We start from the raw sequence: 69763 nt of genomic DNA on the forward strand, positions 1-69763 counted from the left end.
ATATTGGGAGAAAATAATATCAGGTAATTAATGAATTGTTATTTTGTTAATAGAATAATATTAATATCAGAGTATAGTCGAGATGAAATTTCAAAACTTGAGCCTCAAGTTAATCCTCAAGTCGAGCCGTGGCGCTGTTGGACACTCAAAGTGACAAGATAAACTCATCAACTTCGGGCTACCATATGAATAAATCAGCTATTGTCGTACTTCGGCACGATTCAGGTAATTTGCTTTTCAAAATGTTGTGAGCTAGATTTGTCCTACTTGTTGCATGAAGGCCTGGACCCACGTTGGGAAATTAGTCAGTATCATTAGTGGAATAAAGACTGTTTATTTTATTCTTCCATCACATTACTAATATTTGCCGAAGCGATTTATTCCCAACAGTTTTGTGATTAAAATTCCTTTGGAACTTTTTTTTTTCTAGGTGTGCTTAGTATTTGATCGGTGAAGGTTCTTGGTTTTAAAATTGGATACATGAATACCTTTTTTAAAATCATATTAATTACAATATGTCAATTTGTAATTTTAAAATAATTAAAGAATTGTTATTTCTCATATTAAATTAATAGTTGAGGATCTGGTTTTTTTTTTTTTTTTTTTTTTTTTTTTTTTTTTTTTTTTTTATAGGGGAAGATCTGGGTTGTATGCCTTAATTTGTCTGCATTTCGAGAGATCCCTCACCCTTGAAATGATCTAACTGTGATTGCTCTTGAAAACCCTCATTATGTGTCTTGTTATTTCTCCCTTACTCTCCTTTACCGCTCATCTCCCTTCCCAATTTTGTATTTGATAGAAAGTAAGTCTACAACATAGATATAGCCATGTGATCGAAATCATTCATGGATGGTGAAAAATCCAAGATCAATAAACTTCAATACTAAACATGAAGATCTAAATTGTCCTTTGCATTAAGTCGATCAATTGAGGTAGCCATGGGTTAACGGTTTAGATATGCTCTAATGGCAGTAGATGATTCAAAATATAAATCAGTATATATATCTGCATGCCATGTCAAACAAGAAGACCACAACCATTATTCCCATATGTATCAGCAACATAAAATTCGAGAAAAGCCGTATTATATAAGGTAACATTTAAAATCATAGAGAATATAGAATACAAATATCTTATTAATTAGGTCATAATTTCAGTCATTCATTTGAGCTGGGCAATATAATCTTTGAACAATAATATATTATCCTGATGTGACAAATAAAATGCGATGTGTGATATATATATATATATATTCGTTACCAACTACCAAGTTATTATCAAGTACAAGAAGTCTATCTAGCTATATTATTATTTATGCAGCTGGAGCAAAATCATAGTCGCCATCATCATCATCGTCATCCCCATCTGAGCATATCACTGCGGCAACAAGATCATAGTACTTCTCATGATCATCTTTACCATCTCTATCTACATGCTTCTTCTTGCACCATGAGGCATTAATAATATTGGTCTTGGAAATTGGACACATTGTGTGGTACGAAAGAAAAGTGATAAAGAGAGAGAGAGAGATATATATATATATATATATCGAAAGAGTTGGATTTGGTCGATCGAGTTTCTTAGCAAGTTAATTTGTCAAAGCTAGGTTCTGAGATATGCATGGTACAAAGCTAGCTAGCTTTATATATATAGAGGGAGAAGAACTGATCGAAGAAGATGTTGGCCTGACTCGTTCGAGCACAAGGCATCCACGTGGGGAGTGTGAGTAATGCATGAAGAGTGTGCATGAAACATTGGCCGTGACAGGTGGTGGTATGTGGTCCAGCCACCTCAGAATCCAAGTGACAATTCATCAACCACGTTGGCTACATACCTTAGTCTCTGTACCTGACAACTACAGTTCATGATCGAAAAGCGACCCAAAGAGAGAACTTTGGCCCTTTGGGTGCATCCTTGGGTCATATGAATATATGATGATCAATATTTAATGTCAGATTTATTATTTGGCAATGTGCTGTGGTGGTATATATTGGAAGCTGAAAGTGATGGATGCTCATGCTTTATTCACCTCAAAAATTAAACAAAGGTGATTGATCATTTTAGGGGTGGAGCTAGACAATTTCTAACAACTAGGAGCTAATTATATGGAGTAATCAACAGTCGATTAATTAATTTAATTCTCCTAGTAATTAATTACACATTGTGCCACATATTGTAAGACGAATCTTTCTACATTTCTTCTGGTAATTATATATGGAGTGATCAACAGTCCCCAAATAATTAGATTATTTATCTGTTGATTTTAATATTAATTTGATCCATACATGTAAAACCTGTAATTAATATATAAATTAAGGTCAACAAATCAAATCTCTTTCATTAGGAAACGTCACTTAATTAGTTGGTCGTGGTATAAACGTCATCTAGCTGAAGGACAAGAAAGACAATTATATATATAGTTTGGAATTTGGATATATATATATATGTGCTGGCCAATTAACTGAAGGAGATTTTATTCTTCCAACGAATTAAGTACTGAACAGTATGTAAAATAAATTAGATCATTAATTAATTTGTCATGATCGTCAACTACGTACCGAACCATGCATCATGTCACACACTTGTCGCCTATCGAATAATATATATTAATTGTAAATGACATATACAATACATATATTTTTCTTCCTCGGATTAACAATATATATATATACTCTAAAAAGAATCTTCTAAAGATAAAGAGACCCTTTTGATCAGAAATTTTTTGATGTAATTGATAGTATCTTTATGTAATGTAATCAGTATATGTGTCATAATATGAATATATGTTATTAATATTATATTATATTAATATAAATATAAATATATTATCAAATAATACTCTTATACGTTAAATTGATTATACAACGTGACCCTTTCCACCAGCTCTAAAGAGGAATCCTCAATTTTTTTTTTTCTAAAAAAAGAATTCTCATATTAACAATATATCATGCATATATTTTTTATAAAAAAACAATATCATATATGCAGTCCTTGTCATCAGATTGAAAAGCCTTGACACACCTAATTAAGTAAGCATATATGTCCACATAAGTGAGTCAAGTATGTCCACATAAGTGGGTCCATACAGATAAATCTCATCTTCAATAATTTATAGATAGTCAGATCTCAATCAGTTGAGATTGTATAATTAAATACTTTTTTTTTTTTCATTAATCTACAATAGCTTAGTATTTTATACAAGAAAATGTACCATAACTTATTAAACTTTCAATTGTATTATATATATATATAGACTATAAAAATCCCGATTGACATGTATAAGCAATTGCACAAGCGCATATATGATAGTTCAAGTTTGCATATGGAGAGCACCTAATAATAATTGCACAAGCAATTACACAGACTAACTAACTACTAGTTTAATAATATTTCTCTCCACTTTATTTAAAAAAAAAAAAACTAGCAGCTGCAGGGATATATGTACATATACCTCAATTCGTGGGTCTTTATGAATCATGATCACTAATGATCACTAATTGTTGCCATTAATCTTTAATCAAATAGCTTGTATACATGCTGCTGGGCCATCATAATAACCATATCCATCAATATCATCATGATCTCCAATTGGATGCTTGCACCATGAGGACTTGGATGAAATAATGAGAAACATTTTCGAATTAAGAGCTAGTTACAACTTTGAGAATGAGAATATATGGAGAATGATGATAATGATCAGATCGATCAGTTTATATATATAAAGGGGCAGAGTCAGAGAGCTAGATATATGTATCTGGGAGGATTGGTACTTATCATGCATGCACATTATATATATCACAAGCCAGCTATACAATTAATTACGCGTTACAAGTCATCATCTGCTTAATTGAATATATTAATTGTGCGCACGACACAAAATATATTTGATCATGTCAAACACAACGCTGCTTTATCATGACACATCCGATCAAAACATGCTGCAGGCGCTATATATTCGATGTTGAACAAACTTCTAGAAGTTTGGTAGCCACTGCACTATATATCATCTGTTGGAGCGTAATATATATATATATATATATAACTATATAATATGCAGTTTTGAGGGATTATTTTCGTCGGCGAATTGGAAAAACAGAAAGAAAGAAGAAAACATGATCTTTATTCTTTAGGTGCTTAATTAAGTGCAACGATCTTAGCTTGGAAGTAAGATTTTTCATTAGTAAAGTACTAATTAAACGCGTTTTTGCAAAAGTCAAACGGACAAACACAAATTTAACAGCGTTTTGACTTTTTGCACACTTCTACTATTCGTGTGTATATATATATATATATGCTTTGGAAGTTTGGAAATGGCAAATGGCACATTGACATTTGAAAGAACAAAAGACCAGAAACGGAAAGAGCGATATGCATCCACGTACACCCGATCGATGATGTGTATAGGCGTGTGGACTTGGAATTTCTTTTTGCTTTTAATTAATTAATTAATTTGTTAATTTTAATTAAATATAGTTGACATTGTAATTTATATATATGACTCTCTCTCTCTCCATATATTAATTTGTATAGACGTGTGGACTTTTTATAATTTGGAGTGATGGTACGTGGGGAAACAGTTCTATGTACTACTCCCACTGAATAACTGATCTCGTTAATGAAGTGGATCGAATTAAAGGAACAAAAATTGGCCATGCACCTCTCCGATCGAGGGAGCTAGGAAGCATGTTTTAACATTTTTATACATATATATACATATAATATAAGAAAAATGCTCTTTGTCGACACTTTTTTTCAAATTTTATTTTTCAATTAACTCACGTACCATCAATTCATTCGATAAGATTTAGAATTTTTTTAAAGTCTATTATAAAAATAGGTTTTTTTTTTAAGGACCACTACCAAAAAATAAGTTCCAATGCAGTTCATTTTAATGAAATCACTTAGAAAAATGCGCTGGGCATAGAGCCCAGTGCGCCCAGCTTTTTTTTTTTTTTTTTTTTTTTTTTCACGTAAATGCCATTAGTGCCCAGCCTTGTTTTTTTATTTTTTTTTTCACATCAAGAGAATTGCCACTGTTAGACAATGACAATTATAGTCATTGTTGCACAGTAGGAATCCTCACTGTGCAAACAATGCCCAAAAACAGATAATTGCCACTGTCTTCTGCTTTTTTCTTTTTTTTTTTCTCCATAAACATGTAAAAAAAATATAAAACCAACACAAAACACAAAAAATAAGATTTTGGAATAAAAAATCTTAATTTTAACAATAACAAATAATTATCACTGTCCAACAATAACTATCGTTCCAGATAATTACTGTTCGACAGTAACAATTAACACAACAACTCCATATTAGTGATTCAAGAAAATTCCAAATCTGGAGGCCATCACCTACTTCCACATCGACTGTAGACAAATTAACTCTGATATGGACCCTTAAGGCTCTAGCAATGGCTTTATCATTCACGAACTGATGTGTCACAATGTTTTATTTATTTGAATATGAACTTACTTTAAAGTTTAAACCTCCTTTATATATATCTTAAAAATTAGATATTAGTATCATACTATGCATGCATACAAATACATTATTTGGTCACTTTAATGTTATTGTTACGTGAGATGTAAGGAGATCAACTTACAAGTAGACTTTCTTCATGTTAGTTTATGCGTCGACTTTTAAAATTATTTTTCGTGATCTTTTAAGATCCTTATTAGAAAATAATTAACTAATATAGACATACATGATGTAAATAGTAGCAACTAGCTAGATAGAACATCATCTCTTAATTACAAACGTTTTACTAATGAGCGAGTAAGAGTGCGCAGAAGTGTTTAATTAATAAAATTAACAATTAATACTGATCTTTGATTATGTATTGATAATGATGAAAAAACAATAGCCATCAACGTACCATGAACATTAATTCACTGGTTGCAGCAGTGCTTAAATTAAAGACGTACGTGTATTAAACAGAAAGAACAAAATAATAAACAGAAACGGAATTTGAAAGTAGCCGGAGCCCGTAGGCCTGGCCACTAACACAAGCCTTTATTAAATCTATGGCTGCCAGCCGGTATACTAGCTACCACGTACACACAGGTTTCAGAAGCCATCAGTTGCATAATCGTAGCCATCGCCATCAGCATCAACATCATGAAGTTGTCATGATGGTCATGCTGCTGGAGCAAAATCATAGTCTGCATCGTCGTCGTCGTCATCATCACCATCCCAATCACTGCATGCTGCTGGAGGATAGTCATAGTCTGGATCGTCGTTGTCGTAATCGCCATCCCAATCAATGCATGCTGCTGGAGGATAGTCATAGTCTGGATCGTCGTCGTTGTCGTAATCGCCATCCCAATCAATGCATGTTGCTGGAGCATGGTCATAGTCTGGAAGATCATCACCATGATCACCATGATTATGATCATGCTTGGTATACCACTGATGAGCAATGAGCTTGAATATGGGAGCCATATGCACATGCACTGACTTGGAGCTAGCAAAGAAAATAGTTATGAGAGTAAAAATACTATGGACTTGAAGAAGAATTGGAAATTAGCTAGCTATATATAGCTAGGGTGAGTTCTAATTGAATGAGAGGGTTTGATGGCTAGCAAGTAGCAATATTTGTAGCTATATATAGAGGATTGCGAAGTTGGCATTGTGTTGATCAGACTTGTCGACGCGTTTTGAAGAAGGCATGCTTCGAAACACATTGCCCTCCATCAATGGTCACCGTTCTAAGGAAGGTCCAATTCACATTAATTTCATTGGGTTTCAATTTATAGCTTTTTTATTTTTTTTATTTTTTTTTTCTGATCTCAAATATAATTGGTTATATATCTGTTTTTGTTTGATACATGAAATTAGATTAATTAATGTACCAATGTTAAACGATTTTACTATATATATATATCAAAAGTCAAAACGGATGATGTATATATGGACCCCCAGGCTTCCATTTTGGTACGAATTATTCCATAGTGCGACCTTTAAAAAGTCAAAATTAATATATAATATTAATACTGAAAACAGATAATTAAGGACTATATATCAATGTTATAATTAGAAGTTTAGGACATGCTTTGAATTTAAGGATATGTTGTTTGATGACCTTTTCGTGGGGTCTTTTTATTTTTATTTTTATTTTTATTTATTTTTAATGTAAGAGATCGATACACTGAAGTTGTTACCTTTTGTAGTCCATCTATAAATCTCGCATTGTTCAAGGACAAAAAGAAGTTTGGTCATATTCTGTATAAATTTAAGGAATACTTTCATTTAGGTCCTTTAATTTTAAAATTTATTAATTAAAACCTTAATTATGACTTTTAAAATTCTAACTAATGTCCAATAATATTGTAATCATTTTATGTTACATAATATTAGTACATTAGTTTCTATTTTTTTCACACATATCAGACATAAAACCCAGATGGATAAACATAACTAAAAACCACAATGTCCAACGAATCTATCTATAGATTTGTATCAAAAACATATGAGATTTTGGTTCAAACTTGATATTTGAGAGAGATGATTTGAGATCTGAAAGCGATACCGTAGTTGTACGACTTGGATTTGAAGGGATTGGCAAGAACTAAATTTAATATAGAAGGGAAGAAATTGTGAGATCAAAAGAGATCATGAGGTGGGAAGAGAGGGATTGGCATTGCATGCAGGAAAACGTCAAAGTCTGAAGTAGTATGTGGAGGTGGCTGCTAGCTTCTAAGTAGGGGTAGACATAACCCGATGCAACCCGACCAACCCGACCAACCTAACCAACCCAACCAAAATGGGTTGGATTGGTCTGGTTTTTAACACCCAATTTAGAGAGGTCGATTCATAACCTAACCAACCCTACCTCAAATGGGTTAGTTAGCGGGTTGAGGTTCCAAATAACCTATCAAACCTAACCCAATCCGACCTAAAAATAAAAAAATTAAATTAAATATTGACATGTCTAGTTTCTCATCTTACCTTCCCTAGTTTCATGGTCTAGGTTCTTCAATATAATAATAATTTAATATTAATCTTTCACATGACTTTGTTCTTTTATATATATATTAATATTAATGTTTCACATATATGGCTTTATTGTTTTACTTGTGATTGTAAATGTTCCACTGTAAAAGTAGGCATGCATTGAATTGAATTCATGTGTAGAAAATAGAGACATATTAATTTTATAACTTAAAGAAAGTTTTATTCATTTTTTATTTGGGCCTAAATTTTAATTGTATATTGGGCCAAGCCCAAACCGATTAAACCAATCAACCCAATCTGACTTTAATTGGTTTGGTTTGGTTCAGTTTTTTCACTTTCATTGGGTTGGTTTGGTTTGAAAAATCATCAATCTGAAGGCATTGGTTTGGTCTACGGTTTGGGGGCCAAACCGAACCAAACCAACTCGTGTCCACCCCTACTTCTAGGTGAAGAACACCAAAAGAGAGAGAGAGATGTGGCAGAGTATGTAGAGTAGGGCTGGGAATGGGTCGAGTCGGGCCCATATCGGCCAAACAACCGACCCACCCAAACAACCGAGTTTGGCCATTTTCAACAACCACCAACCGACCCGACTATTGTGAGTCGGTTGCGAGTCGGGCAACCGATAAAGCCGATATAAGGCGGGTCGATAATGGTTTCACCCGACTTTTGTCCCTCTAACAAAATGCACTGTGATCAAGCTATCCATCCAGCCCAAATTCAGCAAATTGAAATTCTAATCAAACCCAGTAAAAAATGCAATTTCGATCCCTACAAATCCAACAAAACCCAATCAAAATTCCAATCAAATCCAGCAAATCGAAATTCTAATCAAACCCAATAAAAAACGCAATGTCGATCCCTGCAAATCCAATGAAACCCAATCAAAATTCCAATCAAATCCAGCAAATCGAAATTCCAATCAAAACCCAGTAAAAAATGCAGTGTCGATCCCTGCAAATCCATCAAAACCCAATTGAAATTCCAATCAAATCCAAAAATCGAAATTCCAATCAAAACCCATTAAAAAAAGCAGTACAGTCAATCCCTGCCACACACAACGAAGACTAAAGGAAGAGGGAGGAGGAGAAGACGAAATGGTGGAGCTCGGAGGTGGTCTCGGCGCCGGCTGGGAAGCTCTGGCAGATGGCGACGTAGAGGTGAGCTCGGGCTGGCAGAAACATTGCAGAGAGTGTGCGAAGGTGCGCGATGGTACGGGGAAGAAGAGAAGACGAAGATGGCTATGATGATCAGAGACCAGGAATCGCAACGACACACGAGCCGGAGAAGGAGACCAGAACGAGGGAAAGGATAGAGAACAGAAAGACGAAGGGGAGAGGAGATAAGATGAGAGTGAGAGTGAGAGTCTGATAGTGATAGGGTTGCCGTCGTCAGTGCTATGGTCGTCGTCGCCGGTGATGAGTGAAGATGAGTGAAGATGAGAAAGTGAAACTGAGAGAGGAGAGAGTCGAGAGAATAGGGATGAGAGGATAGTCTGATACAGAGTGATACTGATAGGGCAGGGATTGGGCCTAGGTGATTGGTTTTTTTTCACACATACATGACATACCCCAAACAATAGAACAAAAGTCCATAATTTTACATAAAGTCGGTTGCTCGGGTCGGTTGTCGGGCAACCAACTTTCTCATATTTGACAACCACCACCTGACCTGCCTTTTGTGGTTCGGTTGGTACCAACCGACCCGACTACTGTGGGTCGGTTGTTGGTTGATTGTCGGCCGAGAAAATGGGTCGGTTGTCGGTTGGTTGTCGGGTAAAAACCGACCAATTCCCACCCCTAATGTAGAGAGACTGGCGCATGCAGAATGTAGTCGACGACGCGGAGGGAGTGGTTGGCAGCCGGTGGCTGGAGAGGGGGAGCTGGGGTGGAGGTGCGGAGGGTCACTGGGGGGTGGAGAGGGTTCTGCATCCTCCTTCCCTTTTTTTTTTTTTTTCTTTTATCATTTTATTTCGTTTTTAGAATTATTTTTTAATAGTGATAGAGAGGATAAATTTGTCACTAAAAATTGATCACTTGCGAGTCATATAATCGATTATTAATGGATGTTTTGACGGATTTGACAAAATACTCTTAATTGAGACAAACAATAATTTGAAGTCTTTAATTGGAACAAAATGAAAGTGGCATCCTCAACTGCGAATAGGGTATAAGTGAAGTAATTTTGCTAAAATTTTCCACATATATATACACGTTAATGAAAGGAGTGCTTAATTAATTAAAATGTGCAATATATATATATATAATTAAGATCCGCGCCACTGCACTGTCTGTATAAATTAACAATATATATTACTTGATCTCTTATTATGTATTGATCATTAAAAACAATTAATAGCCATCAATCATGAATCATGATCAACATGAATTCACTGGTTGCTGCACTTGATATCAGCTAGCCGTACATACACAGGTTTGGCCACTAACACACGCCTTGATAGTAGAGGCCAGTAGCGATACAAAATAATCAGGATTTGAAAGATTTATTTAATATATTCTAGAAATATGATGAATTGATATAATTATTCATTTATTCTCATATATGCATATATGGGTGTGAGATCAGCTGCATAATGTGGTAACCATTGCCATCATCAACAGGAACATCATGGAGTAGCCATGATGGTCATGCTGCTGGAGCAAAATCATAGTCTGAATCGTCGTCATCGTCATCATCACCATCCCAATCAATGCATGCTGCTGGAGCATAGTCATAGTCTGAATCATCAACTTGGTCAAGAATGCATAGTACTGCTGGGGCATAAATATCATATTCATGCCCATCACCATGATTATCATGGTTGGTACAACAGCAATGAGCTATGAGCTTGAACATGGGAGCCATATATAAATATGGATCACTTGGAATTACCTAGCAAATTAAGAAAATTATGATCGGAACACTTGGAATAATGGAATGATCAGTTGAGAAACTATGATGGCTTACATATATACTGACTGATTTCAGTCTTAGACGCGTTAATTCGGACGTAAGCATATATGCAATATACCGGTATATCCGGCCGGCAGCATATATTCCGGCCAGATCGAATTCATGTAAAGGCGTGATTCATTCTCAAGTCGATCATCATGCCCTCAACTCTCAACAACAATTGCCTGCACCTTCGTTTTCTGAAGCACATACATGCAGTATATATTATAGGGGTTTATATAAATTCATTTTCATTGGCTTCTTCAGAATATATATATTCATACAATCATACCCATGTATATAGTATGTTTGACATTTCAAAAGTCAAAATATAAATAGTGCGTTTGACATTTCAAGTGTCAAAATATATATTTCTAATATATATAGTGTGTTTGACATTCCAAAAGTAAAGTCAATAGAGATATGGACAGGAATAAGTTGACTGTTTAAATTCTCAACATACACAAGCAAGCTAGATACTTGTGATCAATATTTAAGAATATTTTTTTACACAAACAAAGATACGTGTGATCAATTTGTACAACCTAAGATATGTCTTCATAATGGAAGCAACATATATCCCTTTTATTTTATAATTCATAATAGTTTAAGATAACATGTGTCGTGCCAAGAAGATAATTATTATGTGAATTAAAAATTTACTTCCTTAAAATTATGAATATGTCATTAATAATAAGATGCGTGAAAGCAACATATATCTCTTTTATTTTATAATTTATAATAGTTCAAGGTAATATGCATGTCGTGCCAAAAAATAGTTATTATGTGAATTAAAAATTTACATATCTAAAATTCTTATAACTACTTCAATTATATATATATATATATTATCTTTATCTATCTTTAATTATTATTATAAAGTCAAAAAAAAAAAGTTTGGTGTTACATGTTTTTACTAAAAATAAAATTACTTAAATTATCCTTCATTCAACAAACAGTCTTATAACAAAAACTAATAAATGAGAACATAGTTATAAAATACAACTATTAAAATAAACTTTAAAAAATAAAAAGAAAAACAACTCACTATTTTAAAATATGGAGATAGTTGTGAAAAATTATAAAACTAAGAACAAAAATAAAATAAAATAAAAATATAGTAAAAATGTTAATTGACACGTGTAAGTGCCAAGAGGCTAGTATATATAAAGCCATATGCCGGTAAGGTCAAACTTTCAATAATTCCAAAACTGCCCCCGATTTAAAAATAAAGGTACTGCTAAAATTTTGTTTTGACTAAGGATGAAAAAGTAAAAATACTAATGAAGTTAAATTAAAAAACAAAAAAAAGACTACTGTACGTTAGAAACCACAGTGGGAATAAAAAAGAGAGAAATGGGCGGACGAACGTGGGGAGGAGCTGGGCCTAGAAGACACCATTCACCTCCCAAAGTTCATTTTTAGACTTTTAATTTTTTCAGTTTCTCTCAATTGGTAATCTTAGTCAATTTCTCTCTACAAAGCCTAAGACTCTTCCCATCTCCCATCAGCACCACCATAAGTTGAATTATTCACGCCTAGAAGTTAATAATCTCTCTCGATCGCAGTCAATTTCTCTCCCAATTTTATTTGGGTATGATTATGATTTGGGTCTGCTTATGATTATTATAATTTAGATATAGTAATCTCTCTCACTCAACTCCTCTCTCAATTAGTGATCATTTTGTTGTTGTTTAATTTTGGAGTCTCAAGGGATATAATTAATTCTCCAAATGGTGTAACAAAATGAAAGCCATCTATAGAGGGTCAAAAACAAAACAAAGCCGCAGTCCATTGCACAAACGAACAGCCAAACCGATGGAATCGAAGCAAACTAATTGCTACTACTGAATTGCTAGTGTGTGTTGATTCATTGGAATACTTAATTGCTTAATTGGTGATGCGAATATCCAAAAGAAAGTTTGAAATTGATATTTTGTTCTATTGGGAGACTTTTATTTAAGTTCTTTAATTTTATAATTTATTGACTAAAGTCTTATGATTTTTAAAATTCTAACTAAAGTCCAATAATATTAATGTAATAATTCAATGTTACATAATATTAGTCTATTAGTTTTTATTTTTTTCACACATACCGGCCATATTAACAGGTGTCGAGTGTTCGGTGGCCATTTTTAAGTGTTCGGCAGTGCATTTTTATTTGTTCCTCAAACTCTAGTTTGTCGACTTTATATTAGGTTTGTCTCCACAAATCTCATTCTATATCCTAGGAAGGTATGAGGTGAACTTGTATCCTATACCATCAAAAAATAAAAAAAAATAATGACATACTTCTTTGACAAAGCAATGGTCAAAGAGCTTTATTTGAAAAAAAAAAAAAAAAAAAAAAAACCATAAGATTTTTTTTTAAAAAATAAAAAATGTTAGAAGGACTCAAATCTAATTTTTCCTTGGTTTATTAATGAATCATAAAACCCATAAAAGAAAAAAACAAAACTCGTGAAGAAGCTAGTGTGCTTGAATTGCTCTGACTTGGCCCAATTAGACCATTATGTCGGATATCCATATGAATATTATATAGTGCAAATTACAATTTACACCCTTGAGGTTTGGGGTGTTTTACAACTTGTACCTTATAATTTCGATTTTTTCAATTTTTTCAATTTAGTACCTAATGTTTTGATTTACTTACAATTGATTACTATCATATTTCTGATTGTCTAATTATACATTAATTGATGACTTGACAATTGCGGATCCCATGTTTTTGTCAACTTGTAAGGCCGAATAACCTTTCTACATGTGCATTTTCAATACAGCAAATTTGATATAGATTTTGGAAGGTCGTTTAAAAATAAAAAATTTATGTTAAACTGCTGAAACACTTCTTATGAAGCAGTCTAGAAGGTTGTTCGGCAATACAAGTTAACAAAATATAGGACCTGCAATTGTCATGTCATCAATTAACGTCTGATTAGACAATTGGACAGACGACAATAGTTCATTGTAAGTAAATCAAAACGTTAAGTACTAAATTAGAAAAAATTGAAACGATAGAGTGCAAGTTGTGAAACTCCCCAAACTTCATGGGTGTAATTAAGTCCTAATTTTCTCTCTATATATATAATAGCTAGAAAGGCAATTAACATTGAATTATTCTCATAAACCACATAGTGCTTATAATTAATTATTAGCATTCTCCATTTTCAAACACGTAAAAAATGAAAATAGCCATGATAGCCATCTTATCACTGTCATGGGAAACCACAAACGATTGATCTCGCAACAATATTGCTGTAGATATAGATGACCCCTTAAATTAAGTTACATAGATCTCAATTACAAATCCTTCATCCTTAATAAATTTTGGAAGGGACATTAATCAAGCCTAGCTACTAATACATTTTCATATTCCTCAATATGGGATTTGCAATTAAACAAAACATCCCCATGATGCAAATCTATGTTAATTTCCTTATGCAGCTGGAGCATAATCATAACCATCATCGTCGTCGTCGTCATCATCACCTTCCATACATGCTGCCTGAGCATAGTCATAGTCCGTATCATCTTCATCGCCATCACAATCCATGCATGCCGCCGGGGCATAATCATATCGATCATCACCTTCACCATTGCCATCTCCATCTCCATGCATCTTGCACCATGATGAAAGGGCAGTACCGAATTTCGAAAGGGGAAACATTTTCATCTTTTGGGTATAGGCTACAGTAGGAAGCAAAGCAAAGAAAAAGAACCAAGGCAAATTTAGAGTTTGATTGGTTTCATTCCTTGAAAGAGTACTCTGAATCTGAAGATTAAATATGGGAACAATTGGACTAATGGGCTTGTATGGTTTGGATTGATTGGCTTTCGGCTATGAACTATGAATGAGAGAGATGATGCCATATATATAGAGTGAAGATGGATGCTGGCTCGTTTTGGCACAAGGTAGTCGCGTGGTGAGAGTGTGGAATTGTGCTTCAAGGGTGTGCTAGCATGCATTTGAAATGTGGCACACTAAAGATATAATGCGGTGCACTTTAATCCCACATTTTTCAACCCAATTGACATATATAGATGACCCAAAAAAGAACCCAATCGGGTAATTGACACATCTTGGCAGAAAAGGAATGCTCATACACATTGTATCCTCTGATTTCAGATGGGGGCCCATAAGGGAATGATGGCTCACACTTATTTTGAAATCAATACCAACCAATCAATATTTTGGCTAAGATTCATACACCAAAGCAATGCACAAAGTAGAAATACAACAACCTCAGCCACCCAAACTAGCAAAATGGCCAGCAGCACACAACTTTCCGACCACATTTGCAGGCCAATCCCCGCCGTGTGTGTCAGTTTGCGGAGGCTAACCACCACCAAGCCCACCAAATTGCCCTGCCCACGTCCTAAAGCTTTGAAACATAAACAGTACTTGGCCCTTCAACCAGCCCAAAAGTACTCCTCCAAGTGGGCTGTTAGACTTAGCTTACTGGACCAGAGCCCCCCAACATCAACGGTCGATGTGGAACGGTTAGTGGGTTTTTTGTATGAGGATCTGGTCCATCTATTTGATGATCAGGGAATTGATCGGACGGCCTATGATGAGCGTGTAAAGTTCAGGGACCCAATTACCAAGCATGACAGTATAACTGGGTACTTGTTGAACATAGCATTCTTGAAGACAGTGTTCACGCCTAGGTTCCAGTTGCACTGGGTCAAACAGGTACCAGGTTTTATAATTTGCTTAGGATTTTGTAATTGTTTCGTTGGCCCAATTTATTTAAGTATCTAAATGGCAATGGCCAAAAAAAAAAAGTATCTAAATGGCCATTTGATCAGTGACTTTCAGAGAATGTAATGATGTAATTGCATATTTGGGATGATGTAACCAGATTTTATTCTTTTATTCTTAAATTTTTTTTTTTTTTTATATTTTAGTTAAGAATTCGAAATAGTGACATGCCTGCCTCGAATGCGCCCCAACACCTTCACCACCTTCAAGTGCATGCATTATATCTCAGATTATTATTGTTTGGAACCTGGGTTCTGATGATTGGATATTAGGAAAGAACAAAAGAATAAAAAATTGATGTCAAATTATGAGTTAAAGACTTAATCAAAGTAACTATTTGAGTTCAAGAAACTTCGTCTTCATTGAATGGACGACATTTAATTTTAAACCCAACTAGTGAAATTTTTAGTGCATCTTCAGAGACTTGGATGTGAGTTCTGACATTTGTATGATGACCATTTCAGGATTTGAGATCTCATTGCTATCTCAGGCTCTTAAATTTAAGTTTGCAATCATGCATTCATGTTGATGTCCACTTGAATAATGATATAATCTTCATATGGTTATGTTATGCCTGTTTCACTGATTAAGTTTCTATAGACAGGACCATATGAAATCACTACAAGGTGGACTATGGTTATGAACGTCACCCCTCTGCCTTGGAAACCAGAATTGATCTTCACAGGAACCTCGGTTATGGGCATCAACCCAGAGAATGGGAAGTTCTGCAGCCACGTGGTAAGATCCACCTGTCTTCTATACGAAGGGCAGATAACAGAATATATTTTGTATAAAATTTTAGTAATTCACCATCCTTCAATGTGTAGGACTTCTGGGATTCTATAAGGAAGAATGATTATTTTTCTTTAGAAGGTTTGTGGGATGTGTTCAAGCAGGTACTGACTCATTGTTAACTTTCCATTAGATGATCAGAATCATGTATAAAGATTCTTAATCCCCTTCTTGTATGTACAACCCTGCAGCTGCGGATTTACAAAACTCCAGACTTGGAAACTCCCAAATATCAGATATTAAAAAGAACGGCAAATTATGAGGTATTCATCAAAACTTTAAGCTTTTAACTTGATTTGTGTAAAAGTGAAATTCTATTATACAGGATATGGATATATATGTTAAGGATTATGTATGAGCTTTCTATTATTACCTTGCAGAATTTTCTGGTCAACTTGTCCACACATATCTGATTCTCTTGCCTCACTGAAAATTGTTCACCCTATTTATAATTGTATTGATTACTGGAAATCGGTTCCATCCACAACTGGTTTTCTGTTATATGTCTTAGTATGGCATGTGTTTATATGGGTTCAGGTAGAATAAACCTTTGTTTCTTCATTTCTTCCATTTTGGTGTGATTTTGGTTTTAAGTAGATTCCTGCATTGATTCTATAGGTGAGAAAGTACGCCCCTTTTATAGTGGTAGAAGGAACTGTAGACAAGCTGTCTGGGGCGGCTGGTTTCGGTGATGTTACTGGGTGAGTGATTTAGTAGCAAATCATGTTTTTCTTTTTTTTGGTGTGTGTTTCTTCTCTTGGATGAAAGGGATAATGGAATCTGTTTAGGTACATCTTTGGAAAGAACTCCAAATCGGAGAGAATACCAATGACTACTCCTGTATTCACTGAGGCATCTGATGCTGAATTTTCCCAAGTATCCATCAAAATATGTCTTCCACTGGAGAAAGATATGAGCAGGTGAGATTCATTTTCTTTTTTTGCTCTAAAATATTTAAAAGAGGGAAATTAATAGATATGATATATCAATCTTCATTAATTTATTCATATGTGATGAACTTGTACTTGCATTCCATGTTAGCAGTCAGTAATAATTAAGTTATCTCTGACCAGTTTACCAGATCCTAATCAAGAAACAATTAGCTTGAAGAAGGTGGAGGGAGGCACTGCTGCCGTTCTGAAGTTCAGTGGAAAGCCTACGGAAGATATTGTTCGTGAGAAGGAGAAAGTGCTGCGCTCTAGTCTTATTATGGATGGTCTCAAACCTAAGATGGGTTGTTTGCTTGCTCGTTACAATGATCCAGGCCGAACTTGGAGCTTTGTAATGGTATGTTGCAGTAACCACAAAGCTCATAATTCTTAGATATCCCTAGTTGTTTCTCCTTTTCATGGCCTTTTTTAATTTCTTTCTGAACTACTTTTCATCTGTTCCTGCTTTCTTCCTTGAGAACTGAGTTCAACCAGTTCGACTATGTGATAAATGACTTGTGTCAACCCTTCTTTAAGAAAGCTTCAACTAAGAATTAACAGTTGTTCTGTATCTTTGACTTTGGGACCTGATTCCTAATCGTAGTAGTAATCTTTGTATTACTTCTGCTGCCTTCTAGGCAAAGCACAACCAATGGTAGGCAAACATTTCATAAAGTGAGCATGTAAAGAGCAACATCTCATGGGCTTAAATCAAAGCCTCACACATAAGACATTGTCCTTCAAGCTTGAGGATGTACAGAGCAATATGTAATGGGCTAGACTGTTCACGTGGTTTTTTATGTTTCATGATCATGAGCTATTGGTTTACATATAGGATGATGGACAAAAAGTCTTGGTGTCTACTAGTAACCTCTCTTTTCAGGCTTCACCTTTGTGCATGTACTTTAGACTGACCAGTCATGCCTATTTGCTCCATATTATGCTTTTATTTGGATGTCTTCACTTTACTTATATTTATTTATTTATTTTATCTAACTATTGACCATTGAATTTGTTTTGGGGTTGATTGCATTGAAGAGGAATGAAGTGCTAATATGGCTCGAGGAGTTTACATTGGACTAGCATGCATGTTGGACATAGCCGTTCTTCGACTAACTCTCCCTATTGATCATTTTCCACCATAAGTTACAGTAAGAATTTATTTCCCCTTAACAAGTTACTGTAAAAATTTGCTTGACTGAACTATGCTCAAACATGCTCAAAAGATACTTCATCAGCAGTATTAAAGTAGCACTAAGTGTTCCTTTGAGTTGTGAAATTACATTTACTATCTGCAGCTTCAAATGTTCAGACAATTCTTGAAACCAATCCACAACTTGGTATCATATTCTGTCCAGAACCATATTGCAAATGTGCCTTGGCATCTGAAAAAAGCATAAAGATTGCAACGCTTAATGCCTAAGGTCGTGTGCATGTAAAAAAGTGATTGGCAACCCAAGTACCCAACCTACAAGTTGATGACATTTCCTTTCAACTCTTTTGAGGATTCGATTCACTATTTAAACTTACTGTTGCTAATGCTGACAATGGATCCCTCATATGTTCTAATCGATCATCAATTTTTTTTGAAAGCTTTCCATTATTATGGAGAAAGAAAGCAAATAAACAAAGTACGTAACAAAGAAATTTACAACTTTCTTATTGCATTCATCTTTTTTTGTATGTAATATATCCCTTTTAGTGCTTTCATTTCAATGTTCAAATGCTGTGTCTGTGATACTATTCTCATGTATATATTTATTATGAAATAAGGTGATTATTGAAGTTGAATCAATGCCCTCGGTAGCTCATGGATGCAATTGAAGAACAGCTTAGCATGTGGACCCTGACAACTTGGCCTCTTACAGCCATATGAGAGACAGAGACAGAGAGGTGTATCCATTGAACCATGTGACCAACTCATCAGCCTGATGGTCCCTCATGTCAAGTGAAAATGATAATATACCGTATACATGTACAATACCCAAATGAAATTTAATATCATGCTCAGGGCCTCGGGCTTTGCACATTACTTTAATGTATTTTACTAATTTTTTAGTAAAAAAATAACTCAGGTTGATTTGCAAAGGGCTTTTTTATCTTAGAATATTTTTAGAACATCTTTATTTTGATCATAACCATTTTTCTTATCAATATTTCTTTTAATATCATTTGAAGACAAAAATATTAGAGGTAAGCTACTAAGCTATGAGTCATCATTTTGTTGCAACCGATTAAGAATCTTATGACACTTGATATTTTTATGCTCAAGTTGGTTTCTATAATATTATATTTCAGAGTAAATTTTAAATTTTTATTAATAAATCACTGTTGTTGATGTACCTAAGATTTTTTTATAGATCTTACTTACATAAACGGTTGATAACTATCCACACATAAGTAGAGAACTAAGTAAATCAAAATTCTATTTCCTGCCTACTTTAAAGGCTAATTCAAAATCTATTTATTAGGAAAAGGTATGGTCTGACTGGTAGTATATAAATCATATGTTTCATGTGTTTGTAGACCCGTAGTTGGTCATAATGAGAGCTTGACCAATTAAAATCTGATAGGGAATCTCAAATTTATGGCACCAACATTGACAACTTGTCAATCGGTCATGCTGGTTTGTCCAGATTTATTAAATCCAGGAGTTAGTGACCATTAAAAAAAATTCAAGAAAAAACACAAAAACCCAAATAATTGAAAAATCAAAATCAAGATTGAAAAAGTAGTTTGCGAATGCACAATCAAACAAGAAAACGACAAGTCGTGGAAATTTCTTCCCAAGAGAAATCCAGTTGAGTTGGAAGTTGATGATATGGGAAGGGAAGGACAGAAAAGTCAAATAGTGAAAAAGCAGGCTAAAGGCTAATGCTTGCGCCGCTTTGTAAACACCGAACCGAAACGAAACGCGTACTCTTCGCTGCTTTCATGGCTTGGCATTACCTTCTCCACTGAAGTTGTGTTTAAATATAGAGTATACCAACCTGCCTCTCCTCACGCACTAATCCTAATTATAGACTTTAGTTTAACTTCAATTCATTCAACTTTCAAATTCTTTTCTTTATTACCGTTTGCACGTTCCTCTTAGATCTCTTCTGCCTCACTCTTTCTATACGTCTCTCTCTCTCTCTCCCTTTATCTCGCCCTTTGTCTTTGGCTTCTCCGGCCGGCGACATTCCCGAGATCTGGCGGTGGGATTTCGAAATTAAGGTGAGTTTTTCGATCTGGGTTTTGCCTCATTCTGTCTTATTTCTTAGAATTTTGATCCATGCTAGTTTTTATATGGTTTTCGCTGTGACTTTTTCTTCGAATCTTTTGAAAAGTTCAGTCCTTGATGTGAATCTCCATCTGGGTTTCGTCCGATTATCGGAAATCTTCTTTTAGTTTTGGTGAATTTTGGAAAGAACTAATTTTTATGGGAAATTATGATATGGGATCACTTAGTTGGAGCTAAACATAATCTGCAAATGATAACAATTAACAAAGGGGGAACTTGTTCGGATCGAAGTGTGAAAGAATCTTTGCTTTTGTTTTCTCTCACCATATGTGTAATCTATGTTTTTGGTCCTTGGATTTAGGTGCCATAAGTATCTTTGCTTTCACTTTTTCAATATCTCAGTGATCTGTTGCTGTAAATCAGAGGAACCATATCTTTTCAAAACTTTATATTGACTTTTAAAAGTTGTAGAACTGATATATTCAATTCAAAATCTACTCTGTTGCCCGTATATTTAGAAGTTTAGAACCTCTTTTTTATTTTATTTTTTTTTATCCTTTGGTTGTTCCTCGTTTGCTTAGAATTGACTGTTATGGTTTTTGATGCATTTGATCTCATTCATTCTATTGTATGTTTATCAGGGAAAAATGACAGAACCAAAACCAGATACGCCCTTGATCCCACCACCATCATCATCGCGAAACCTCCCGGACTTCAAAAAATCCGTTAAACTTAAATATGTAAAGCTTGGGTACCATATTCTCATCACCCATGGAATGTACCTCTTTCTTTCCCCTCTTGTAGTCGTTATCGCAGCCCAGATGTCATCATTTTCTCTCCAAGATCTTTATGATCTTTGGGAGCATCTCCAATACAACTTAATTTCAGTGATTATCTGCTCGACTCTCCTCGTGTTCCTATCCACTGTCTACTTTCTTACCCGTCCTCGCCCTGTGTACCTTGTTAACTTTTCCTGCTACAAGCCAGAAGAATCTCGAAAATGCACGAAAAAGATTTTTATGGATCAGTCTCGGCTGGCTGGTACATTTACAGAGGATAATCTCCAGTTCCAGCGAAGGATCCTTGAGAGATCCGGCCTTGGGGATTCAACTTACCTTCCAGAGGCTGTACTCAGCATTCCTCCAAATCTTTCAATGAAAGAAGCTAGAAAAGAAGCCGAGGCTGTGATGTTTGGTGCCATTGATGAGCTTTTTGCCAAGACATCTGTAAAACCTAAAGACATTGGAATCTTGATTGTAAACTGCAGCTTGTTCAATCCAACTCCATCTCTTTCTGCTATGGTTATCAACCATTACCAGCTTCGAGGGAACATATTCAGCTATAATCTTGGTGGGATGGGCTGCAGTGCAGGTCTGATCTCAATCGATCTTGCTAAAGATCTTCTTCAGGTGCATCCTAACTCTTATGCACTGGTTATCAGCATGGAGAACATCACATTAAACTGGTACTTTGGGAATGATCGCTCAAAGCTTGTTTCAAATTGCTTATTCCGGATGGGAGGGGCTGCTATACTGCTTTCAAACAAAAGCTCAGACAGAAGAAGGTCCAAATATCGATTGGTTCATACTGTGCGCACTCACAAGGGTGCTGATGAAAAGTGCTTTAGCTGTGTTACCCAAGAAGAAGACTCCGCTGGGAATGTTGGTGTTACTTTGTCAAAGGATCTGATGGCAGTAGCTGGTGATGCTTTAAAGACCAACATCACCACATTGGGGCCTCTTGTTCTGCCAATGTCCGAACAGCTGCTTTTCTTTGCTACATTGGTTGGGAAGAAACTTTTCAAGATGAAGGTCAAACCGTATATCCCAGATTTCAGACTAGCTTTTGAGCATTTCTGCATTCATGCTGGAGGAAGAGCTGTCTTGGATGAATTGGAGAAGAACCTGCATCTATCTGATTGGCATATGGAGCCATCAAGGATGACACTCCATCGATTTGGGAACACGTCAAGCAGTTCTCTTTGGTATGAATTAGCTTATACAGAAGCCAAGGGAAGGATGAAGAAAGGAGATAGAACATGGCAGATAGCTTTTGGGTCGGGATTCAAGTGTAACAGTGCTGTGTGGAAGGCTCTGAGGAACATAAATCCATCAAAGGAAAAGAACCCATGGATGGATGAAATTGATCGGTTCCCAGTAGATGTTCCAAAGGTGTCAACCTTCTAAATTTATAGTGGTTTTCCCCATTCTTGTGCCACCACATTTTGGTGGCTATTTCTAGCTTTCTTTCTCCTTGAGGTGTTAGAATTGGTTTTCTTGTTTTTTGGTTCTAGGAATTTGATTGTTCTTTTAGGGCAGTTTTTTGGTGGTTTTAGGTTGGAGAGCAGGGATAATTTCACTTATGTACTAATGGGCTTTTCTGTCTCTATCGATCAAGTGGAATGTGCAGTGGGTTGGGCTGTTAGGATTGTTGAGGACATATTTATTGGTGTTTAGGTCATTAAATTTGAGCATTTCAAATTAGGACCGGGGTTATGGAAGGATTGGTTAGCATGTTGTAAATCATATTTTTGGATGGAATTGGAAGTTGGAAATAATTGAATCTAGCCTCTTCTAATTATTGTTTTATTATCTTTGCTTGTGCTGTTATTGCTATAGATCTTTATGCATAAAATTGGTGCAAGTTTTGTTACACTATTTTGACCATGCATAGTGGCGACCATGATTCTATGCCAGAAGTTCGTTAATCAGTGAGCAGGAACATTCTGCGTGAAATTTCTAATTTGCCATGTTCAACCCAAAATTTCATTAACAGTTTTGTAGTCATTAATCAGTGCGCAAGATCAATCTTCTTACATAGCACGTAAAAAGTGCAACCCAAAATTTTAAAGGGCAAAAAGTAAGCCATTAACAGCTGAATTGGCAATGGTGGTAGTCTGGTACAATCTCTCTCTAAAGGAAAATGTAACAATGGGTACTCCAAACTTCTTTAATACAGGGGATGTCAATGCTACAATACCACATGATAACAAGGTTTCTAGAAGTAAGCCTAAGATTAATTAAGAAAAAATTGTCAGATAATGACATTATGACAACAAATATTATCAGAGACAGATCACGCCCAGAATCTAGAAGATCAAGCAGCAGAAATAACAAATTAAGCATATAAGTTGAAGTCCCTAGGAGAGTCTGTTCCTTGTAGAAATTTGGCACTTGTCTGCAGCTTTAGCCATTTGTTAATTAGTCCTTGGTCGACTTGTTGATAAGTGACTTGTGAATGTGAGGGATCACACCTCCACCAGCGATGGTTCCTTTGATCAGGGTATCAAGTTCTTCATCACCACGGATAGCGAGCTGCAAATGCCTGGGAGTGATACGTTTCACCTTGAGATCCTTGCTTGCATTGCCTGCCAACTCTAACACCTCCGCAGTCAAATACTCCAAGATAGCTGCAGAATAAACTGCAGCCGTCGCTCCCACTCTCCCATTAGCTGTGGTCCTTAACTTCAGCAGACGGTGGATCCGACCCACAGGGAACTAGAAATTATTCATAACACAATACATTAATAAATGGCATCAAATCCAACAAGCTTCCCAGGCCTCGAGTGATGAAAACCCATAAAATAACTGGAAAGATACAGTTTAGAACAACAATGACTATTGACGTCCATCATCAGCAAAAGAGAGATCCAGCGAAGATAATATACAGCATAGTCACTGGTTTAAAAAGCGACAATCTTTGTTCTAGACAGAAGGGAATGAAGGGACAAATTAAAAAGAGCAATGGCATGAATACAGAACAGGTTTACAGTCCAAATAAAGCAATGGATCACTGGACAAAAAGATTGCTGCCAGTGCCAGCACTATATGTTGTAAATGTTAAGCAAGTTATTTGCTCAGAACAAGGCAATACACTAGAGAATGGTGGCACATCCCTCCCAACAAGGAAAAAACAAAGAAATATAAACATTTATTCACCAAGGCCAATTGGTATTATCAAAGAAAGCTACAGTACAATGATAAGTTTTGTAGGTTTACCACTAATCACTACTCTTAAAAGCTAAAGCTGTTAGTGGCCAAAAAAAAAAAGAAGCTAAAGCTGTTGGAAATTGGGTTAACTAATGTTTTAATATGCTAACACATTAGTTTACTGTAGAACTAAACCAAGAGAACAAAATATATTCAATGGGATGTAAAAACCATCAAGGTGGGCTAATGTAAGTGCAGTTATAAGAGTGGGGAGCCCTAATGTTGAGACTCCTTGCGGCGCAACACATTTATTTCAGAAGCATTCTCTAACCCAATCAGATGAAAACCATGAATTTGACCAAATTGTCTACTCCAGACTTTGACACTCATCTTCTTCAAACATATTGTCTCCCAAACATTCATAATATAAACAACAATGTTAAAACCCATCAAAGCAACTAATCTCATTGTCTCTATGTTAATCAATGGTATGCTCTTATTTATATCACTGGTCAAGGCTCAATTCCATCACTCTGTTGGTTCTACTGTAGACCAAAGTCAAACAATATAAGGTTCCAACTAATATGGTTCTCCCAACCAATCCGGCCTTATTGTAAAAATCAAAATCCTTCCTCGGAATCATTCCATCCATATGGATCCTAAAGGAAATTGAGTCTGAAAATGGTGAAATGAGTGCAACAACCCTGATTAATTCCACAAAGCGTTTAACAGACCATTAAACAAACCAAAACTGAAACTGGGAACACTTACGAAATTAAGAAAGAACAAAAAAAGGACCAATTAAGTGCTTCAAAATTAATAAAGCTTGGTCAAGTTGGGACTTCATTTTGCTTTTAATACCAAAAGAAGCAAATCCCATTGTTAAAGGCTAATATCGTCCCAGCTCCCAAAAGACAGCTTTAAATTTTCATCGTGTTTCATAGATTTAGTCGAAGCTCAGCCTCAACATAGTTTCAGAACCCAAAAGAAGTAAAGAAGAAACTGAAACAGAGCAATTAAGAAGTAAAAACCTGAAGACCAGCACGAGAGGAGCGAGAGATGGGTTTCTTCTTGTCCTTGTCTTTGTTGTTGTTGTTGTTGTTGGCAGTCTTGCCGGTAATCAGACCCTTCGCGCCCTTCCCCGACATCTTTTCCTGCGAAAAAGTAAACGGGTTTTTGCTAAGAAAGGTTAAATTTATGGCGGGATTTGATTAATGGGCAAGCAGGCACTCTGAGACTGAGACTCAGGCACTCTCTATACTCTCTCTCCCGCACCACCAACACAAAAGAGAGGGTCGCAGTTCGCAATTTGCAAATCGTAAATGGTCGGCCAGAGATTTCGAGGCCTACTTATTCAAGCCCACTTTGACTACATTAACCCTCCTATTTCTTACAATTTACGATGCTGGTATTATTGTCTTTTATTCCCATTTTCTTTTGTTTACTTATTCTGTAATGCTAGAGGTTGGTTGGCCAGAATTTGGTTGAGTCACAAAATATTAGGTATCATCATAGTAGAAGGCCTAATGCTAGAGGTTGGATGACCACTGACCAGTTGACCACCTTCAACTTCGTAAAACTTTATTTTGGATAAATTTTTTTTTTTCTTTTCGGTTTCATATTAGGGTATGTTGGTAACGTTTTACAAAATCATTTTTTAAAAATTGTTTTGCAAAATGAATATGAGAAATTAAATTTTGCATTTTTAAGATTTGAGATTAGCCTAAAAACGATTTTCTGAAAATAAAAACAGTAGAATGCATATGGTAGCATAAACCTAAAAACGTATTCTTAATGAAATGCTACATATAATTTTCAATCTAGCATGTTACATATAATCAAATAATAAATTTATTAATAAATTGGCATTTTATTTTTATCAAATGAGTGACTCGAATTAAAGAAATTGAGTTATATTTTCATCATCTTATATATGTAAAAATGAAATTTCAATGACTTTTTTTAACAAAAACTTTTATTTTATTAGTAGATATAAGAAACTAGTCCTTCTAATCAAATTAAAAAATAACAAAAAACAAACCAAAAAAACTCAATTAGTCTACAATAAACCAGAAGGCCCTATAAACTTTGTCTAGTGCCCATCAATGCTGTAGACGCTTGAAAAGAGACCCAAACTAGAAGAGCATCAATTAGACTCATCATCAAGGTCAAACTCATCATCTTCCAGCCAATACCACCGACACCAAACAAATTCCATGAATAGAGCCCATCAAAACTAACACAGAGAGAGAGAGAGAGAGAGAGAGGATATATGGGTTTGGGGATGTGAGTTAGCTATCAGAGAGAATATTAATAGAAGGTGAGAGAGTTGTGTTTCTTCGTGGGTTGGTGTTTATGGTTAGGTTTGAAGAAGACGAAAGAGGAGGTGGATAACCATGGTGTTGTTCTATGTAATTTACAGTCATATGAATTTTTGCAGATGAACTGGAACAAGAGAAATCGAAGAAGAGAGTGAGCGGCAGGAAAAAATAGAGGAAGAGATTTTCCGTGTTTTAATTTTGTATCCCGCGTTTTCTAAAAACAATAAAAACGTCTTTGTGGTGTTTTCAAACTTAACAGACAATTTTGAATCTGTTTTCCAAATATTGTATTCCGTATTTTCGCAAGCAAGCACACCAAACGTAAATTACGTGTGTTTATTGTTTTGTAAAATAAAAAATGATATTACAAAACGTTACCAAACAACCCCTTAGTTTTTCAGTTTTTCTTAAAACTATAATAGTTACAGTTCAAAATGAAAATTATGGAGTAAAACTTCTATGTCAATTGTCAACATACAGTGAAATAATACATACACCCGTAGTAGGTTATTTTTTTTATTTTTTTTTTTTTCAAATTATGCGATCCACGACCAAAACAGTCAATAGCCAATTGTGGGTGCAAGCCAAACTTTCACAGTGAGTGTCACTTTCACAATATATATATATATTTTTTTAAAATGGATAAATAGATCACTGCCAAAAAAAAAAAGGTAAAAGAGATGAGAACTCAAAATGATTAATCTGATATTAAAACAAATTTAGCCAAATGTGTACTATATTTATCAACTTCATTATCAAATTTTTTTTGAAAAAAAAAAGCTATAGGGGTCGGGAGACCCCATTGCCCCCACTATGTCTCGGCCACTGATGCCACGCACGGCTAATATACTCTATGGACCAGTCACTCATGACTCATTCACCGGCTCTTCCTTCTCTTTGGATATCCCCTCATCTGTAATTTGGAAACCCTCAATCTTGCGAGAAACGTCTTCTGCAGATACCTTCACCTTTCCAACTGACCCATTTGCTGCCAGTCCCTCAGCTTCCTCATGAGTCAAAGGGCCAGTCTGCCATATTCTAATGGTGCCATCTTCAGACCCTGAGGCATATGATTCCCCTCCTGGCGAGAAACGCACACAGTGAACAGGACCATGGTGACCCTTATTGCATGCTGCACCATCCAGATACAATTGGATCAGTCAAGGATTCAGAATAAAAAACCAGACCAAGGATCATAACAACACCAGACAGAAGGAGAAATTTAACCTACCATGGACTATGACTCAATGGAAGCCTGATAACCTAACTGGTAGGCTATTAAAATTATATTAAAGGCATAAAATTGAATCCCCCTTTACTACGGAGTTTAAGAAATGTGAGAGTGTAGTTGATATACCCAATAAGCCTCTAACAGATTCAACCCTAGATGAGGGGGGAGGGGGGGAGGGACAACAAATCTACAGCACTAAGTCCATATAACACAGCTTATTCCTCCAATAAAATTCATTTAGAAAGGATTTTTGTTTTGGAGCACATACCAATCTCATCACCAGTATGGAAATCAAACACATGGACCCACATATCTTCTCCCCCAGCAATGAACTTGTTCCCAAACTTCGGCTCCAGTGAAGCTGATTCTACTGTGCACGGCATGTTGTAGCTCTTCACCAATCCAAAGCTGGAAACATGTAAAATATCATAACCACTGAAGCAGAAACTCTCCCAAAATAAATACAAGAACAATCTAACTCATAACTTACTAATTTGCATCCCAAAACTTCACAGTGGACCCATCAGCAGTAGTGATATAACGACCATCTTGACTTACTTCAGAACTGGTCACAGATGACTTGGTCTCAAGTGTTTGGACTATTTTACCAGTTCTTACATCCCATAATCTGTATATTCATCACCCACTACCAAGTTATGCTTTTGAAAAAATACACGTGTGTGTGTGAATAAAAGTAATTTAAGGGGAAAAAAAACAATTAAAGAATAGCTTTAACATCAGAATGTTTCACAGACATGCACACCTGACACCCCCCATATCAGTGCAAGAACTTAATATGGTCTGATCACTGTGAAGCCACGCAGCAGTTCTGACCGAACCAGGGGATTTATCCACTTCTCTTGGAGGGGCATCTGGACGATTCAAATCAAATATACGAATAACTTTCTCTACTCCTCCAGTAAGCAAAAGGTGAGTATCCTGTTACCAGATTAATAGGAATAAAATGAGATTAAAAAAAAAAAAAACACACACACACAATAAGAGGGCACACCATAATTTAGTGTGTCAGCACCTATTAACCAATTGCCATAAACAATGAATGATTCCAGCATGACATCCAAGGCTGAATACAATCGTGAAACTTTAATTGTTGATACTTTACAGCTAAGCTTGCTAGGTATAAGCTCCAAAAGTCTAGCATTATATTAAAAAAATCCCTCTTACGGTCTTACCCCAGCATAACAGCACCAACCCCAATTAGAAGAAATTCCAGTGCAAGTGCCATGGAATATAATCAGATGTATCACCAATCCAAAATATCACATTTAGCATAAGCATGAAATTTACACAGCACATTAGATCCCATAAATGGAAATAACATGTTTTAAATGTTTCATTACACTTAAAACAGGTTTATCCTTTTGATGACAATGAAATGATGACAAGGACCTACCTCCGAGAAAGCACAGGCTCGGACAATGTGCTTGTGTTCAAATGAGTGTAGCACATCTCCTGTTAATGCATCCCAAACTTTCCTGCATATGAATTGGAAGCACTGATAAAAAAAACTACTGATCAATTAACTACAACTTAATTAACCAAACAAGCAAGGACACAAGAATGACTGCTGAGGTGAGAGAAAGTCATTGAACAAGCATGATTGAACTATGTAAAATGACATTTGCCAATGTTTATATGGGTTCCTTAACCAAAGCATTCTAGAGAGTGCACCAGCCAATTCCTACCTTTGGAAACAGATATGTTACATATGGGATATGTGGTACAGAACAAAGGGTGAGGTAAGATGAAAAAGTAAGAAATGTAGCAGGTGACATAGCCGGTTACAAATTGGGAAAGAGATTACACATGAGCAATGTTGTAAAGAGCATAGAGTGAAGAGGTAAGGCTAAATAAGAAATACAAAGAACAGTGAAGATCCCATAGAAATCGTTGAAAATGAATATAGCATATGTAAGAAACACTATGAAGATCTTCATTTTCAACTTGAGTATAGAGTTGTCCACACAATTTCTATTGTTTCCAAATTTTTTTAAAAATATAATATATATATTATGTATGTATACATAAAGTAATAGCATACAGATTGCCAAGCCAAGTTCCCCACTAAAACCCACTTAAGTCTAACCAAAACAGTATACAGAACTTAAGAAAAACAATAACAAAAGCAACTGACCATCCATCTAACAATGAAAAATAAATCAATACAAGGATAAAGCCATACGCAGAGAAATCTGCAGAAGCAGTTGCAGCACGTAGAGCGTTATTATCCAAGCAGCAACTCCACACTGCACCCTTATGTCCTTCAAATGTTCCAATCCAATCTCCTGTCTCTCCATTCCTCAGCATGGGACTAGAATCTGAACAACACAACTAAAACTTAAATATAAAATTTTTTCCAGTAAATGACTTCAATAGATTACAAAAATATTTTAAAATAAAAAGTAAAATGACCAAACGCAAATTGGGTATACTTATGAACGTTAACAAGGGCTATCAGAGACTCCCTACCAGTACTTTCATTCTACATGGAAAATATTGAACAGTCCACTAATACACTGTTGTCAGACTCGTAATTAAGCCAATATAATTAAATATGTAATGTTACTTGTAGATAAATAAGTTATGATACTCCTGTAGCGCCCAGGTTTCAGAAGGAAAATCAACCTAATGCATCCAAGCCATTTATCTTTCACTTATGCCATGTATCCTAATAACATTAACATGTGTCATCACATTTTCACAACCATTACCATTAGCCTATAAAGTGGAAAGGTCACAGGCACCAGTCAATAAACTAAAATTCAATGAGAACCCAATGCCAGTTCAACAATTATATATATACCCATCAGCTTATACGAACAAATAAATATATATACAGCAAACTTATACAGTAACGGGGATCATATTCAAGCTAAAATTCAAAACCCACGTAGAGAACCATTGGATATCGATGATACGTACCCTTACTGGCACTGATGAGAAAGAAGCCATCTGGAGTGATTGGACTGTAAAACAGATCCACAACCGGACGGGAATGACCGTGGCAAACCAACGGAACGGTCACCTTCTTCTTATCCATCACTTACAAGCTAATTCAATAAAATCTCACAAAAGAGATTTTTCTGCTTTTTTTTTTCTTGATCTGTATCCCAAAAAATTGAAAGGAAAAACAAGAAAAAACCTAACCCTAACAATCTTCTCTTCTTTTTATACAAATTTAAGCGTAATTGACAAACGGTCAAGGATTAAAAATTTCCTGAGACAAAGGTTCTGGGTGTTAATTTTGGGGATTATAGTACATAAAGATAGATGTTGATTTTGGAGCGAGAAAGTGGCGGTATTTCGACACAGGTGGGAAACGATATACAGTGAGAAACTGAGATGAATCCACACCTCCTAACCCTCGACGACAATGGCTCTGACTGAATCAAATCTAATGCAAATTAACAGATGAAACCTAAATTGAAAATCTAAAAGAAGAAAATCGAAATGTTAGAGAACAGAGCTGAATGCTAACAAAGGGCTAGGCGCAAGAGCAAGTTTGGGCACTGGGTCTCCTTTTTATAGCCTCTCTTTCTGGGCTTTTTTGCTCCATGGATTCTGGACCAAGCAGCCTACTTTTTGTATGGGCTTTCTGACCCGGATCAGAATAACCAAGCCGGTACTAGATCAGTAGATCGGTAGATCCTCTTCTTTTTTTTTTTTTTTTTTTTTTTTTCTTGGAGATCTGGTTGAAATCAAGGATTCCTATAATGATTGTTTAATTATAGAAATCTTGGATTTCAAGCATGCAATCTACTTCTCATTTCTTTGTGGCATTTCCTTTTATTGGTTTTCCCTTCGCAAATATTGAATACACTCCTACTATTTTAAATAATATTTCAAATGATACGTCGTTTAAAATAAGATAGAATATGAGAAATTCACATGTTGCATGAAGTGCATGGACTTTCACGTACAAAATATGAGACTCACCATATAATAGTAAGTCGAGCACTATACTTGATATTAGAATTGTTTTAGCAAAATGAAACTAAATAAGGTAAAAGGAAATTTTGGCGTTGGATTGACTTTAATTAGTTTTGGTAAAATCATTTTTTATAAAAATTAAATTTCTTATAAAATTAGCATTCTCCTATCTGAAAATTTCACAATATATCTTAATTATATTGTTCATGTTTTGTTTCCATGACTGATTATTGGTGATGTTATTGTCGGCAGACCTTCGATCTAGAGGCCGACAAAATCTCCCTCTTCCTAATTGTTCTGATTAATTAAGAAAAAATAAGAGGGTCACAACAAGGTGCGTAGGTGGTGGGGTGGGGAACAGGGTGGTCGTTTTGATAATTTATGAGCATAATTTAGAGTACATACTCATTAAAGAATTTGAAGCCATAACATACGAACAACTCAGAAAATACCCCAAACTCGTGAATCTGGCATTCGGGTTTGGGGTCCCCTTGACAAGCCTTGACAGCAAAGGTAACGGTAACTTCATCGATGTACTGAGGGAAACATTGTTGAAGTTGCTTACAGAAAATGCAGTTGAGAAAATATATATAGAGTACGTGGTTAACTGAGGCAGCATTTGGCTGGGGAATTTGGTCAAACATTGGAAGAGCATATTTTGCCTCCAACAAATTAAGGGAGAGAGCAATATGAAAAATCAATGACATATTCCCAACTCCAACTCCAACTCCAAGCCCAACTACCCAACTTCAGCTAGTCAGCTTTGCTTAATTGTGTCCTTAATCTAAAGAAATCATATATATAGCTTTAGAGAGGAAGATATATAATAGTTCTGGTTAAGGCACAAATCGTACTAAAAATCTTTATTGATTCCTTTATATATAATTATATATCTTTGATTCTATTAATTTCCATTGACCAAATTTACTGCATGCATGTATATATGATACATTGATTTAAAAAATCATATATAGCAACGAAATCAAAATGCATCATTTCTTATAACCGAGAGTACGTTGCTATGAATTGATCAGCTGCAATTACAAATACAGAAATAGATGATGAAGTACCTCTGGTTATGCACAAGCTGGTCAGCCTGGTCCTAAAAAACCTCACTTGCATATATGATGCTTGTGTGCACAAGCATAGGCTCGGATAAGCCTTTGTAGTAATTTGTACCCATTTCATTCAGAGATATGAACATATATATATAAAACAGACATAATGGATTATGATCACCCACAAAGAGAGCCTCATCGCCACATGCATGACATGTTCATACCACATGACTTCTTCTTCTTCTTCTTCTTCATCCTACCACAGGGCTTCACCTGCATCATCCTTAAAGGCTTAAAGCTACAGAACCAGAAAAGAAGAAAAGAACATAGTAGATTATGACAATTATGAAAGAATTGAAGAAGCAGAGAGAGGAAGATCGAGAGAGAACAATTAGAACCAGAAAAGAAGAAAAAAACACTTGGCTTTACTGCTTTATATATATATATATATATATATATATATATATATATGTAAAACCAGTCCCTCCCTACCAGCCCCAATAATCACAACCGTAATTTTATGAATGGAATTAGTATTTAGCAATCAATTTTGTTGAATAAGATTATTAGCCCTAGAATTAGTGAGTGAGATAAAAAGAGTACCTGGCAGTTGGCCGGTGGTGCATATATAGCAGGTCTCATATGGGGTTTTAGTTGTTGAGAACAAAAGTGAAATATTGAAAAAAAAGATTTTAGGTGGGGTGGGAAAAGAAGTCTATGGGGTTTCTTTAGCCCAAACGGGATGGGCCCTGGCCCAATAATAATCACAACCAAACCGGCATTGCGTGGCAATAAAACAAACGCAAAAAAAACCCAAAGCCAAAATAGAATACTTGAAGGACACGAAGTGTCGCCAGAACAATCACACCATTCACCACCGACTTAAAAGCCACAGGGGCAGTAGCAGAAAAAGGTCTTGAAAATTTCCCAAATCTGAGATAAAAAATCTTGGTGTGCGCGAAGAGAGGGTTTTTCCGATGGCTGCAGTGGGCGTGGAGATCAAGCACCCGGAGTCCTCCGCTCCGGAGGAGGCCTGCTCGGCCAAGGCGTCCAAGCAAGGGGAGGGGCTCCGCCAGTACTACCTCCAGCACATCCACGAGCTCCAGCTTCAGGTCCGCCAGAAGACCCACAATCTCAACCGCCTCGAAGCTCAGCGTAACGAGCTCAATTCCCGAGGTGCGTGCGATTTTCTGATTTCACTCCCTCTATGCCCTAACCCTAGTTCTTCATCCTGGATTTTTGTTTAGCCTGTTTAGGGTTGCTTTGGATTGGGATTTGTTCTTAATTGAGGGGGTAAATTTGGGTTTTCTGGTGGATTTTTGGGGTTAGGGTTTGCTATTTGTATTTGATTCTGACTCTCTGGTGCTATTTATTGATTATGCAAAGCTAAATTAGTCAGTGTTTCTGCTTATTTGCAATGTGAATGTAATGCGTGACCTGGTTTTCATGGAATTCTCAACAATTTTTTTGCTCCTTTATTTATTATTCTTCTTCCGTTAAAGATTTGGCAGTCAGTCAAGTTGGAATTGTTGGGCTGATCAATTGTATCTATATATTTGCAAATTGAACAGTGAGAATGCTACGAGAAGAACTTCAGCTGCTTCAGGAGCCTGGTTCTTATGTAGGTGAAGTTGTCAAAGTAATGGGGAAGAACAAGGTTTTGGTTAAGGTGAGTGGTTGTACTTTCTTCACTGACATCAAATTGATATTATGTACATGTTTTAATTACAGATTCTTCATTAGTAATACTAACCAAATTGTGTGATACTTATTTTACTTACTTTGTTTCTTTTCAATTTCCAGGTTCATCCAGAAGGGAAATATGTTGTTGATATTGATAAAAACATTGATGTCACAAAGATTACACCATCAACAAGAGTTGCTCTCCGCAATGACAGCTATGTTCTTCATTTAATCTTGCCAAGCAAAGTGGACCCTTTGGTCAATCTTATGAAAGTTGAAAAAGTTCCTGATTCTACATATGATATGATTGGTGGTCTTGATCAGCAAATCAAAGAAATAAAGGAGGTTTTCTTCTGTGCATTCTTACTTTTTTCAACTTACATTTCATGCTTTCTAGATTATGTGGTTTCGCTTGGTTTCTGTGATATTACTTCTGCACATTCTTCTATGTGTGTTGTAAATGATATATGATCATCTTCCCAGGTCATTGAACTTCCAATTAAACATCCTGAATTGTTCGAGAGTCTTGGTATAGCTCAACCAAAGGTAAAATCATGTTTCAAGTGATTATGTTTGATTTTATTTGCTTACTTGGTAGGCACTGACTGTTGTATATGTGCCCTTAATCTCTCTCTTCCATACAACAGGGTGTCCTGCTTTATGGCCCACCTGGCACTGGGAAAACACTGTTGGCTAGGGCTGTGGCCCATCACACTGACTGCACTTTCATCAGGGTTTCTGGTTCTGAGTTAGTTCAGAAATACATTGGGGAAGGCTCCAGAATGGTTAGAGAACTGTTTGTCATGGCCAGGTTTGTTTTGATATCTGTTTATGGAACCTAGTCTTGATTTCTGATACTCTGTTAAATTTATGTTGCTCTACCTGTGTCGTTGCTGGTAGCACCTAGAAGAAAAGCAATTTCTTTTTGGAGTGTCCTTGAACTGTTCAATATATGTTTACCTTTCTCGGCTGCAAAGATCTTGTTTGTTGATGAATATGTAATCATCCAATGATCCACTTGACAGTCTGAATAAATTGAAAAATGATTATGGGATGCATACACTAATTCCTCCTAATCTGCTTTGTTCTCATCCTTCCGCTTGCCATTTACTCACTTTAATTTTAATGCTATATTATTTGCAGGGAACATGCTCCGTCTATTATCTTTATGGATGAAATCGACAGCATTGGATCTGCTCGTATGGAATCTGGTAGTGGCAATGGTGACAGTGAGGTGCAGAGGACTATGCTGGAGCTTCTCAACCAGCTGGATGGATTTGAGGCATCAAACAAGATCAAGGTACTGCATAGAATGTGGATTCACTAGTATGGAAACACTATAATTTCCCTAAATATTATCCTTCATTTGACCACCACTATCTTTCAATTGCATTTTTGACAGGTTCTAATGGCCACGAATCGTATTGATATTCTGGATCAAGCCCTTCTTAGGCCTGGACGAATTGACAGGAAGATTGAATTTCCAAATCCCAATGGAGAGGTAAGCCAAACACTACTATACCTTGATTGCTGTTTTTCAGTAGGTTTTTTTTTTAGGGCTAATTACAAAGTACCCCTCCCAGGTTTAGTGTCATTTTCAATTCCCTCCATAAGGTTTCAATTTTTTCAATGTGGTACATAAAGTTTTCAATTTAAGTCAATGTGCAACTGAAATATAACATTATTTATAAGAGTATGATACTAACTTGAAAACTCAAAGGTAAACCAAAGAAACAAAAGTCAGATGATTTCCTTGTATGTGTGTGTAACCAAAGAATCAAAAGTCAGATGATTTCCTTGTATACTAATGGCATAAACCTAGGGGGCCTTCTCCTGCAGACAGGCAAATGCCTCAGAATGCTTTATACCATGATAAATTTTCTCCTGATTGGACATGTTCTCCATGAACTTAGCTGTCAAATGTTTTCCATGTATTGTTAGCAGCTTGATTTCTCAAAGTGTAGCTATTGATTTTGGAGTCAATCTTTTGGTAGACTTTATCATTTCTTGTTGAGCTTAAGGATCTGTTTCACATTGCCTTATGAGTAATAAATATTTTGAGGCTCTCAAGTGTTTAATTCAGATACAGTTCCTAGGGCAGAAGCGAGTATGGTTAATGGACAATAACTTTCTGTATTTCACTTTGGGGTACATGTGCAATTCTATGATCTGCATGTGACGGGCACTGATTATATTTAAAATGTCATATTATGAAGATGAGCAGCCAAAAGACTCAAATATGCTATCTTGTGATGGCATATATGATTCTAGCAGTCTTTCTTAAGATGTTTATTTTTAATAATTTATCCTCTGTAGTGTACTCCTTTATTTTCTTTTAGTGAAAGTATGTTTTTATAAAAATAAATGAATAAAGATTTGTTTTACCTTTGAGTTTTCAAGTTAGTATCATACTCTTATAAATAATGTTATATTTCTTCATTTTTCTGAAAACAGTCAAAAGTTGTTTCTTCATTTTTAGTGAAATCATCTGACTTTTGATTCTTTGAATTTTTTTTTATTTTTATTTTTTTCAGTTTGCACATTGACTTAAATTGAAAACTATATGTACCACATTGAAAAAATTGAAACCTTATGGGGGGAATTGAAGATGACACTAAACCTGGGAGGGGTACTTTGTAATTAGCCCTTTTTTTTTATTTTTATGTATTCATTGTGTGTTATAAATGGAGGTTGGTTACTGGTAAATGGTTTCTCATTTCTGTAAATACTGAAGTCCCCTTATTTAGAGTGTAGTAGATGTCTGATCAGGAGAAATATGCATAATGAATTAGTGAAATAAGCAAATAAATATGCGTGCACCAGTTTGATTATACTTTTGATGATATGAACATGATCATATTTGCCTATTTTATCTGTCAATTCTTAAACACACTACTTACTAATACATTTAACAAATTACAGTCACGCTGGGATATCTTGAAAATACATTCAAGAAGAATGAATCTAATGCGTGGAATTGATTTGAAGAAGATCGCAGAGAAGATGAATGGTGCATCTGGTGCAGAGCTGAAGGTATTATTCATTTATTGTTATTATCTTCTCAGGGGTTTGTTACTTGTTAGGAAGTCAGGGTTCTGTGTGCACGTATTAGATGTTTATGTTTGGTTCTGTTTCCTTCCTGCAGGCGGTTTGCACAGAAGCAGGGATGTTTGCTTTGAGGGAGAGAAGAGTTCATGTAACGCAAGAAGATTTTGAGATGGCAGTTGCCAAGGTGATGAAGAAGGAGACTGAGAAGAACATGTCATTGCGGAAGTTGTGGAAGTAATTACGCTATTATGTGTTCTTTGTTACGGGGATATTCGCACGCACGCAAATCTTGCCTGGTACTTTGCTTGAATTTTCTTTACAGGGTGGAGGGTTAAAACCATGATGTTTTTAGTCGTAGACTATTAAGTGTATGTCTGGATGCATACCACTTTCCTGACTTAAAAATAGACAAAAACTGTGTTACTTAAAGATTCATCAAAGGGTTGAGGACTTGTGGTATCATTTTTAATTATATAATGTCCTTAACCTCAAATTTTCTTTTTCTTTTTTGTGTTAATGCATTGAATCAGATTTGGGGAAAATGATTCATCCCCCGTTCTAATGGGAAAGTCAATGCGGCCTTTCCTTATTATGTGTTTCCTTTTGTTCTGTTCTTCAATCTTCCACTTTTTTTGTAGTTATAAGTTATAACATGGGTAATATAGATAAGATAATCCTCTTCTAGGGACTTGGATTTCATTTGAATATCATAGGTTGGTAGTTGGTATCAACTGGACTTGCATTTTTCCTGGAATGTTTTACAGTAATGATTAATGAGCCTATGACTTTGTGGTTCCAATGTAGAAGTGCATTCGGTTAGGGATCTTCTTAGCAGCAATATGATTGATTGATTGTGATGCAAATCATTTATTATTATGATCAATGCCAGTTACAGGGGAAGGTTCACATGCTTGAAACATGCAGCTTTTCCCTGTATGCCAAGAGACACGCAACTTGATTGAGGGAATTTGTTATGTATTGTATTTGGTAGATGATGTAAGCTACGTATTAGTCAATTTGACCAAACAAAAAAGATATTAGAATATCATTTGTAGGGGCAATTTGTGCCGTATGAATGATATTGTACACGAGTATCCACCTTGATTTTTTATTTTTTAGAGCAATCATTTGGTCAAGTCAATGTGTGAGATTGATAATGAAGGATTAGGAACCGCTTTGAGCTTACTGGATCGTGAAATGAAAATGGCATTGAATTATAGATAGATTATACAAGTCAAACTTTATTGGTGGGTGGTTTACTGGCTTTTGGTTTGCTTCTTATCCGAGAGAGAGAAATTGTCCTCTAGGAAGTAACCCATATACGCACGGCTACTCATGCTAGTATACCCGAATGGTAGATCGTAACAGCTTTTGTGTGTGTGAGCGAAAGTGTATAGTAACAGCTTTTGTGTTTAGTAAGAATTTTCTAATGTCCGATGCATTATGGAATTAATGTGGGATGGGATTTGTGAGACAGCAACACAAATCAAGGCTAAAGCCGCGTTGTCAATGTGTAAGTTATTAGACACTCGTAGACTCGTAGTAAACGTGTGAGATCAATTGACAATTCAAGGCTAAAGCCGCGTTGTGAGTTGGCGATGTCCCATAGGTAGCCGCCTTCTCAATTTTTATGTGTTTCATCCAAATTCAAAATTCCTAATCCCCAAAAAAAAAAAAAAAAGAAAACAATTCCTAAGCCAACACGTTGACTTGGAATATTGTACAATAAAATCTTCTAGAAATTATTTAATTCACGTCACAAATTAATTAATTAAAGACCTCATATACATCCTCCACATGATCCCACCCACTTTAATTAGTTTCTGCCAAAATAAATGATGTTCGGAACTCAACCACACATCCAATGGCAATGGCTTTCACTATTCATCATCCTCTTGGTTCCACAGTTTCTTCAGACCTCTAAAGGCGACGTTGGCACTGCTGCCCAGTACTCTCCCCCATATTTACGTAAGTATATGTATAATATATAATAACAAGTATATATGCCAGTAAGGCATATGCAGCTAGGTTTGTATATATATATGTACTGAACTCGGTGATCTACAAATTAATATATTATTAGCGACGGCATGTTACGGCAGCGATTCGTCGAAGTTTCCGTCGAGTAATCTGTTTGCGGCGGCCGGAGACGGGATTTGGGACAATGGGGCGTCGTGCGGGAGACAGTACTTGGTGAGATGCATAAGCGCTGCACAAACGGGGACGTGTATTCCTGACAAGACTATTCAGATCAGAATTGTCGATTCTGCTGCCAACCTTGCTTCGAAGCCGTCCGCTGCCGGCACCACCACGGTCTTGTCCCAGACGGCTTTCGCAGCGATTGCCAATTCCACTGCTACCTCCATCAACATCGAGTTTCAACAGTAAGTTTCATTTTCTCTTTTGCTTTATCATTTACTGCATTTCATATACTATTTCGACAATATATTCCTCTAGTGAGATCTATCTGTCTGTGTGTGAGTGAGTTGATATGGTCCGAATAACAATACTCTAAACCGTACAAATTAAACCCAACCAAAATTGATCATAATATAAGATTAGGAGATCCTATGTTTGAATCCTGGTATTACTTCATCCCAATATCCATCCAAAAATACATCGATCGATCCCAATTCCCATTGTAAGTTGAATTTGTTGGTATTTATGGGTTCATGGCTCAGAAAAATAAAAACAACAACTTTCTTTTTGGGATTCAATTAATTAAATTGGTTTATTTATGATTTTTCTTTTGATTATTTGTGCAGGGTATGATATGGAAAATGTAGATCCAGGCTTATAATTGCTTACTTTGAATGGTCAATCAATCATATGTGTGCATGAGGTGGAAGCAATTCAGCTGATGGCGGAGAAATTGTATTTTGTGTTGTAATTATATTCTGATTCGAGAACCTTTTGATTGCTCAGTTTTAACTTGTACGTTAATTTTATTCATATATATGATTAATGGCATTTTCATTTTTTATTCGACGTTAGTTGTTTAACACTTTTCATTAACCAGGAAGTTTCCTGCTTGCTGCTGCACTTTGGAAGATTCTTCTCAACTTGTCTATATATATATATATATATATATATAATGTTGAAGAATTAATTTAAAATTCATAAATAAGATGAGATTAATTTGTCTTATTAGATTGGTTCAGATGATTGCCTCATTGGCATAGTGCATGTCGAGAGTGAGTATTAAATCAATATTGGGTGTTATTTTGGTGGAACTTGGAGCTAAGCTAGCCAATCCTTTTATCCATATGATGTGTGTGTGTGTGGCATATTAATTTCCCAATTTCTTTTAACACTTCAAAACGACCCAACCCACATGAAATCCAGAAGGTGTCTGTGTCAAGTGCACATGCAGTTCCAATGTAGCAGTGGACGTGTGATTGTGTGAATGGTCCAAATCTGTCATCTATGTATGGAATTTTTTTGTACGTGTGGAAGTTAATGTAATGCATGGGGTCAGGGAAGTAAGTCTTTCTCAAACTGGTCAAGTGTGGCAGAGACTCAGGCCTGAGGGCATGACTTTAAGCGCATTCACATTTGGGACCAGATATTATAAGCACGTAATTAACACGCACTTCACCAACATGTTTGAGTACCGTTATTTGTATCTTCTTAATAACTAATTAATTATATTATATATGATCTTTTTAATACAAGTACGATTAGAACATATGTTGGAATAGTTCATAAAACATCTTCTTCGTTGCAAAAGAAAGACAGAATCTAGTTTTTTGAAGGAGCGGGACCCACAGTCCGTTTGGGCTTTTTAGGCCGACTATCATCATTTACTAACTTAAAACACTATTGGTTTCCATGCTTAATCTGTTAAAAAAATGCTATTTGACCATCTTAAAAGATGAAAGTAACTTTCGTAAGTAAAATTAATATTTCTTTCCTTAATTTGTGATCTGGTTCTCCTTCGCTTCTGTCATTTATTTCTTGTAAAACAAGGTTTTTTCATTTCATTTTTATTTATTACTTATTTTGTAGCTCAAACTTAATTAGTTTCACACATATTGGTCTTCTTGCATTTATTAGTAATTTAGTAATGAATACAGAAATATACCTACTAATTACTATATTTAAGATAATGTACGTATATGTCATTTAAATGCAAGTCGTTTATTTTATTTTTTTGTGGGCTTGCAAGTCATTTAAATATTAATTAGTAACAGTTTATATATGATTTCTGGCTGCACTAGTCAGTCTAGTCCTATATGTATGTACTTGTGAATTGTCAAATGGCGCGCAGTTTGATTGCAAGGAGGTGGATTTGCGTGGCCATGCACCCCTAGTAGCTAGGATTTAAGGCTGTCCTAGGTTCAGTTCATTTTGTGCAACAATTAATGTATAATTTAGACTCTATTGCTGGCCGGTTTTATCGATCACTGGTAACTGATTGTTAATTTGTTATTGTACCTTAGTCTTCAGGATGCATATATAAAATGCTAGGTGTGAATGGAAAGTAGGGGATAATTAAGGAGTGGGAACCACAAAGACCTTACAAGTTTTCTGCTACTGTTGATTCTTTGATCATGCCACAGTTTGTTCTAGTAATTCATGATATTAAGATCATTATTAGAATGAAAATGACATATATATATATGTAGTAATTCTGTCAGTCTCAATGAATTTCTATTAAAAGCTAGAAAAATCTGCTTTAGTATAAAAAAATATTTACAAGTAAAACCATGCATGTACTATGTTGTATGAGCGCAAATAAAAGCCATTTTTGTATATAAGCTAGGTACAATTCGATCAGTTATTTTATGTTATCGATCAAGGTCATCATTCTCACTCATTCTTTTGTCGATCCTCTATGATCCATGTGATGGTTGAAATTTTGAATTGGAAATCGGAAACCACTTTTAATGATCAATATATCAATCTGCTTTCTCATTCCTTTTATCTTTCACAATTTTGATTTTTATATATGCTATTTATTCTAGGGTAACCTGGAAGATATTTTGAGGCAATTAAAGAAGTCGACTTGATTTGCCTACTGCTCTACGTACGCTATGCACTTGATATTGCTAGCCAGGTAACTTCTTTTGCTGCTTTTCAGTAATTGGATTTGGAATATGATCATATTGTATTGATAGTATAAGGTCCTATCTCCTAATCCTAAAGAGTCTTGTCAAATCACTTACCTCATATATAATTCCTTTTGTTATTTGGAATTTTCTACCATTCCATAGTTTCGGTTTATTATTTATTATTATTTTTGGAATCTCCTATATAGTTGATTCAATATATTTGATTTGGTAGTAAGAACGTCACTTCTGATGATTCTTTTTTTCAAAAAAAAGAATTTCCGAATTATTGTTATTTCCCTTTTGTTTTCCTTTTCCATTTCTTGTTTGCTTTTCTAATAAAGCTAATATTTGTGTTATTTCCCTATTTCAATCTGGCTTGCTTACTACTAGTGAATTAAGTTAGGGTTGTGGTACTATTTAAAACAACTTTAGACTTGTTTTCGGCTTTTAAGGCCAAATCATCGTTACTAGCTTAAAACAGCAATTAAAGTGTTTTCAGGAAAATCCCGAATTATTGTTAGTTTCGTTGATTAGCGTAGAGGAACCAAATCCTTTGGCTTCTTAGTGAAGCAAGGATTTGAGTTATATATTTTCCTATTTTCGTTAGGCTGGCTAACCAGTGAATTAAGTTTGGGTCGTGGTAGTATTTAATTAAAACAACTTTAGACTTGATTGGAAGATTATTGATTGTTCCCCTCGATCCGTCTTTGGCCTGCTTATTGTTTTGGTTGTCATCTTTGCCCTTCTTGGCATAGCTTATGCTTTTGTTGCAGCTACTGTGGCTATTCAGAGGATCTGCCAGAGACATTACCACATCCTGACCAAGAGGGAACTCACAAAGGTTAGTCGATCCTGGCATGGCCACTCTTATCCTTTGCAATTTGCATGCCTGCATATATTCATACTTGTATATATTATTGATGTTTTGGATGTGGCATGGGCTTGCATAACTTAGAGAGGATGCTTATAATCATACTAGCTTGGATTTTGTTGAACCATTTCAGCCATGGACTCAACCATCCATACTTGTAAGACTTTATTGTTGTTAATACAAGTATGATTCATGTAGGGGCGTAACACATAATTAGTTGGAATGGTACGTACTATTGTTTTATTCAGTGTGCCTAATAAGTAATAACTTCTGTGAATATTAAGAGTCCTAAAAATGAAAACAAAATCAATTGAAATTCAAAAAGAAAATTAACTAGGAGTAAGGTGGCCCCACATCTCTCAGCGAGTAAGGCCCACCTGTCCAACATAAAGTGAAAATCAGGACTGAGAAATCCATGGCCCATATCCAAACGGTGCCCTAAGTGTAAAGCCTCTGTAATCAATGATACCCGATCAACCTTAAATTCAACTAGGAAACTTCAGACGCAAGAAAGCTAAAAATCCTAACTGAAACGATAAAAGCAAAATAAGAATGAAAATCAAAATAGGAAAACATAAGCTAAAAGGAAACCCCAAAACACAACTATAACAATAGAAATTATTAATAAAAGACTAATCTTTCTAAAAATCTTTGAGTGTGGGAGTTGTTGAGTTGTTTTAGGGTTTTGAAGGGTTTCTGAGGCCGATCAATGATATGGGAAGTGCAGCTAGAGCCAACAGGTGGCGTGAACGTGAACAAAACCCTACTGACTTTGACCCTCTGCTAGAAGGCCATGACAATTGGTCACCAGAAAGCTCGAGTGAGATTAGGAATGTAGATGTTGAAAGTGGTTCTACTCCCTGTTGTCGCATTTGCTTTGAAAGCGATGTTGAACCAGGTCAATTCTGATTTTTTTATTTTTGTTGTTTAAATTATTATCTTATATGGTAATATCATATTTGAGAACTTTGAAAGATTGTATCTTGTTGTACTTTTAGCTCACATCTAATGTTTTCGATAATGGATACAGCACGGGTAGAATGATGTTCGTTTATAGATTCTGATCTTGTAAGGAGATATGTGGTTAAGAACAAGTAGTAAAGTTTGAGAAGAATTTTTTCATAGACACCTGGTTAATGTATCTCTTGCAGTCAATCTTGGTGCTTAGGCATTTACCTATTTTTCTCTGCCTGATTCCTGTTGTTTAATTTTGCAGGTAATGAATTGATTTCACCTTGCATGTGCAAAGGCACTATGCAATTTGTTCATAGCTCTTGTCTTGATCACTGGCGCTCTGTTAAGGTAATTAAATAACCCTTTTTCTCTAGATCGAGTGTGAGAAAATGGTATATCATGTTGTAATTTAGTGACCTTTTCTTTTAGAATGTGAAGAAATTGTATATGATATGTAACTTACTGAACTTCTCTCCCTTTTCTTTTGTAGGAAGGATTTGCTTTCTCACATTGCACAACTTGCAAAGCCCAATTTCACCTTCGAGTTGAAACGATTAAGGACAGTTCTTGGCGTAAACTAAAATTCAAATTTTTTGTGGCAAGGGATGTTTTTCTCGTATTTTTGGCTGTACAAACAGTAAGTGATCATCCTTGCATTATGTTCATGGAATGGTCATACACAATGCCTCTTCCTTAAAATAAGGTGTTGAAAAACTCTGATCACCTCTCTGATTAATTATATTCCAGGTAATTGCTGCATTTGGTGGCTTTGCATATCTCATGGATCACAAAGATGGCTCCTTGAGGAATCCAGAAGTACCTCCTATACGAATTTATTATTCTATAGGTAAACTCTTACACCTGAAACCGATATATATATACATACCCCTTTTCAACAATGAAATGTTAGAACCCTCTGGTGCTGACAAATCAAAAGTGGATACTAACAATTGAGTTTAAATAATGGTTTTTAAATCATTTGTATTCTAGATGCTTATATCTGATAAGAAACATGAGACCAACTTACTTAATGGACAAGTAATTGAATTGCTACTTAATATTTGGCATCCTATGTGGCAAAATGAAGACAATATTGTCATGCTATTTTCTTTGCCATTTCTCTTTCAATACACATACAAGTCCCTTATTGTTGTTTGTCTTGGATTGGTGGTTTTGGCACTGTGCACTTGTATATGACAGGGGTACTGGCCTTTCTTGCGGTGGTTGGATTTGTTGGGCTTATAATACACTGTCGCTATGGCTATGGCCCTCGGATGGACTGTTACTGCGGAGGCATGGATTGTTCAGCTGGGGGTATGGAGCCTTGTGCGCCTGGGGAGGCATGCCTTGGCCTGCTTATTGTTTTTGTTGTCATCTTTGCCATTCTTGGCATAGTTTATGGTTTGTTTGTGGCTACTATGGCTATGCAGAGGATCTGGCAGAGACATTACCACATCCTGGCCAAGAGGGAACTCACACAGGTTAGTCCTGCCCACTCGTACAGACATTACCTAATGTTGTTTTGGATGTGGCAATGTGGCATGGCCTTTCCTTACTTGTCCAATAACTTATAGAGAATGCTTATATATAATCTCAAGACTTTTAAGTTTCTAGACATTAATATTGCATCCTTCAAAAGTCAAAGTATGCTTATAATTTCAAAATTTTGCAGGAGTTCATAGTAGAGGATCTTCATGGTTGTTACACCCCACCAAAATTGGATCCAAAACATGAAGCGCGTCTGAAAAAGCTCAAGTTATGGTGAGTGATAAATTTACCAGGATATGAAATCCACAAAGTGTATTTGCTCGGCGACTCATTAAAGGAGCAGAGAGACAGAGAGAGAGAGAGAGAAAAAAAAAATAGTCTCATTCTTCCTTGTGTTCACCAGAATGTAATCCTCATCTCAGAAAGATTATTGAACAAATGATGGTATCTCAAAATTAAAGTTGCAAAACTTGCAAACTAAACTGAATGGAACTATATTCTATCATATATTTCTTTGAGATTATTATATCATGTACATTTTGTGTCACAGTGTGGGGCAGTCACATTGATATTTTGTGTACATTGCAATCTCTTTCACTTCCGAGGTCCAATGGTCCATGAACTTGAATTGGACTGGGGACTGGATGTGCATGTTATAACATTGAGAAGAAGAGAAACAACAAAAAGAAATCTTGCTAGCTATGCATACATGCATGGGGTCCGGCAAGCAAGTCTTCCTCAAAGTGGTCAAGTGTGCCAGAGACTGAGCCCCTCAGAGCATGACTTTAAGCCCATTCAGATTTGGGACTAGATAAGCATGTAGTCAACAAGAACTCCATAAACATTGAGTATTGTTATTTGTATCTTCTCAATTAATTATATATTTATATCATCTATCATCTTTTTAATATATATATATCATATATGACTCATGAATGTGCCTTGTACAAAACAATACATAATTAGTTGAAACAGTATAATAGTTTCATTCGGTATGCTTTAATAAAAAAATTTCTGAGAATATTAGAGTCCTTTGAAAATAAAAATCAATTGAAATTCAAAAAGAAAATTGAATAGAAGTTTAGAGACAAGAAACTGAATTGGATCGAGTGGCCCAACATCTCTCAGCGGGGTAAGGCCCATCTATCCAACATAAAGTGAAAGTCAACGGACTGAGAAATCCACGTGGCCCATCAAAACGGCCCCAAGTGTAAAGACCCGGTCAAGTCTTGACCCAAAAGAGAACCCGGTCTAGTTATCATCGAGGTGCGCAGTACGCACCGTGCGCTGGATAGATAAGATCCTAATCCTATACGTCTATACCCTCGTCTTCGTAAAATCTCCAATTTATGATTTTTCATTGATAATTTCTCTGAAAAAAAATCCAGGTATTGTTTGAATTAAATCCTAAATTATTTGATAATTCATTTCTGAATTTCCGTTTGGTCCCCGAGAAACTTCTGTGAAAAGAAACCAAATGTTGACTCATTGATTTCAATTACTCTCAAACTCAAACTCAAACCCTTCTGTAAAAGCCTTTGCGTTTTTTGATGAATTTCAGGCTTTTGATCTTCGAGTGTTGGTGATCGGGAGTTGTTTTAGGGTTTTGAAGGATTTCTGAGGTCGATCAATGAAAGGGGAAGTGCAGCTAGAGCCAACAGGTGAACGCGAACGAGACCCTACTGACTTTGACCCTCTGCTAGAGGACCATGAACATTCGCCACCAGGAAGCTCGAGTGAGATTAGAAATGAAGACGTTGAAAATGGTTCCATTCCATGTTGTCGCATTTGCCTTGAAAGCGATGCTGAACCAGGTCAATTTACGTTTTTTTCTTTTTAGGTTTTGGTGTAGCAATATTGGGTTTTTTGATGATTTTATTTGGTTAAGTTATTGTAATATCATATTTGGGAACTTTGAAATATTGTATCTTGTTGTAGTTTTAGCATATAATTTTATGTTTTAGATGATGAATTGGAGATGAAAGAGAGCGCTGGTAGGATGGTCTCACGTAAAATTCTGATCTTTTACGTCTGCAATATTCATTAGCTCTCTTTGAATTTTGTTTCGTATGTTCTAAGTTTAGCTGAATTTCATCGGGAGTGTTCCATAGGACATATGTGGTTAAGAACAAGTAGTAAAGTTTTGGTTAATGTGTCTCTTGCATTCAATCTTGCTGCTTGGGCATATGTCTATGTGCCTTTGCCTAATCATGTTGTTTAATTTTGCAGGTGATGATTTGATTTCGCCTTGCATGTGCAAAGGCACCCAGCAGTTTGTTCATAGCTCCTGTCTTGATCACTGGCGCTCTGTTAAGGTAAATAACCCTTTTTCTATAGTCTGTGAGGATATGGTTTATCATGTTGTAATTTGGTGACCTTTTCTTTTAGAATGTGAGGAAATGGTATATTATTTTGTAATTTACTGAACTTCTTCCCACCCCCAAAACATCCCTTTTCTTTTGTAGGAAGGATTTGCTTTCTCACACTGCACAACTTGCAAAGCCCAATTTCACCTTCGCGTTGAATCGTATGAGGACAGTTCTTGGCGTAAAGTAAAATTCAGAATTTTTGTGGCAAGGGATGTTTTCTTCGTTTTTTTGGCTGTACAAACAGTAAGTGATAATCTTTTGCATTATGTTCATGGAATGACCATACACAATTCCATTCATTACTGGTTAAGCAAGTATTTTCTTATATCTGGCATTTGTTTTCTTTTCCTTCTTATGATATACATTCTTCCTTTTAGTTGAAAAACCCTCATCACCTCTCTGCTTAATCATATTCCAGGTAATTGCTGCAATTGGTGGCTTTGCATATCTCATGGACAAAGATGGCTCCTTCAGGAATTCATTTAGTGATGGTTGGGATCGTATCTTGTCAAAACATCCTATACCATTTTATTATTGTATAGGTAAACTCTTACACCTGAAAAATGTTATTTACAAAATTTATGTATTCCTTTTTCTTTTTCTTATTTTGCAACATTGAAACGTTCGAAAACTCTGGTGCTCACAAATCACAAGTATCTAATTAACAATTCAGTTTAAGTAGTTTTTTTAATCATTTGTATTCTAGATGCTTATATCTGATAATAAACATGAGACTAACTTACTGGGACAAGGAATTGTTGCCACTTAATATTTGGCATCCTAAGTGGCAGAATGGTAGATCTTAGGGAAATTTAGGGTCTCTGACAGAATGAAGACAGTCATGTTAATTTCTTTTCCATTTCTCTTTCAATGCACATAGAAGTCGCTTCTTATTCTTTGAAAGTAATTTGGACCTTGCTAGAATCAATGAGAGATATGTCCCAAACGCTCACCAACCTTTGTACTACTGCTACCTAATGTAATTTGGCCTTGCCTTCTTAATAATAGTAGGGTTAAAACTAATTGTTGGTAATCGTCAGTATATTTGCTGCTGTCCGTGCTTTGAACTTCTTTTCTACTAATGTCTTTTGTTGATATGCATAAATCCTGTCGTTGTCTCATCTGCTATAAGGAGAAGGAATATAGGGATAGAATATTTCACTTGTTTTCAATCTCTTGCATCTATTACCTTATATTGAATGGATTGTTGGTTTTGCCACTGGGCACTTGTATATACCAGGGGTACTGGCCTTTTTTGTGCTGCTTGGATTTTTTGGGCTTATACTACACTGTTCGTCCCTCAATAGCAATGACCCTCGGATGGCTGGGTGCCAGAACTGTTGTTATGGCTGGGGAATCTTGGATTGTTTCCCTGCGTCTATGGAGGCATGCTTTGCCCTTGTTATTGTTTTTGTTGTCATCTTTGCCATTCTTGGCATAGCGTATGGTTTCCTTGCAGCTACTATGGCTATTCAGAGGATCTGGCAGAGACATTACCACATCCTGACCAAGAGGGAACTCACAAAGGTTAGTCCTGGGCACTCTGATCGTCTGCATGCCTGCATACTTAATTAATGATGTTTTGGATGTAGCATGGGCTTGCATTATAAAACCTTTTACTTTCTAGATATTGCATCCTTCAAAAGTCAAATCCTTATAATTTCAATATTTTGCAGGAGTACGTAGTGGAGGATCTTCATGGCTGTTATACCCCACCAAAATTGGATCCGGAACATGAAACCCGTCTGAAAATGCTCAAGTTATTGTAGCGATAGATGAGGAGGTGGAGATTTCATTTGAGTGTTAAATTTACCAGGATGTGAAATCCACAATGTGTATTTGCTCGATGACTCTTTAAAGGAGCAGAGAGAGAGAGAGAGAAGAATAGTCTCATTCTCCTTGTGTTCACCAGAGTGTAATCCTGATCTTGAAAAGATGATTGAACAAATGTTTGGGGGAATGTCAAACGTGGAGTTCTTTAACATCTCAAGTATCGGTTGAGCTATTCGTGGACTTCTCCTCCGAGTCCTATGATGCCTGTCTTGTTGTCTTCCGTTAAGTATGAGTCAAGCCATCGAGGATGAAAGTTGTCTCCCCAATGTTTGTGAAGAGGAATTCAGTAACGCTAAAAAAAATGTGTTTAAAAAAGGAAAAGCCCTTTAAGCAACCAACAGCTGGAAGCATCATACAATGATATATCTCAAAATTAACGTTGCAAAACTTCTTAACTAAACTGAATCGACTATATTCTATCATATCGTAGCAAAATGGAAGATGCTATTTGTGTCAACGGTTTTTTTTCCAACTTACATTTAGTCATACATTAAACGCTAAAACATATAAATCAAAATCTAAAAAAGATGAAGATTAATCCTATCAAGTAAAATTAATGACACCTATATCAATTGTTCTTGTGTGACAATGGCACTGATATTTGTGCACATCGCAATCCCCTTCTCTTGCGAGGTCCAATGGAACATCCCTTTCTCTTGCGAGGTCCAATGGAACATGAACTTGGATTGGGGACTGGATGTGGATGTTATAACATTGAAAGAGAAACAACAAAAAGAAATCAGCCTAGCTATACATACATGCCCACTGAGCATCCACCAATGTATCTTCTTTCTTTCAGTCCTCATCAGCTTTTGTTGGACTCAACCATGGCCATCTTTTTATCCACAGCTCAACCCAACATTCCAATCTGGAGTTCTCCGTGGTACTACTACTAACATGTGCTACAAATCTCCTTCAATCGTTGAATTTTGGCTATTAGATTCTTGCAGTTCACCATCACTCACAAAAATAAGATAATCACCATCTCTAATTACTTCTATATCATCAACTTCAGCTCCATCTTTGATTAGGACTTTAGTTGCCGTGACACCAAATTTCTTAGCACCAAGCTCAAGCAACTCCTGAAAACTCAATGGAAGTAGCACAAGCTTCCCTGCAACTTCACCCTTTTGAGGACAACTAATGGTCACTCTAGCAGAGTTACTTCCACTATTGGTAGCAGTTTTCGTCTCCCTAACAGCGAAAAACAAATCCTTCTCCCCTGTGTGGGCAGCTGACATCATACCAAACAGTGAGTTGTGGAAGTTATTAGTCCTACGCCTTGGCCGGTTTCGACCCCATGATCCACCATCTCCTCCCAAAAATGAGGTTTCCTGGGATGGAGCTTGGATAGTTGGCTCACTTGTAAATCTCCCAAGGTAGCGGACTCCACTCTTTGGCTCAGGAATGGTGATGAAAGGCACTGTTTGGGGATCTTTACTAGATTGGAAAAGGTTCTTTATGTCCTCATGGCCTTGTTGGTCAGCTAGAGCTCTTGGGGTCCAACCATGGATGTCTGGTTTGTCAATATCAACCCCTTGCTCCAAAAGGTACTTGACAATTTCAATGTTGTCTTCAGACACTGCAACATGGAGAGCTGAGGTTCCATTGCCTTTAGGACGCGTGACATCACCACCGTATTGAACAATTTCCTTGAGCAAGTCCAACCTGTTTTGCTCAGTAGCAGTGCATACAAATTGACCCACATCTCCAGCGTTTAAATTTGCACCATTTTCTAACAGTAGCTTGGCAACTGCCTCATGACCATTCAGTATTGCTTCCCAAAGTGGTACATTCCCTTCTGAGTCTGTCAATGCATAAAAAACAAACTTGAATTTTTTGTTGAACAATTTATCACTCTCTAGATCTACAAAGTTGACTACCTCATCCTAAAAGTTATTATCTTGTATTATAATAATTTAAGTGAACTTTATCTGGACCACAACTAAGGGTGTGGTCCACATTAAAGAATATGACCTTATTAAACAGTTCTGAGCATCTAATAATGGAACCAGGAAATGTACATGTTGGCAGGTAGGAATACAAAATTCAAACTGTATAGCTGACTTTTATAGTTTTAATAAAGTTTTTGACTTAAAATTGATAACTTGATTGATTAGGATTGATTTATTTCATTTCTTGTGTAATTGTGTACTTATAAATTCCGGGAGAAAAATAAAATATTCAGAAAATTATACCCTAAATTTCTACAGCACATGCATGCGCACACAGAAGAACCCATTGCAAATAATTTCGGTCATCAAGTCAACATAAACAAAGCATTCTTCAAAATGGATAAGGTCATTTGCATTGACATGCTTCACTCTAAAATGCAGACACACACACACACATATATATATACATATGCACAGACAACATGGCCACCAAGAAGTTACACTTCAAAAAAAATTATGAGAAAGATGACTCTTTCCCAGGAGAGTCCTACATCTTCAAGATATTATATTAAAAAGGATTGGGATGACCAGATCCTCTATTGCCTCAAATTGGCTTATTCTTAACAATAAAGTATATATTTTGTCAAATACCAAGATGTGGGACGCACATGCATGCCTCTTTAACTCATGTATATGAAAAATAATGGAGAGCTGTTTTGGATCAGATTATAAAGCCAACTGATTTTTATGTAAGAGATATTAAACATAAGAAATGAAACAAATAATTGTACCAAATAGTTGGTAGCTGAATCGGGGAAAGTCGACGGACATAATAGTCTATCTTACCCTTAAGAAAATGAACAAATAAAGTCACACACTATGACAAGTGAACAGTATCAGGTTAGACCATTTCCCCAATCGCCAACATACAACAGGGACTTGGACCCACAAAAGTAAAAAAACACACTAAAACAAATGCATGGATTCTCACAGATGCAGCAATCAGCATGGCTACAAAAGTTGAAATGAAGAATTATGCCATTTTAATATTTTATACTAATAGAAGAGTATTTCTGAATTATTAGCAAAAGTCAATAAACTGGACCATTATTTCTCCACAGACAAAATAATTTAGAACTCTTGAGTGTATTAAATGATTTCTGGTCTAGGTGGGAAGCTAATATGGAGCCAAATACAGTAAAAGTATGAGTCGTATGACTGAAAATATAACTTCAACAAATAATATAATGAAGCGTCCAGCACTAGGTTAGCTCTACTAGTAGGTTATCTTGTACATTTTAACTTAACTAAGAAATTTAAAGATGGTTGCTCTTAACATTAAAACTTTTGTTGACAATTGTAATTTAATGATGGTTTAACTTATGGAATGGTGAAGGCCTGGAAAGTACCTCTGCTGTTGGGGTCTGCCCCATAGTCCAGTAGAAGAAGCACACAGTTCTCACTGCCTTTGGCTGCTGCTATATGCTGGTTTTACATAGAGAAAATAGGCAATACAAAAGTTAAAGTTAATGTTAGCATCATTATATGCAGAATTTGATGCACAGGAAAAAAGTAAATTGAGTAGCAGAAGATTTCACACACCAGAGCTGACCTCCCATTGTTGTCTGATTCATTTGAATCCAGACCCCGTCTCAACAACTGATGCAACAACAAGTCATCTCCTCTGATTGCTGCAAAGCAAAGACTAAGAGGTAGGTCCATTCTGCCACGAGCTAGCATGTTCTCTGTCTCTAACAAAACTCCGTCCATGACTGGGTCCTTGAGACCTTTCAAATGCTGCCCCACCGGGAAACAAAAGCCAATGTAAAGTGTAACATGTCAAAATTCATCATCAAAATAAATTCTGAATAGAAACCGAAGATATTTTGAACTTATAGGTTCGAAATCGCAAGGTTATATCAAATTTACACACCTGGAGGAGATTATTCATGATTATAGTCCCATCTCCAACATTAGCCTGAACAATACTTAAGAATGTGGTACGGTTCAGCCTTAGTAGCTGACTCAATCTTTTGGTCCTAACTGTAAAGATCTGTGGCCTATAACAAAGCACCCCAATCTCACCAATGAGATCACCAGTTTTTGCCTCACCAATGACCTGCAATTAGTTAGAATGATTTCAGTTAGAAACTTAAATATGATGGTCGCCGAGGTTAATGGAACAACAAAATGAAAAAAGATGCCCTTTTGTTGAGTGATTGGACTTGCCTGTTCAACTCCATTTCTGAGAACCACTAAATCCTGTTAAATTATTCAAACATTAGAGTGCAATTTATTCAGAAGATAAGCTCGGAAAAAAAAATAATAGAAAAACTAATAATTAGAGGCCTTTGAAACTTGTTGAAAAAGAAAGATCAAAATATTACCGCAGCACCACTGACGAGTACGTAGAAATCTGTGGGTGCTTCATTCTGCAAGATTATATCTTCTTTGGGAGGAAAATACTCGGCTTTCATCTCTGAGACCTTTGAATTAAGGGAAAAAGAATCAGCTAAATGTCCACACAAGAGATTGTTACAATCTAGGACAAGTTCACTGTAGAGAGAAGCATTTAATTGAAAATTTTGAGATTGCTTTGAACTTACTAACTGAAAAAGCAAGTCATTCGACACCCCGTGAAACAAGTACACCTTATCGACAAGAGAGTAAAAAAGATAATGTGAAATACTTGAGCGAATGGCTTTAGGAAGGGCATCAAGAGTCTCTTGTTGCTGCAGTCCCTCTGAGTCTGTCCTGAATTTCAGACACAAGTGTGCAAGCATCTGATCCTGCAGGCGTAGAGGCAGTTGGTTCCTCTGCGCAAAACTGGAGGCAGCTTGAATGGTATCCCTCTGAGAAATAGAAGCATTGAAACAAAAGCAACATAAATTAAAGTTTTCTCATTTAGTACTTCATATAATTACACAAAATCCAATAAGCAAATAAGAATTTACTCACAAATTTTCTAGTTCGACTGGTCCCATGGACAACCAAGTTGGTCATATTTCCGATTAAGTATGATGTCAACCCAAGGTTGAAAAGCATGTAGAATGTGTCAAAAATCATCTCCCTTGTATTGACCGGATGCAAATCTCCATATCCAACTGTTGTTAGTGTAGTGATAGACCAATAAATTGATGTCACATATCGAATCCACAGGCTTTCCTGAAGGAAGTCTTCCATTGTTGCTCCAATCCATGTGTTCTTGGGGTCACGATAACGTGCAGCAATAAGATAATAGAAGCATCCAGCACTGTGAATCGCAAAGAGGGTGACCTACAAAGAGAATCCAGATCCCAATAAGATGGTGCAGTGTAAGAAAATGCATTTTGTTCATGTAAATTATCCCAGAATCATCAAAGATACTTACACAAATAAGTTTTGCACAGCGAACCCAAAAGTAGTTATAGTTCCTATCTTTCTCCAATCTGTTCAAGAAGAAATAATGGGAAAGTTAATACCAAGGAACACTTCCTCTTGAAGATCTGCATTTTTCTATCAAAACAACTGAAGGGAAAAACTATTTACATAATGTTTATAGTTGGAACTTGAAAGCCACTTGTATGAAGAAAACCCGATACCTGGAAAATAGAGCACTAACTCTTCGTAGACGCCAAAGACGAAGCATGTTGAAAAAACCGTAAGACTGAATAGATTTAGGGGAGATCTTTGTAACAAGTTCAGAAGGGATTGTGGATATGACATCAAAGACCAACCAGGAGCTTGCATACTTCCAAGCAATCTTTGTTCGATCGTCAACAACCAGATATGTAGCCTTATCCAGGTAAGCCACAAAGAAAGTAAGAACAATATCCACAGCAAAGAAACCATTGACAACATTATCAATAATGGCGAGTGGTCCCTCTGGCTTTCTGAGGAAACCAAATTCGAACGGCGACACCCAAGCAGTATAGATGACCAGAAGAACAAGAAATGTCTCCCATACCCTGCGAGATCCAATTTCGTCTTAGCTAATTTTAGCAAGAAAAATAGATCTTTTTCTCACAGAAACTTCTAAAATTGTGCACAGTAACCTGGTAGTTATACATCAAACTAGTCAAACTGGCTCAGCTTGTACGAGAGTTCCAAGAAATATTATCCAAATGATCAAACAAAAAATTCAAACGGGGCTTCTCTTCAGTAAATACAATTATTGCAAATATTAAAACATGGGTTGTCTTTGGTTCAGTGATTTCCTTTTCCATCTCATACGTCAAAACTCAACAAATGAAAACGTGGATTGTTTTTCCATACAAGTCAAATAGGATGTTTTCCAGGCCTCCAATTCGGAACTGCTCTTGTCTGACTGAAAGAATTTGTTTTTTAAACCCAAAAAAAAAAAAAAAAAAAACACTGAATCTCATAATAAACGACCAATATGTCACTTTCAGTTTAGAATACTAATCCAGACTCGGTTCAAAACTCATGAGAAGAAAAACCAAGAAATTCGAAAACAGAAAAGCTATATTCTAACATAGAATCAGTCCATATTGTTTCAACGATACTATTGGTCCCCAGAATTCTAGCAGTGAAATAAAAGCATAGAATCATTCAAACACAAACCAACAGCCACTTTATCAGAAAGCATAAAAGCAAACATGCTTTAATGAAATAAAATAAAAAACTGAAGAAAACAAAAAAAAAAGGCAAAACAAAACAAATTAATCCTTTTAATCACTGAAAAGGCACCACAAGATTCAAGATCGTCCTTTCTAAATTCTCAAAAGACAGAGTAAGAGAATAAACAAGAAAGCAGAGAAAATAGCACCAAGTAACAAAAAACTGCAGACACTAAAATGAAAGATTCAGTTGTGTTTAAGACAATGCAAAAATCCCAGAAAGAATTTACCAGAATCAACCTCAGAACCAGAACTGTAAAAGAATGGACATAAAAAATAAAATGGAAAATAGGAAAAAGGAAAATAGAACACAGTTGCAATAAACGGTTCGAGTTCAACACAAAGCACAAAACTTTCAATGCCGTTCTTTTTAAAGCACATACCCAGAATAAAAAGTAACATTAAAATAAGAAGGAAAACAGTTAAGTCAATACAACAACCGCAGAATATAGTGTAAAACGATTAACGTAGAGAAGGTATTTGATATAAATATTAACAGAAAACACAGGCAACCCAGAAACCAAAAGGGTCTAAAATAAGTTAAATAACCTGTAGCGGTGGTCATAGGGCGACACAATAAACTTGCCTAGTTTGACTCTTCGATTACTAGACCTTGCACCAAGCGAAGGCAAAATCCCAGTAGACAGACTGTAATGGCTACCATCCCTCGACAATTGTTCAATTTGTTCTTCCCCACACATTCTAACACCAAACACCCCTCTACTTCTTGTACCCTCCATTGTTAATCAGAGTTGTCACTAAAAGTGGGCTTGGATTGATTGCTTGCTCTGTGTTTCGAAGCTCTCTCTGGTTAGCACTTGGGTTTATGATCTCATTCTCATATCTTGCGCTATAAATAAGGCCCTCGGTCTCCTTCGACAGTTATGACTCCTTTCTTTGTAATATTTTATGAAATGGGCGCTCGAGTCCTTTGCATTGAAGATAAAATGGATTTTACCCTTCTGCCCCTACTCGCTATATTACAAAATTCGTAATTGCCGCACCGCCGTGGCTGCCGACTAGACCACCACAAACAATTCATACATGTATATTTCGATTTAGATCTTTTGCTGGGTATTGTAAATTCAAGAATTTGAGCAAAAGAATAGTGGATGACATTTTTATTTGTCATAAATAGTTTTTATTGAAACAAAAAAAATCAACCACAACGAATGAACTCCAACTTGTTCTTATAGTTAATTGGCAGCTAAAATTTGAACGGCCCCAATATAATTAGTTAATTCAAGATTGAAGAAGCTACCTAAGATTTTTTAAGAGAATGGATGTACTATATTTAGTTTGTAACTGAAGCTACCTAAGATTAAGCAGTAAAAGGTTTTTTAGAAGCTACTTTAAGATTAAGTTGTAAAAAAAATTTTTTTTTTTGGTTACAGATTAAGTTGTAAAGTTGGTATAACATAATTGGAAGTCCATTCAATTTAGGAGATACATGCACCCAGTTTCAAAGCACGTTGGCTCTCACCATGTGTATCTAGTTATCTACCACTGTTTTCTGTCATGTGTTTCTCACGTGGAAAAAAAAATGAAAACCCTTTGAAATTCATTTTATGAGCGCTTAGGAATAATATATATGTATAGAAGAGTTTTCGTTTACAATCTCCTCTCTCCCCTTGTTTAGGTTAATTGGGCATGTAGTATAAAACAATGTTCTTGTCTGATTAGGGATGGGATCGATCACGACCTCCAACAAAACAATCAACACTAAGAATAAGGAACAAGTAAATTTACAATTTAGTGTAGTAAATCTATGCCACTTTTTTAATGATTTAATTAAAATTCACATAAACTCTCATAATGTTGCATAAGATTCCTTGCAATCAAAGAAAAACAATAAAGGAAAATATAATAGGAAATATTACAATAAATACTAATTACGTAAGAAATCACAATTAATGAAAAATCACAGTTATTTTGAGAATAATCTTTGAGATAACTGGCCTTTATTGAGTTAATGTCATTTTTTATTAGCCCCCTATGCTCCTGCATTATTGTTCCATAAGACATATTTTAAGAGATTACACTATTTGTAAATTAGAATAATCTACTTCATTCATAATTTAAATTGATGTTAAATTACTCAAAATGAATTTTTTCAGAAGAAAATTTTATCTTATGTGTCGAACTATACGGAACTCACAAAAAAATAGTAATTTTCACCCTCATTATTTTAAAAGTGTGATGCATTATGCTAATTTGAGCATATAGATTGAGATAAAGTTTATATTCAAAAATACAATTGAGATTTATAAAAGTGTGCATATTAAATAACTTGTAGATCTATTATAATGAATTAATTGCATACGTGGATTTGTCTTCTTTACTTTGGGGTTTGATTTAGGTCAACTTTGATGAAAATATATAACATTTATTAAACAAATCTCAACTTGTTTTATTAGTTTAATCGTTTTAAGTACACTACTATATGATGACATACGCATGCATGCCTAATTATCTATTTTAATAAAATAAAATATCATTATTGAATGTGACAAAAGTCCACATGTGATAAAGTTTTCAATAAAATTAAAATATCACTTGAATTATATTACAAGAGCAAGAACTAGAACTTCAAGTACATCAAGGCTCCATTTGGACATATATATGCAAGGATTTACAAGAATAAAATTGGATTTGGACAATAACTATAGAAACAGTAAATGCATTGATTTTAAATAACTAGATACAATGTCATATTTTGAATTAATGAACAAGCATGCACAATGCGAAATCCTTGTAGTTCTTTCTACCTAATGGCTAATACAAACAAATTAAATAAATAAATAGTGATTTTTTTAAAATGAATGTGAATTTGTGATGCACTTTTATTTATATGTAGAGAATATTCCGTGCAACAATGGTAAAATTGGAAAGAACGTCACATCACCCAAATCCGAAGGAAAATATTGTTTTCCTTATTTGCCCCTACCTCCATATCTGTAATGTCTAAATGCTCACAAGCATTACCATTTATGCAACATGGCTATGAATGCAAATGAAGTCAACGCACGTATTAGAGCAGTTGACTTTTGATATTCAATTAATCAGGCCCATACCATACGTACTCAATAGTGTATGGCCGTCTTCACTCTCCATAGCTAGAGAACTGAAGACGTGATCGATTAGATTTGGTTTTGTTTGGTTTTGCTTTGAATTAATGTGTCCAATTAATTAATACCCATGATACGAAGCGAAGTTGGCGATTAATTCCTTTTTCGTTTTTTTAATAAATAAAAATAAAAGGGGAATTAGCTATAATATATCAATCAAACTAATTGTTTGTTGGTATCATATATCAATTTAATGACGGTTGACTTTTTAAGTAATTACTACTAATGTGGGATATTGTTTGATTAGTTTGATTCATGAATGATGAAAATTATGAGTTGCAAATTTGCAATATGGTTGGCTAAATTAATTAATTAATTGAAAATAATGGATATTGTTTTAAAACCTGTGCTGATCAGAAGGGATGGATCATATTGTTTGTAATATATTATTTAATTAATTAATTAATTTAGCTAGCTACATATAGCCAGCTACGTATATGAACCCTAGCTAAATGTGTATTCAATCATTGGTACTATATGTGTAAATTATATAGCTGCTTCGCTAAGTCCGATACCAACAACTTCGGGCCAAACAAAACTATGAAAATGATATTTGGGTCAGTCATGACTCATTTCCACTTTTCTCTTTATGATATTTTCGCATGCACTTTGTTACTTTTGTGCCACACACATTCTTCCCATTGTAGTATTTTCCGCAGTTGATGAAGACAGCAAAAATTTATTCTCAATTGATCAATTTTTTTTTTTTTTTTTGGGTACAAGAGGGGCCGAAGCCAAAAAAACCTAAACAACTACAGCTCTAGGACAAGGAGTACCAAGAGCATCAGCAGAAAGCTAGAAGAGAGCAGACCTCATGAGGGGAGGGGGGGGGGGGGAATCAAACCAATAAACACCCAAAGCCCTCCCTACACTTAAAGAGAGAGCAGACCTCATGAGGGGGGGAATCAAACCAATTGATCAATTTGTATTTTATTTCTCTAATAGACACGTAATTTACTTATAAAATATCTGTTATTTCTTTAATAGAAGTGTAATCTACGTACTCATAATAAATATATATATTACAAAATAAAATTTAAACTTTTAATTGAGATGATACAAACAATAATATATTTCTTAGAAAATTAGCATTAAATATCAAATCCTAATAATTTTTTGGTATAGCATGAAGATTATATAATATTTCAATAGAAAATTAAGATTAAATACCAAATCTTAATAATTTTTTGATATACCATGAAGACCATATAATATTTCAATTGAACTACTAAATTTAAATGTATTTTTTTTTTTTATTGTAGTAGCATGTGATGTAATATTTGTAAATTTTAATACATTTTACTTTATTATTTTGTTTGACTTTTCAACTAGTACCTAATCTAAAATGCTATTTAATTTTGGTACATAAACAAAAAAGTTATTGAAATTTAGTAGTTAAAATCAATGGACCTATATTTCAATTGAACTATCAAATTTAAATATAGTTTTTTAGATTATGTCGCAAACATGTTGACCAATTTGATTTGAGTCTTTTTCATTTGACATTTTTGTTCTTTAACCCACATATGATAAATGTTAATTAAAATTTATAAGGTTTTAACAAAATAGTCCTTAAAACTTTTATATTATCTTGAAAATTTGCTAATGCAGTCTCAACTTCACATTTAGTTGTGACTGTACGACATTCACAACTTCAAATTTAGTTGTGACTGAACGACAGTCACATGTAAGTTGTGAGATAGTCACAGTTAAGTTGTGACTTAATTGAATTTTTTTTAGAAAAATTATACTACAATATTGTATAAATAGAGGTTAAAACAATACTTTTACTCAAAATAATACATAGTATAGTAGTGTGAGTTGTCTCTTTCAATTTACCAAGACAGTCACAGTTAAGTTGTGACTGGATTGATTTTATTATATTTTAATACAATATAGTATAAATTAATGTAATATTTGTGATGTAATATATATATTTTTATTATTATAGTGGCATGTGATGTAATATTTGTAAATTCTAATACCTTTTACTTTATTATTTTGTTTGACTTTTTAACTAGTACTTAATCTAAAATATTATTTAATTTTGGTACCTAACTAAAAAATTATTACAATTTGATAGTTAAAATCAATGGACCTTATTTTTCTTCAATCTCTAATCATAATACAAATAATAATACAAACATGTTGTTGATCTGCTTTCTGCTTCCTATATCATAATGCAATTGATTAATGTGAAATGAAATTTAGTTCCTATGTTGCTTGTTTTTAATAGTGTGGTTTTACTATTAATTTCTTAATATTTAACCTAATTAAGTTTCATTGGCCAAAAAAAAAACCTAATTAAGTTTCAAAAAATTTCCTAGCCAACAAAGCAGCATATTTCCAGCTTAAGAAAAAAAAAAATCAAAGAAACATATTGTAAAGTACAAAAGTAAATGTGAACTTAAGAAGAAAAGTGGTATTGGAAGAATTAATAAAGGTGGTATATTCTGGTCGTCCATGAAGTTGTTGATGATTACACCGAAAAGAATGGCTTCCTACCAATGTTTGACTATAATAGAAAAGCACAAAGAAAGTGGTCGATTGCCATATTTTGTTCAAAAAAGCAGTTATATTTTACAAATTGACTCTAGCCCGACCATTATTAATGGAATCTGTGGGTTGAGTAAAAGAAACCTAGTAGTTAGTAGCATATATGTCATCATACTTAAATAGTACTACTAGCTAGATAACCAACCAACAAAAAATATGACTGGTAATTTTCTTTGGAAGAACCTCCATCACGAATTCAATATTAACTTTTTTAACTTAAATGATGAACATTATGTGACTGATATAATATTGTAGGATAAATTAGCTTCCATTCCTTCAGCTAGCTAGTAATTGCAATATATTACCTATATATGTATTCTAACTAATTAACTAATTACCGAGATCAAAAAGTTTTTTAGGTGCTCAAATTTTTCAAGAGTTAATTATCTTCTACTCCTATAAGGGCGGACAATTTTGTAAGCAAGTATATTGGTATATAATTCATGTACGTTGTTTTTCCCAACTTATATGGCATGCTTACGTTGTTATCTTTTGAAGCAATGATGTAGTGTATATAACATGTGCCACATAGGTTGAGGAAAAAAAATTGGAATAATTAAGTAACGTTTTCCTCTTGTTTAGCCTATTCAATCACATATTGGTGTCGAGCTCCATATCTTTGAACTCATGGCACTTGATCCTTATTGGCTATCAAGAAACATTTCTATGCTCCTCCTATCCAATTCGACCACCTCCTCCACTTATAATTACAAAAAATAAGTAAATAATTAAGGGAAAAACATTTGTTATCAAATTAGAAGGGTGTGTTGGGCTAGAAAATTGGGTCGTTTGAAATTTTACAAAAATGTTATATATCTACATCATTCATGACAACACATGATTCAATGCTGTGTGTAATTTGTAGGTAGAGGCAGAAGAGGAACCAAAATTTAATAAGGGTTTTTTTTTTTTTTAGAATGATTCTCTTTCAGAATAGGGCAAAGGAGTTGAAAGTTGAAAGTTGAAAGAAATTAACAAGCAGTTGGTCCCAATTTGATTTCGTGGGTCCAGATGTTGAAATTATATTTGAAAGGTTCTAAATGTGTTTCATGCATATTCTTGGCATGTAGGCACACGGGTTTTTCTGGACCAGGCTCTTCTGGAGTAGTATTGCACTGCTTGCTTTGTAGTTGTGATGACTGATGAATCTGTGACCATAGAGATTAGAGTGCATGCATTTTCTATCTAATTCTAATTAATGGACCTATAATGATAGAAATTTGACCAGAGAAAGCTCATTTTTGTTTTATATATGTACGTATACACACTAGTGAGGACTGAGGGGTACGTTTTATTTCGATCACCGGCCAATGTATTGTGGAAAAGTGTAATTGCAAACCAACCTCATTTGAACACGTGTTAGTGTGTTACCCACTTACCTGGCCTCTTAACAACATAATGAAAAGATGATCAAGATTCTGTTTTTTCATCATTTCTTTTTCTTGCAGAAAGAGTTTCTTCCTTCTATGATTACATTATATATAATTAATATCACCTTAAAGCACAAATTAATAAAATTACAACTATTTATATGTACAAATGTATAAAAAAAGGTTGTAAAGGCTCACTGAGATTCACTGTATTGATTGTGCAGGGCATGTTCTGATATATATATATGTATGTTTAAAAGCAGTTAGTGTTTGATTACAATATGGAGAACTGGAGAAGAATGCAAAGCTAGCTTTTGTTTTGGTAATATATATATATATATATATATATATATAGGCTATAGCTAGTATTCTTCCTATTGGTACTTGCTAGAATCAAATCAATCATGTGCAGGTACTACTATATATTAATTGCAGCAGCCCCATTTGAGCCTTCTTAGGCTTTGACAGAGTCAAACTAGAATACCATTCACAATTTTGGTTAATACTAGATATATAGATGTCTAGCTTGTAGTATTTATAGCAGTATTGTAATGACATTAATTTATAGGCACTATGTATGTATGACTTGAAAGAAATTTTGTAGGAGACTAGCTAACTGCTAACCAGTTAGGAATTAGGAAGCAACAGAAGCTAGCATGTAGCTAGATTCTCGATCATTACCAACTTTGAATTATGAGACGCGGCCGACCATGTGAAATGCATTGCGTAGATTCAGGCATTATAGAGATTAAAGTTGAGCAGTTCCATAATTTAGGCCTTAGAAAACTGCAAAGTATGCTGCACTCACATCGATCCATTAGTAATAGTAATACTAATACTAATATATGATGGCACAAAAAGCCATCAGAATTGTTAATTCTCTACTGATCTGGTCCCTTCTTTTTTTCTCACTCTCTAAGCTCGTGATGACCCTTTGTTTTTCCGAGTCTGGAGGTTGGGTTACACAAGTCGGTGGGTGCAAAGTGTGCTAAAGTGTAAAGCTCTTTTATGCAGAACCCTTAAAAACAAAGTCTCCAAGCATCATATTCAACAAACATACATATGTCAACAATGACGTAAGATATTTATGTTGCTAGACTCCGAACTAGACCACACATTCACTAAAGAGTCAATGACAAATATCACGGAGTTTAGGAAAGAAAACATTACCCACAAATTAAATATTTTCATTATCTATAAAGTTGATTATATATATGTATATTAAAAAGAAAAAAACTATAGTTAGATAGTATGTAACTATCAGATTAACTATAGTTATAGACGCATACATGGCAACAAAAATAGGTGATTGATGGAGAGAGGTCGGTAGGCAAGGGGGATGGAAGGGGGTAGGCCTAGAAAATTTCGAAGAAGCTGCTAGGACAACCCAGCCATCCCATGCATAGATGCCATTAGAGAAATGACCCACCAAAATGTGTAAAACTTGCCTAGGTCCTAGGGGGACCATTGGGACCCATCCAATATAGGACCTAAATCTTAATGATTGAATGTCCCAGTTCTCTTGACTCCCAATACCTTCAATGGATCAAAATCATAAAGATGGGAGATTCATTATTGGGTTCAAAGAGAAAGAAAATGGGCCCAACAAATTGACAAAGGCTATAAAGGATAGTCTTCCAACTAGGGAGTCATGAGTCCTCCGTATAGGGGTTTGAATTTTTTATTTTTTTTAGTAACGGAAGGTGTCCTGCGTTAGTTTTCGCACACTAGACTAATCTCTTATGCCAGTTAAAAGTAGGCAATTTATGCCAAACTTAGGGGATTTATAAAGGATTTTACTTCCCTTACTACCTAACTCCAAGGGTCGAACTGAAGACTCGAACTTAGGTACCTAAATTTACAGCTATACATCCGAACCAACTCCTTCAATATCTTTGAGTTATAGGGATTGAACTTTAAATTGTCTTAAATTTAGCATGTGGGTTTGTGGTCTCAAAGTTTAAAGAGTGGAGTGGACCACCAAGCAAGTGTACACAATTGGTCGTCCACTTCAATCTTTACAACTCCAACAATTGGTGGTCCACTTCAATCTTTACAACTCCAGACTTTGCATGGCATGTGGAATTTGCTTCATTGGCATTCCATGCAACCAACAAAGTAGAAATTACTAGCAACTGACCATCATAAGTAGTGGGCTACCATTGCTTCAAACTTGTTGCGACTTGTGCGATAGCTTCACATGGAATTAATGTATGTACAATTTATCATTGGATATTTTATGTCTTGGTTTTTGTGTGGATGATCGAATTAGAACAAAGGAACCTGACCAATCACATTATCGTTAATCATCGATCAATCGATCAATTGATATCAGAAAACTCCTCATCAATGACGAAGCCAGCATCAGCCTACTCTTTTTTGTTTAGGTACAAACCTGAAATTTGGCTGTCCTCAAGAAATTTGTGATAGTAATGCTACAAGATTCGGTGCAGGTAGGTTGAAATTAGCCTAACTCTAAGTTAGGCAGTAGGCAGTTGTTGAAATAGTGATATTGGGCCATACTGGACTAGATTAGACTGGCTGGGCGGGCTTGGGCTTGGGCCTGAGCCATCCGTTCAACCCTGTTGCAAGATGAAGCATGCAAGAGCCCACTTGGCAAAACAACGAACAAATTATGACAATGAAATGGGACATTGTCAATTTGTACTATTGACAGTGAGAGAGAGTGAGATGACCCTAATTTTGTATGCATATATGCCAGATTTTATAGCTCCAAACCTTCCTACGTACCATAACGCACAGCCGGCAGAACCTGAAACCATTTCAATTGTACCCAACAAACACGTGCTTGTCTTGTCTTCTGCGCCAACACCAAGTCTACGGGAAAACCCAAGGGCTTACATTCGTCCATGCTCAGCGACATTTTGTGCAAAAGGACAAACACACTCACAAATCACAAGAATCACAAGACAGCATTTGGTATCTTCATTCCTTTCATGCGATTTCTATTGCGACCGCTATATCAATTTTGAATCATATTTTGGCCTCTTACTATTTTGGAAAGGTCCATCTCGTCAGGCCCACCACGGCCCACTATACCAAGACCAAATTCATGCCTCTTTCGCTGTTGTTTCATGATGAGGACAACTTATTACATGTGTCCTAACTGTTTGTTTGTTTTTTTTATTACTAAAAATAAAATAAAAATAATGTTTGTTTTTTGTTACATCGGAGGGAATCACACTATGGATTTATTCTGATCATAACCCTTAACTCACCCATGCCTAAATGTTAATATTACTCCGAAGATGAATTCTTCATGGATCAATAATTTTCTTTTAACCGCAAATACCACAAAATGCATATTTTAATATTATCCTTCAATATGCATATGACAATTTAGATGATGATATCCTTCAAATGATGTACACAAATGAAAGTTTCTTTTCTACAAGAGGAGTTACAAAATAAAATCTACAATATATGCAGGATTTAAAGGGTGGATCCAAGCCCAAGTGTTTGAGAGTGGATGAGGACAGAATTAAGATTAGATCCACACGATTCGATTACCTTCTTCAATATAACAAAAAAATAGTTATATCCAAATTCAAGATTTAAGATGCAGTAAAAATTGAAAATTGGCTAGGCTAGGACCGCTAGGTGGCCCATAATCTTTAGAGCTTTTTTTCTTTTTTCTTTTATTTTTTTGGGTCAGCATAATCTTTGGAGTTTGGGAGTACTCAAATTGTGAAAAAATTATTATATGTGATCGTAACACCATATAATATAATGACGTAGTGTTATCAATTTTCTCAAATTATAACATATGAATAATTTTAAGAGTTTTTTTTTTAATTTTTTAATTTTAAAAATTAATTATTATACACGTATTATAATTTAAGTAAATTTATAACAGTGATCACGTGATAAATTGTGAGTAGACGGGGCTATTTCCGTCAATTGCTCTTGGACTACGCTATCATGGAGACCGAACCTAAGAAACTGGAATAGCCGGTAAAAGTCATTAAAAAAGTGAGCGTGGGACGCACCCACACCTCCTCCGGATCTTTAAACAGTAACCGGACACGCGTCCGGTCTTATCGGTTTCCCCACTTTCCCCGTTATAAAATCAGCAACCAATCCGTGAAAAAGTTGCAAACTGTAAAACCCAAACCCAACGTCCTTCTCCAATCGTCACTCTCTCTCTCTCTCTTGAAAGCTCACAACTTTCTCTCTCTAAAAATGACCACCAATCTCATCCATTTCCGTCCGACCCTAATCGGACCACCATGCGCCACCGGAAACCGAAAGCCTGACCCGGATCGCCGAAAAGGCCCGGCCTCCAAATGGTGGACCCCACTCTTTGGGTGGTCCTCCGAACCCGACTACATTGGCTCCTCCGACGCGAAGACGGAGTCTATGGACAACAAGGCCGAGAGCGGGCCGGACTCGGATCCCGACTCGAAACCGTGGCGTTCTCGGTTCGCTCCCGGTTGCTTCACGGAGGAGAAGGCGAGGCAGCTGCGGATGAAGACCATGGAAACAGAGACGTTTCACGACGCCATGTACCACTCGTCGATCGCATCCAGGCTGGCCTCCGATTTCAAGAACCGCTCCGATCTATGAGTTAGGGATGATTGCGTTGGAACCTCCGAAGCCGAAGCCCCAAATCATCTATTTTTCTTTTTTTCATAAAGTAGAATTAGGGGTTGGAAATGTGGAAGATGGTGACGTCATGATGTAATTAAAGGATGGTTTGTAGTTAATTTGGTCTTTTTGTATAGCTGTAGTTAATTGTAGACTTTGTAGTTGGTTTGTTTTTTATTGTCCGTAGTTGTTTTTTTTTTTAAATGAAATATTTTTGACCAAAAAAAAAAAGCATGTAATTATTGCTGAATGGTGTGTGCATATACATGTTTTGCGTTTGAGTTTCGATTAAGTTTAGCTTTTTATGAATTGGGCTTCTAATTTGGCTTAATCGTTCGAGTTTGTAATTTTTGATGAAGATGAAGATAGCGATGGCCGGGGCTTAATTACAATACATTTGATTTCTTTGGGTTTAAGATCAAGATCAATAATGAATCAGTAATCCCTAAACACAAGTAGGGATTGACTCTCTGATCTTACCCATAGGCCATAAGTGGGTTTATTCATATGTAATCAAAAAGGTATAGGACCCAAAAAAAAAAAAAAAAGTATAGGACCCACCAGAAACAGTGGATCCTACATTGCATGACTGCCTCAGCATACACAAGTTTTATTTTAGGTCCATTTTAAAGGTCAAGTTGGGGATAGTATATTTTGGATCTTGAGTAGATACTGCAATTAGAAAATATCCAAACTGGGAATATGCCTATGTGAATCAACACTGGGATTCGGATAAATCTTCTATGTTGTGGGTCCCACCTCATGTGAGAGATGCCCCAATGGGGCAAGCCCCACCGAAGACTCACTCGCCCTCACTAATGCATAGCTCATCAGATTCAGAGCTCATGAGTCCTGACACATGAATTATATATTTGGGGGCTGAATATTATTTTTTTTTCAAATCTGGAAGTACACCATGACTAGCAGAGGGTTTCAACACCAAAACAAAAGTCCCCTCCTCTAGCATACCTTGCATCCACAACTTACTACATATTCATAAGAAAGCTTACAATCAACAAAACCAGTTTGCTCATTTTGTATTTATTTCACTTGAAATTATAATCGGAAAACAGTTTGCGGTTTATCACCTCATAATAAATGGATGTAATCTAAAACTATCCTAAGACAAGATCAGAATCGTCTTAAGCTATTCCTGGTGCCATTGGAATCTTGAGCTGCAAAG

At 35.5% G+C, this 69763-nt stretch overlaps 11 protein-coding genes across 15 annotated transcripts in view; 7 read left to right on the top strand and 4 right to left on the bottom strand.

Annotated features, from left to right (window-relative positions):
- The first annotated feature begins 15076 nt into the window (after nucleotides 1-15076).
- HBP5 (SOUL heme-binding family protein) lies at nucleotides 15077-19479 on the top strand. 4 transcript variants are annotated; one of them, XM_086243211.1, is made up of 10 exons: nucleotides 15087-15601; nucleotides 16271-16408; nucleotides 16498-16566; nucleotides 16654-16725; nucleotides 17081-17163; nucleotides 17251-17382; nucleotides 17536-17749; nucleotides 18430-18542; nucleotides 18985-19022; nucleotides 19165-19479. In XM_086243211.1, exons 1-8 carry the CDS (start codon nucleotides 15173-15175, stop codon nucleotides 18472-18474), a joined length of 1182 nt encoding a protein of 393 aa, XP_086099337.1. In that variant the 5' UTR covers nucleotides 15087-15172; the 3' UTR covers nucleotides 18475-18542; nucleotides 18985-19022; nucleotides 19165-19479. The 4 variants fall into 4 exon arrangements, with proteins under 4 accessions (XP_086099335.1, XP_086099337.1, XP_086099338.1 ...); XM_086243212.1 differs by lacking the exons at nucleotides 18985-19022; nucleotides 19165-19479 and adding an exon at nucleotides 18690-18957; XM_086243210.1 differs by lacking the exon at nucleotides 18985-19022 and having other exon boundaries at nucleotides 15088-15601.
- A 769-nt stretch (nucleotides 19480-20248) lies between these two features.
- LOC147285544 (3-ketoacyl-CoA synthase 11-like) lies at nucleotides 20249-23053 on the top strand. Its single transcript, XM_086243208.1, has 2 exons — nucleotides 20249-20607; nucleotides 21256-23053. Exon 2 carries the CDS (start codon nucleotides 21262-21264, stop codon nucleotides 22798-22800), a length of 1539 nt encoding a protein of 512 aa, XP_086099334.1. The 5' UTR covers nucleotides 20249-20607; nucleotides 21256-21261; the 3' UTR covers nucleotides 22801-23053.
- A 474-nt stretch (nucleotides 23054-23527) lies between these two features.
- Nucleotides 23528-25870, bottom strand: LOC147285545 (putative histone H2A variant 3). The gene is made up of 2 exons (XM_086243214.1): nucleotides 25575-25870; nucleotides 23528-24111 (listed from the first exon to the last, which is right to left on the bottom strand). The coding sequence occupies exons 1-2, from the start codon at nucleotides 25689-25691 to the stop codon at nucleotides 23815-23817; spliced, it is 414 nt and encodes a 137-aa protein (XP_086099340.1). The 5' UTR covers nucleotides 25692-25870; the 3' UTR covers nucleotides 23528-23814.
- Nucleotides 25871-27545: 1675 nt separating this feature from the next.
- LOC147285546 (uncharacterized) lies at nucleotides 27546-31599 on the bottom strand. The gene is made up of 7 exons (XM_086243213.1): nucleotides 31039-31599; nucleotides 30299-30434; nucleotides 29510-29591; nucleotides 28859-29034; nucleotides 28586-28723; nucleotides 28364-28503; nucleotides 27546-27996 (listed from the first exon to the last, which is right to left on the bottom strand). The coding sequence occupies exons 1-7, from the start codon at nucleotides 31154-31156 to the stop codon at nucleotides 27731-27733; spliced, it is 1056 nt and encodes a 351-aa protein (XP_086099339.1). The 5' UTR covers nucleotides 31157-31599; the 3' UTR covers nucleotides 27546-27730.
- A 2351-nt stretch (nucleotides 31600-33950) lies between these two features.
- Nucleotides 33951-38427, top strand: LOC147285547 (26S proteasome regulatory subunit 8 homolog A). The gene is made up of 9 exons (XM_086243555.1): nucleotides 33951-34280; nucleotides 34676-34773; nucleotides 34908-35132; nucleotides 35271-35333; nucleotides 35435-35598; nucleotides 35931-36087; nucleotides 36190-36288; nucleotides 37710-37820; nucleotides 37933-38427. The coding sequence occupies exons 1-9, from the start codon at nucleotides 34082-34084 to the stop codon at nucleotides 38071-38073; spliced, it is 1257 nt and encodes a 418-aa protein (XP_086099681.1). The 5' UTR covers nucleotides 33951-34081; the 3' UTR covers nucleotides 38074-38427.
- Nucleotides 38428-39615: 1188 nt separating this feature from the next.
- Nucleotides 39616-40823, top strand: LOC147285548 (EG45-like domain containing protein). Its single transcript, XM_086244817.1, has 3 exons — nucleotides 39616-39803; nucleotides 39919-40219; nucleotides 40601-40823. Exons 1-3 carry the CDS (start codon nucleotides 39671-39673, stop codon nucleotides 40605-40607), a joined length of 441 nt encoding a protein of 146 aa, XP_086100943.1. The 5' UTR covers nucleotides 39616-39670; the 3' UTR covers nucleotides 40608-40823.
- Nucleotides 40824-44469: 3646 nt separating this feature from the next.
- On the top strand, nucleotides 44470-46479 carry LOC147285549 (uncharacterized). The gene is given in 7 exon segments (XM_086245805.1): nucleotides 44470-44502; nucleotides 44505-44658; nucleotides 44977-45062; nucleotides 45205-45351; nucleotides 45462-45561; nucleotides 45915-46195; nucleotides 46387-46479. Coding segments are annotated over 7 exon segments (894 nt in total).
- A 1001-nt stretch (nucleotides 46480-47480) lies between these two features.
- On the top strand, nucleotides 47481-50562 carry LOC147285550 (uncharacterized). 2 transcript variants are annotated; one of them, XM_086244441.1, is made up of 7 exons: nucleotides 47481-47590; nucleotides 47764-48016; nucleotides 48432-48517; nucleotides 48668-48814; nucleotides 48990-49113; nucleotides 49812-50098; nucleotides 50248-50562. In XM_086244441.1, exons 2-7 carry the CDS (start codon nucleotides 47833-47835, stop codon nucleotides 50338-50340), a joined length of 921 nt encoding a protein of 306 aa, XP_086100567.1. In that variant the 5' UTR covers nucleotides 47481-47590; nucleotides 47764-47832; the 3' UTR covers nucleotides 50341-50562. The 2 variants fall into 2 exon arrangements, with proteins under 2 accessions (XP_086100567.1, XP_086100568.1); XM_086244442.1 differs by lacking the exon at nucleotides 47481-47590 and having other exon boundaries at nucleotides 47702-48016.
- Nucleotides 50563-51294: 732 nt separating this feature from the next.
- Nucleotides 51295-57693, bottom strand: LOC147285551 (K+ transporter 1). Its single transcript, XM_086242950.1, has 11 exons — nucleotides 57468-57693; nucleotides 55881-56246; nucleotides 55670-55727; nucleotides 55258-55575; nucleotides 54906-55151; nucleotides 54687-54785; nucleotides 54529-54561; nucleotides 54233-54418; nucleotides 53902-54096; nucleotides 53709-53784; nucleotides 51295-52211 (listed from the first exon to the last, which is right to left on the bottom strand). The coding sequence occupies exons 1-11, from the start codon at nucleotides 57656-57658 to the stop codon at nucleotides 51307-51309; spliced, it is 2673 nt and encodes an 890-aa protein (XP_086099076.1). The 5' UTR covers nucleotides 57659-57693; the 3' UTR covers nucleotides 51295-51306.
- A 10413-nt stretch (nucleotides 57694-68106) lies between these two features.
- Nucleotides 68107-68752, top strand: LOC147285552 (uncharacterized). Its single transcript, XM_086245226.1, has one exon. The coding sequence runs from the start codon at nucleotides 68176-68178 to the stop codon at nucleotides 68557-68559; it is 384 nt and encodes a 127-aa protein (XP_086101352.1). The 5' UTR covers nucleotides 68107-68175; the 3' UTR covers nucleotides 68560-68752.
- An 834-nt stretch (nucleotides 68753-69586) lies between these two features.
- The window catches only part of LOC147285553 (SH3/FCH domain protein), a 2181-nt gene continuing 2004 nt past the window's right edge, over nucleotides 69587-69763 (bottom strand). The window contains exon 4 of the mRNA XM_086244813.1: nucleotides 69587-69763. This exon is cut by the window's right edge and continues 101 nt beyond it. The gene's annotated coding sequence lies outside the window, so the exon portion shown is untranslated.

Source organism: Dryas octopetala, chromosome 5 (assembly GCF_963921425.1).
Source record: "Dryas octopetala chromosome 5, drDryOcto1.1, whole genome shotgun sequence".
In the NCBI taxonomy this organism is placed as follows: domain Eukaryota; kingdom Viridiplantae; phylum Streptophyta; class Magnoliopsida; order Rosales; family Rosaceae; genus Dryas; species Dryas octopetala.

Coding starts and splice junctions, on each gene's coding strand:
- HBP5 (XM_086243209.1), top strand. CDS start 15,173: ATGGCCAGCAGCACACAACTTTCCGACCACATTTGCAGGCCAATCCCC. Junction 16,409..16,497: donor GGAAGTTCTGCAGCCACGTG/GTAAGATCCACC, acceptor TTCAATGTGTAG/GACTTCTGGGATTCTATAAG. Junction 17,750..18,226: donor GAACTTGGAGCTTTGTAATG/GTATGTTGCAGT, acceptor GTTTACATATAG/GATGATGGACAAAAAGTCTT.
- LOC147285544 (XM_086243208.1), top strand. CDS start 21,262: ATGACAGAACCAAAACCAGATACGCCCTTGATCCCACCACCATCATCA.
- LOC147285545 (XM_086243214.1), bottom strand. CDS start 25,691: ATGTCGGGGAAGGGCGCGAAGGGTCTGATTACCGGCAAGACTGCCAAC. Junction 24,112..25,574: donor CCTCTCGTGCTGGTCTTCAG/GTTTTTACTTCT, acceptor AATAATTTCTAG/TTCCCTGTGGGTCGGATCCA.
- LOC147285546 (XM_086243213.1), bottom strand. CDS start 31,156: ATGGATAAGAAGAAGGTGACCGTTCCGTTGGTTTGCCACGGTCATTCC. Junction 29,035..29,509: donor GAGCCTGTGCTTTCTCGGAG/GTAGGTCCTTGT, acceptor ATCTGGTAACAG/GATACTCACCTTTTGCTTAC. Junction 27,997..28,363: donor CCATACTGGTGATGAGATTG/GTATGTGCTCCA, acceptor TGGATGGTGCAG/CATGCAATAAGGGTCACCAT.
- LOC147285547 (XM_086243555.1), top strand. CDS start 34,082: ATGGCTGCAGTGGGCGTGGAGATCAAGCACCCGGAGTCCTCCGCTCCG. Junction 35,133..35,270: donor AAATCAAAGAAATAAAGGAG/GTTTTCTTCTGT, acceptor TCATCTTCCCAG/GTCATTGAACTTCCAATTAA. Junction 35,599..35,930: donor GAACTGTTTGTCATGGCCAG/GTTTGTTTTGAT, acceptor TATTATTTGCAG/GGAACATGCTCCGTCTATTA.
- LOC147285548 (XM_086244817.1), top strand. CDS start 39,671: ATGATGTTCGGAACTCAACCACACATCCAATGGCAATGGCTTTCACTA. Junction 39,804..39,918: donor GTACTCTCCCCCATATTTAC/GTAAGTATATGT, acceptor ATATATTATTAG/CGACGGCATGTTACGGCAGC.
- LOC147285550 (XM_086244441.1), top strand. CDS start 47,833: ATGAAAGGGGAAGTGCAGCTAGAGCCAACAGGTGAACGCGAACGAGAC. Junction 49,114..49,811: donor ACCATTTTATTATTGTATAG/GTAAACTCTTAC, acceptor TGTATATACCAG/GGGTACTGGCCTTTTTTGTG. Junction 50,099..50,247: donor CCAAGAGGGAACTCACAAAG/GTTAGTCCTGGG, acceptor AATATTTTGCAG/GAGTACGTAGTGGAGGATCT.
- LOC147285551 (XM_086242950.1), bottom strand. CDS start 57,658: ATGGAGGGTACAAGAAGTAGAGGGGTGTTTGGTGTTAGAATGTGTGGG. Junction 54,562..54,686: donor TACTCGTCAGTGGTGCTGCG/GTAATATTTTGA, acceptor ATAATTTAACAG/GATTTAGTGGTTCTCAGAAA. Junction 53,785..53,901: donor ACAATGGGAGGTCAGCTCTG/GTGTGTGAAATC, acceptor ATGTAAAACCAG/CATATAGCAGCAGCCAAAGG.
- LOC147285552 (XM_086245226.1), top strand. CDS start 68,176: ATGACCACCAATCTCATCCATTTCCGTCCGACCCTAATCGGACCACCA.